The sequence below is a fragment of the Xenopus laevis genome, chromosome 4L (assembly GCF_017654675.1).
Source record: "Xenopus laevis strain J_2021 chromosome 4L, Xenopus_laevis_v10.1, whole genome shotgun sequence".
Lineage (NCBI taxonomy): Eukaryota > Metazoa > Chordata > Amphibia > Anura > Pipidae > Xenopus > Xenopus laevis.
The window spans coordinates 63,497,320-63,569,408 of NC_054377.1; the positions used below are offsets into that span (position 1 = coordinate 63,497,320).

Sequence of the window (72,089 nt, forward strand, 5' to 3'; positions counted from 1 at the left end):
TGGTCTCCACTGTCCCTACCTAGATCCCTGTTGCTACACCACTAGATAAATCAACATGTAAGCATTGGGTAAGCAAAGTTTCTCATATATTTTTTTGCATTATTCCATTACACATTTCCATTTTTTTTTTTACTCCAAACTACAGAATGCACGTATGAACTAGAAATAAACAGCAACAAATATCTTTGAATAGAAAAGTGTTTATTACCAAAATACATATGAAAGTAAATATGTGACAATTTTTTTTTAAAGCAAAATAAATTATTCCAATGTTGTACAGTATTTTAAGGTAGTTGAAATACTACAGTTGCCTTACAGGATATCGTTCAGTAGAGAACATATTCCTAGAATATAAGGCATACAAAGTTTAGACATTCTGGGCAATGTCACCAAAATATAAAAAAAACACGAGAAGCAATTACAATTTGGAAATGTCAGTTTTTTCTTTTAAAGCAAAGTACTTTGGCTACAAAAATTGCAGGTGGCACGCCCTTTTGTAGTGTTACACAAACTAGAAAAATACTGGGAAGTGGGTTAATATTACAATTGAATTTTAACAAAGCACCAGTGGAGTTCTATATAAATGTATCTGTAAGCAAAGTGTTGGTTTTTCAACAGTTAACATAATAGTCCATATAGTTTCCTCAAAATAAAAAAAAAAAATGTATATTGTATATCCAGAGCTCTTACTTTCTGTTCAAGTTAAAAGTTACTACACATTTCATGTTTGAGGTTTATCTTCAAAAATGCAATATCAACTAAAGACTAAAATAGTCTGAAAGCAGAACAACTAGACACTGAAGGGCTAAGTGTGGTTTTCTGTTAAACCTATGTTTCAGTCTTTTTGGTACTCAGCATATGAATTTGTTTTAAATAAGCCAGATCATTTAGAACAAGACTGCTTTACCTGTAGGTCACAACCCAAAACTGGATCACTTTATAGTTCAAAGTGGGTCACAAAGGATATAGACAGGATACCATCAAACGGAGCATTTAAACGAACAAGTTAAGCTCAAAAGTAATAATAATCTGACTTTACATACACTTTCTGTCCTGAAAATACAAAAATCTTTTCTTTGGAAGGAAAGTTCTGTTTTTTTGTTTCAGCGTGGTCAGCTCTGCTCCACTCCACAATATTAGTAAATGCTTTTAAGCCAATTTGAATTCCCATATTAATCATATTTTAAGTCAGATTAAAAACATTTATATATATATATATATATATATATATATATATATATATATATATACATATACACACATATATATATACATATACACACATATATATATATATATATACACACATTATATATATATATATATATATATATATATATATATACACACATATATATATATATATATATATATATATATATATACACACATATATATATATATATATATATATATATATATATATATATATATATACACACATATATATATATATATATATATACATACACACACATACACACAAACATTTCAAGATTGACCTGTTGTGAGCCAATGTTATTTGGGTTCTTTGAATATGAATTGTGGTTGAACCAAGGCAAAAATAAGGATTTAAATCCTGTATGAAATGCACATATACCAGTTGTTGCCGAAGCAACGGGTAGAGGACCTTGTCTGGCCTGGTTAAGTTGACAGTGCCTTATTTCTTCTATTCTTTCATGGAACAATAGTGGGATAGCTCTATAAATGTGTTAAATGAGCCCTCAATAAATGGAGTCACAAAGTATGGTTTGAAGCTGAAAACCACCACTGTACTTTCAGGGATATTTTTTAAAGTCTTCAACTTAGACCAAGCTGCATTTATAGCAATGGAGCTGCATTTATATATTAATTAAAAAAAAAAAACCGTATACATCAAAATAAATATAAACACTTAAAACTACACTGGTAGTAAACGGTAAAGAACTATTAAATGGTACACACATTCTATGTTACAGTGCTGTACCTTATTATGTCATTGTCAAAATAAAAGGATTCAGTCCTGTGTAACTTGTAACTCTTAAACTGAACATATTTGGTGGTCTTCATGAATCAGACTGATACTGCTTATGCTTCAACTGAATGTTTACAACTTGGAAACAGATTGGGGGGGGGGGAAGCACTGTAAATCTTTTTCTATAACTGACAGTTTGTATTTTATTCTATATAATCAACATTTTACTTCCAGGAAGTCAAGAATCTGTTCTGTACTGGATTCATGCACTGATGCCACATAAAAGGTAATAAAACTTACAAAGCACTCAAGTCTTTTTTTACCATATACTAAAAAAACAAGAAAAAAACAACCAAGTTTGCACATGCTGGTCATCATGTCGACTGTCTCAATAACTTTCTCAACTGTCTCAATCAGTTTATAATTTCTGTGTTAACAAGACAATGGATATTAATGAATATCCATCAAGTTGTGACATACCATATCCAATGTGATAAATTTTATAGCAAAGCCTTTAACAGATAGAGGTTTCATGTAGAAATCCGAGAATACAGAAAAGTCAGTGTGTTTATCTGTGATAACCTTTTGAACTTCTGGAAACATAGGGTGTCTAGAGGAATCAACACATTCATATTAGATACATATTGTGGTGGTGGGACATTGCAGGAGAATTTAAGTATGTGATTTCTGTATACTTGTCTGGGGTTTGCCAGTTAAATTCCTATGCCTCAACTAGACCATGGGCTTATCATTGAAATTGTAAATGTATAAAGCAACTATGGGATATTGGACTAATTGTCCTACGGATTAATTGGCTGTGCAATATAGCCATACATGTAAATGCCAAACTGTACTCATCTGACAGATCACTTTGTGGGCTAAGCACAGCACTGATCCTGCTGCCAGAAACCACCACATATACATCAAATGTGATCACTAGCAGGACTGTTTTTCTATTTTGGCGAATCAATCTTTAAATCGCCATACACTCATAAATTATCATACAGTTTGTTGGAAATTGCTTCACCTGTATGAAGAATCTGTGACTATGTCCAGCTTAAGGCATCATGGAGACTGTAAAAAACAGTCCAAAGGATCTCCATACATCCCTTGAAATAACAGTCAGACAGTTGAAACTAATTTTTAAGGAATATGTTTCAGTGCTCAATACATTCTACCGAAACGTGTTTAACCAAAACATCTTGGGAGTTAAAAGGGGTGTCGAGAATACTTCTATCCAATGTAGCACACAAGCATGTAATTACTCCAGATTTCTCAAATTGTGTTCGTAAATTCATTAAAGCCTGTGAGAAGTTACCAATACAAAGATTCTCTTTGGTGTTTCAAGAAATGAATGCTAGAAATAATTCTAAAAAACTAAACTCCAAAAAAAAAAAAAAAATGTATTCATTATTTTCTACTCAAGTTTATGATGAAGCTGCCCCTCAGACCTACCAAAATCAATCTGCCTGAATCAACTTGCATACAGGAATAATATGCACTACCAAAGGGTGCATTTAGTAATTTAATACCTATGGTTCAGATGAAATTTGAGTTAAAGCTTGACAATTTGAAAAAAAAAAAATTCTGTAGATTGAGAATTTTGATATTTAACTTAGAAATCTGGAGTTTAAAAACAAAAATAGGTGAGAAATGTTTAGCAGTTAAATTCTAGCGTGTGTGTGTATATATAATGTATATACATACATATATAATGTATATATACACACATACATATATACACATGTCATATTTCTTTCATGTTTTAGTGCCTAAGTGATAATACACTTCAATGTTATAGAGAACTATATATATTAGCTTTAAATATATATTTTTAATGTTATGTTTAGCATTTGCCATACAACTAAATTTACGGATGCAAATGTGCATGGGTAAAGGTGGCCATGCATGCACCCATATTATAGGAGGAAACAAATTTTCGCACCATACTTCGTGCGTGTATGGCGGCAGACAATCCAACCAATATTGGCAGAAGGTTTGGATATCGGTTGGCTTGTCAATCGGCCGAGGCGGAAAATTTTGCCCACTTGCAAATGCTGAATTGTCTGATATAGGTAGAATTCTATTGTTTCTACCTCGATTTCAAAACGGATTTCACTGTGAGAAACATTAAAAGGGGCAGAGGGCAACATGTTACTCACAAGCCACTGGTTGGTGATTACTGGTCCAGGGCAATGTGTTTGATCATGTTTATCAAAGCCAACCAAATAACATTTTGGCAATAAAGATTAACAAATATAATATGACATTATACATCACCATTGTGAGTATGGGCATCAACTTATTTTAAAGACATCACAGTTTTCTTCAGCAAATAATTAAGGATTTCAATTGAGTTAGTCACCATGACAATAGGTGACAATTCTTGCATTACAGGTATGCTCTGCAAACTTTGGTGTGCACAGAATATACACCTTTAATTTTTTCAGTCAACATGTCTTCTTAAAAAGATAGCACCAAGGAAAAGTATTTCCTTTCTCCATTAAGGAGGACTATATTATGAAATGACATAAATACCTAAATAATAAATATATATAAAAAAAAGAAAACAACCTACATACTCAACACTAAAAAAATAGATATATTTTAAAGGAATATACAAAACATACATGCTTATATAAGACGAATTGTGAGAATTGCATCCTATCTATAGCAGGTTTTTACAAATGTATTTTGCAAGATCTACAATTTACTGAATGTTCTTTTTGCACAAAATTCATCTTACTAGAACTTCAGAAACAGCTTTGTAAGTATTTAGTTTAAGAATAAGTTTTTATCAAGAAAAAAATGCTGGAAAATGTAGATGAGATCAGACTAGAGTTGAAATTGAATGTTTTTTTTTAGGCATTCTGCTTTCAATAAGGCACCCCCAGAACAAGAAGAGGGCTAAAACTATACAATAGGCTAAGGAGGTAAGTGGATAAACATCCAAATATCTATACTGCACCAAGCGACTAATAAAATGCTCTGTGTAAATATGCACCTTTAAAAATGATCAAGAATTCAAGGCAATTCTAAGGCAATTTTCAACTGGTCTTCATATTTTGGAATTCTGGTTGCTAGGATTTTATTAACCCTAGCAACAGATTGTTTGAATATCAGCATTAAAGGAGCCATTGGGGGGTCAGTGATCTCCACAACCAGATACCATTTTAACTATAACAACAGAAAGACCAGTTTAAAAGTTGCAAACAGCTTTTAGTATGTTATAGAATGCTCTAACTTATATGTTAACTATGCCTAGAAGTTCCCTGTAGTCATACATTTGGCTCTTAACCACCGATTAATTTAAAGGACTAGTACCTCAAAGCAAAAATGCAATAAGTTTGTGTGCATTAAAGGTGCCCAGGGAGCAGCCATTAAATGATAACTTTTTTTGCTTTTGAACAGGCAATTTTTGCACCTTTGAAAGGCATTTTTGGCATTAATACGACTAGTAATTGGAGCTAAATGTAAATAGGATAAAAATAAGTGATTTCTTTAACAATTTTACATCAGTCAGAAATGTCTGAAAATGGGAGATTTTATATTGTGAGAAAATTACAGCAATTAATAAACTAAATAGTAAGATCACAGAATAAAGTATTTATCATGTACTGTATAATACGTGTGTGTGTGTGTAAAAACTGAAAGTGTTTTAAAGTAATGAAAATATCATGTAGTGTTGCCCTGCACTGGTAAAACTGATGTGTTTGCTTCAGAAACACTAATATAGTTCATATAAACAAGCTGCTGAGTAGCAATGGCAGAAATTGAAAAACGGCTATATGGCACAGGATAAATAATGGATAACAGATAGCATTATGTTCTACAGAGCTTATCTGCTATCTAACTTGAGCCTTTTCTCCTTTGAATAGTTGCCCTCATGGCTACACAGCAGCTTATTTATATAGACAATAGTAGTGTTTCTGAAGCAGTTTTACTAGTGCAGGGCAACACTGCATTATATATTTATTACTTTAAAACAATTACATTTTTTGATGTTATTCGTCCTTTAAGCAAAAACAGGTTTTACTTATTTCCCTTTTCTCTGTAAACACAATTCTATTGTGTTTATTTAATGTTTGCATCTTTATTTTTATTTTTTTTAGTATGCTTAGGGTATGTAGATCCAAAAGTAGATAAATATGTACATACATATATGTATATGTTCCAACATGGCAGAGAACAAGATCTGCACTTATAATCTCTTACATGTGCATTTATTTGATTTATTTGGGAGACTCAATGCACACTTAAAAACCCTGTGAGTGCAGATCTTCTCTGCAGTGTTGTAACTTTTAGGATGTAACCTGGCTTAAAGTCTCTGAAGAGCTAGTTTGTAGCATAATTTAAAGGCCTTTTTTGGCCCTAGGGTAATGGCATATGGTACGTTTTGTTGTCTAGGATTGATCTTGTCTATCGTGGGCAACAAAAGTCAGAAAATACCGTTGCATAGTGCCAGATTGGATTCCTAGTGGTATCTGGAAAATACAGAATGCAATGAAATGCTTTACCAAAAGAAATTCCTACTGACACAAACACAAAGGTATTTTCTTACGTTTGGTTGGCACAAAGCTTACCATTGCGCTTACAAGGATAAACCTTTTTAAAACCAGGATTTTACCCTGGTACTTTCTTTCAACAAGCACCAAGGAAAATGTTTTCATTGTGTAGTTCTCTTTTATAATCCAATCAGTAAGCAATAACAGTCTGCAGAAAAATGTATATATTTGCTAGTCTGAAATGTATGTAGTGAATCCTTTAAAGGGTAAATAAACCTCAAAATTAAATATTTTGATTTTGTGGTTACATATTCAAACTGGTGCTGAAAAGCAGCATGCAAATTCTACAGATTTTAAATATACATTGTGTGTGCATGCAATTATAAACTATACAATAACTATAAATAACTTGTAAAATATAGTATGGTGCATAATGATATAAGCAATTTTAATCAGTGCTTAGTGGTGTCAATTAATTGAAATATGTATTTAAAAAAAAACAAAAAAACTTTTTTTTTTTTATTTATAAAATAGGATATTAAAAAGTCACCTGCGTCAATATGCCCTGGAACCCTGTGACCTTTAATTGCCTTACACTGTATAACAGAGTGTACATTATTCCACAAATAGTTTGCCTTATTCTGAGGTGGCTTCTGCTATACTATTTCATTGTAGGAACATTTCTTACAATACACATATGAGAAGTGGTGTTTTGTTTGGTGGTGGTTTGTATTCAATATATATATATAGATTTTTTTTTTTTTTTTTTACACATTCACTATATACCTGTTGACTCCAGCAATGTTTTATTTAGAACGGGCTAAGCAACTGTAGCTTGTAGGTATAGCCTTACCATAGACAAACTGAATGCTACTTTTAAGATGTTGATTCGGACTTATTCAAAATGATATTTATGATTTCTCCCTCATGTGCTTTCATGTGCTCCATTAGAAGTTCTTTGCTTGTAGACTCAAAGCCACAAATACAACAGCAGAAAAGTAGTACACATAATTCTGCCTCAGGCCGAATCTGGCTTTGTAATTTCTCTGTATTGCACAAGGTAATTTGAGTTTGATTGACCTTTGGACTTTCCATGCAATTTTTGTTTCCATATGCCAATTGCTGTGTAGAACTCCCACTATTAACATGCACTGTATCAGAGTCTTCTGAACTCTTCTTTATGGTCTCTGCTTGAATCCTGAAAAATAAAATATTAAACGCAAATTAGTAGTGAAATATCAAGAAAATGTTAACCCTCCACTTTAATTCTAAGATATTTGTCATACCTACACATACATTCACATGCAAAATTTTATGAGCTAAAAGTGAATTGTGAAAAAAAAAAAAAAAATACGACCTATAAATAATAAATTGGCCCCACAGTGCCGATTTAGGGTGTCTTTTTAGGGTGTAGTTAGTTTGTAAGAAGTCTGGGGTAATTCAAAAAGGTTTATAAGCAACAGTTTGAAATGTACTTTTTTTTTAACTATAGAATTTTAAATTATCAGATTTTACACCTTCCAAAGATGTATACCATTTGCATCCACTACCCTATAAATTAGTTAACGGACACTTGATTGTACATCATTCGCCAATTTATTTACAGCTTTAATGTAGATTTTATAATATTAATGACAGAAAAATGCTAAGTTGTACTTACTGACTGCTTTGAGACATTGCTTCATTAATTGCTTTGTTCACTTGTTCATAATTATAATTTTGATCGCTTGCATGTTTCCACATGTGAGATTTTAAAGATGGAGGATGGCTGCATACATATCCACAAAGTGAACACCTGCCAATGTACAAAATACCATAGTAGATTTGGTGAGCAGCACAGATCATATACACAACAACATATACACAAAACGTTGAATTACGCAAAGGCTGTTCCCCATAGAAAAAAATTTGAGGGTAAAATTCAAAGTGGGAGTATTGACAACAGAACAAACAAAACACTGCCTGTGCAGAGCTTTTAACTCTAGTGAACAATACAGAAGAACTCAGGTCATCGTCAGACTTGGAGAAGAACTGTGCCACATTTTTTCAGTAGTCAGGATAAAAAATACCGCTTTCACTTGCAATTACATTGAAAAGCTGCGTAATAATGCATTTTTTAATCATGCAAAAATCTGTTCCAGGGAGAACACCCTCTTTCATACTTTAAAGGAGAACTTAAGCCTAACTAAAGTAGTAGGCTAGAAATGTTTTACATTAGGGTTTGGCCTTCTGTACCAGCCCAAGGCAACCACAGCCCTTTAGTAGTGAAGATGTGTGTCTCTGAAGATGCCCCAGTAGCTCCCCATCTCCTTTTTCTGATGATTCACTGCACATGCTCTGTGCTGCTGTCAATAACTGAGCTTAGGGACCCACTCACAATATACAGTACACATACAATATAAATACCACAGTATAAGGCTGATTATTAATTAATACAGATACTTACTACATGGCAGCACAGAAACCAGTGCAATTAGCATCAGAATTTAATAATAAACCATGTAGCATCAGCTTATATTACAGACTCACTTTCTGCTTGATAATTTGCAAAAACCCCTAAGCTTAGCTTCTCAACAGCTGCTCAGAGCCCACTGAGCATGTGAGTGTCGCAGACACTTTCCAAGATGGTGACTCCCTGTGACAAGTTTGGAGTCCTGGATCATTGCTGCTATTGAGAAGCAGAAACTTTAGGCTGATGCAATAAGGTCAGTATATAAAATATGGCATTTTTGTTACCATATTCCTTTTTAGGGTTTAGTTCTCCTTTAAGCACTAGGACACAAGTACCAGTGCCATAGAACTATACTGCAGCAAGTATAGTCTGGAAACATACAGCGTAGAAAAAGCAAAGTGGCCAAACACTCAAAGGGTTAATACAATATGCTGGGCACTTCCGGTTCTCTTACTAATGAGGCAGGGCTGATTCTGCCAAATCTAAGCAGATTTTTTATTATATAGATTTTCCTCCTTAACTTGCCTAAAAAAAGACAATGCTAAACAATGATGCAGAAACAGTAATGACCATCATCTAGCGACTCCAGAAACCTGTTCATATGTACTTAGCCAGCAATTATTAAATTAAGATTTCATCATAAAAATTGGTAGAGAAGAGTGGAGTTTGTTTCTCTTGGATTTTCAGAATCTGTTTTGCTGATTAAGATTTACTTGCAAATATAGCAGATGGGCATATTGTAAATGAAATGAATCGGTCTCCTGATGTTCAGCCATATGCATGTACACACATGGAAAGAGAAAAAAATATCCTGGACATCAGATATAATTTGGACTTATTTTACACATTCTTGTACTGCTCTACCAGCTGTACTGCTTGATGTTCCTCCGGATGGCGTCTCATGTGACACTTGAAACTGCTCATATTTGTAGTGGCAAAATTGCACACTTGACATCTTAGGAAACAAAAATAAGGTACCAGCTGAAGTCAGTCCAAGAAAACTGAAAAGAAAGACTTTCTAAATTGGACTTGTTGAAAAGCTCATGGTCAGAAATATAGATTATTTAAAGAATTGCTGTACAAAGTTGTATTTGTACATAAACTGCTGCTGCGCTAATGATAGGTTTAAAGGACTAGTAACATCAATTTAAAAAAAAAAAAAATCGCTAGTATACAACGAAAAAAAACTACAGACAAATTAAACTTTGAAATCACTAAGTCTTATTTATTAAGAAATAACTTACCGAAACTTCGCTTGCGCTCGTCTTCGGAAAAGGCGATCTGGCGATCCATCGTGCGATGCTCGATTTCTCCTCCCTGCCTTCCTTATAGGAGCCAGGGAGGATAAATTGAGCGCCACATGAAGGATCGTCACCCTGACGCGTTTTCTGAAGAGGAGCGGAAGCAGAGTTTCGGTAAGTTATTTCTTAATAAAGACTTTGCGATTTCAAAGTTTAATTTGACTTTGTATTTTTTTTTCGTTGTATACTAACGAATTACAAAAAAAAAAAAAAAATTATGTTACTGTTCCCTTAATAGGAAAAACTTGATTTTTTTCTACTACAGAAAAAAAATGAAAATAGCTGGGAGCTGGCTGACGTGACTGACAGAAGAGGGAGGGAACTAAGAGGAGAGAGGGAGCCGGCCGGCGCGACTCAGAGATGAGGGGAGGGAACAGAAAGGAGGGAGGGAGTCGGCCAGCGTGACTGACAGAGGAAAGAGCAAACAGAGATCAGGGAGTGAGCCGGCAAGCACGACTCAAATATGAGGGGAGGAAACAGAAAGCAGGGAGGGAGCCTGCCTGACTGAGAGAGAAGAGATGGGAGGGGTGAGTGAGTGAGGGAGGGAGGGAACAGCGATGGAGAGGGGGTTCACAGGAGGGAAGGAAGACTCAGGAGTGCGGACTAGGGGTAGGCAAAGGACAATTTATAGAGGCAGCTGCCCAGCGCCCCCCTATCACTGCGCACTAGGAAGCTGCCTCTTCTGCCTACCCCTAGTTCCGGCCCTGAACTATTTGAAGATGTCTTCATGATGTTCCAAGTTTTTTTCTGAGGGTTTTCCCCCGAAAACTCGATCAATTCAAGTGATTCAAGTTTTTTTTTTGCCGAAAACTCTATTGATTAAAGTTTTCAGGTTTCGTTACTCTTACAATCAACTTTTTTCCATTCAAGTTTTTTCTTAAACAGCTACCATTCCAGTCGTGAGTTCATTCGAGGTATAAAAAAAAAAAAACTAACATTCAACCTTGATAATTAACCCCCTAAAGGTGAGGATTTATCATCTAAACATTAAAAATTAGGCCGCTTGTGTAAATAATGCAAAATAAATTATTATAGTATAGTAATAGTATTTGGGGAGAATCTTGGATTTGGTGCATTATTAATGTGAATACCTATGTATTTTATTTAGTCAGCAGGGTAGTACAATTAAAGTATTTATAGCTAGAACATAAAGACACCGCGGTCGCACACTCAAGAAGCCGCCAGCAGGTGCGAGGGCTGTATAGATGACGTGACAGGCAAAGCCACAGCAAGCAGGATGAAGAGCCGCGGGTTGCCTACCCCTGGTGTAGACTTACATTTTTACACAAAATGACAGTTTTGCAGTTTTTTCTCAAAACATGCAGTTCTAACATTTTGGAAAGCAATGCCCACTACTAGTTCCCTTAATGATCAATAAAAAAAAATCTGCCCCTGGAAGGAAGCTGATATAAAGTAAATGTTGGTATTTCAATAGTTATTGCAGCTTAATAGATAAATATTTGTTTCATACCTGTACGGTTTATCGCATGTATGAATTCGTCTATGATTTCGAACACCAACATATGTAGAGCTTGTGTAACTGCATACATCACATCGGTACAATTTTGGGTTACACGATTTGCTGCCTTTAAAGACAAATATATTGAAGCTTTGAGTAATAAAAAAAAGAGAAATATCAATACATTTTTGAAAAATGTGTGTAATATGGATAGTTCACTGAACACATGAAGCTCTAGAACGAATGTTGTATTTCATACTTAATATACAATTTGGACAGGAATTTTAAATAAATGAAATGTTCTATTTAAGATAAAAACATTTGATGTTAATGATGAGTTCCTTGATTACAAGACAGGGGCTGACATATAAAGATAATTAAAGGAAAACTTTACATAAAGAATAAATATTTCACCTGCAGATAACTCATATCATATAAGTGACCTATCAAAATATATTAAAATATATTAGTTTTCCATGCATTTAATTTTATGAATATTCTCCTTTGGATTCTTATACAATAACGCGCTTTTAAAAAATGCATAATATTATTCTCTAACTGGCAGTTAGGCAGGTTAAAAAAAGCTAAAAGTTTGAACTTCATGGACACGTCATTTTTCAACCTAACTTACTATGTTACTATGTTGGGACCACAAAAAAAATGTTAAATCGGGGAAAACAAAAGCAGAGGATGAAAAATTGAGTTTCCACTGTATTAGATATATAGCTTCCTAGCTAGACTGCCAGCATTTTACAGCTCATACTAATGAATTATTTCCATCAGTGGCATAACTACTCTGCTGTGGGGAGCCAAAACCTGATAAAGTAACCATTATCACCTTCTGTACTACCTGTACAGTTACATCTCCCATTGTGGCGAGGGACTGAGGCTGAGGGTGCAGAGTATAACCATCAGTGCCCCTATTTTTTTTTTATGACAACTTATAAAAAAAAAAAAATGTAAAGTACCTTCTAATGGCTGCTTGTCTTCATTATCGCCACTTGAACCTTGCTGTTCATCACTTGATGTAGACAGTGTACGGTTATCTGGACGATTACGGTGTTCTCTCTCGTGATTCCTTAGTTGTGACTGCAAGAGTAAAGAAGCATGCTACACTGTTGGAGCTTTCATTTCATGGTCCCCATCACATTCACACACCATTGTTAATTATTTCAGAAGGCAGTTAACATCCTGTATGATTTTTGGAAACCGGACTACCCAGAGAAATGTCACTCAAGCATTAGAACAAAAAATCTCTGCAAACGGTGCCCTGGTTGAAATTGAACATACAACTCCAGTTATAAATGCCTCAATATTACCCATCTTACAATAGGAATGTCACAAAAACCTCTGTCATACATTGGTGCTTGAAAGTTTGTGCACCATTTCGAAAAAGCAAAAAAATTTGATCTGCTCTAGATGCAACCCCAACGAGTCAAACATTGAGGAAGAAGATCCAAAGTTGCATATTTGAGTGGCAAAACCTATAGGATTCTCAGTTCATTTGAATGGGAGTCAGGTGTGGGGTGATCAGGTGTGGGAGGCTCTGCCTTTAAATAAAACTACAGAAATCTGGGTCTTCACTAACCATGCATGCTCTCAACATCTGATTGTGTTGTGTGTTATAACTTGAAGATTTTTGATCCCCAGGTGTGGTCTACCAACAAAAGATCAGAACAGTACAAGGCCTGTAACTTTCAGAAAGAACTCAGGGCCTGATGAATGTCACGAGTCCTCAATTACAAGAACAGTGAAAAACAATGCTGTGTATGGCTAGGTTGCAAGGAGAAAAGCCACTACTATCCTAAAAAAACTGTTGCATGTCTACAGTTTTCTAAAGACCAACTGGAATATTGGAGGAACATTCTGTGGGTTAATAAGCAAATAAAGCTTTTTCAAGCCTAAAGTTCCATGTTTGGCAAACCGTGCATGCTTAAGAGCTTTTCCCATTTGTCAAAATTTGTGGTGACAGGATCATGGTTTGGAACTACTTTTCTGCACTGGACCAGAACGGCTTGCCATCATTGATGGACTTATAAATTATGCCAGCAAATTCTACAGTAATACGTCTTGGTTACCGTCCATAAACTTAGATTTTGAAAATGGCTGCTTTCATGTTTTCGGCCTATCACCACTTAGCTCTGCTACATGTAGCTGAGCAGGGGTGGATGCTGTACTTGTCAGTTTAGTTTTATGGAGGTGCATAACGGAGTCAATCCACTTCTCTCAGCCTGCAAAAAACACATAGGAGGAGAGCAGTGGAGCCAACACAGCGTATCCTCAGCCTTAAGCTCAAGAGAAAGTGGGCCATGTAGCTACACAGCAACTCATAACACACAAGTTAAATTACCAAACAATGATTAAAACTGAAAAATGAATATTTCGCAATGGCCAAGTCCTGACTTTAATCATATAAAAGGACCTTAAGTGGGCAGTTCAGGTTAGAAAGCTAAAGACCAAACTACATGGGAGATTTTGAATAGATTTTTTTGGATCAGCCTTTATCTGGCCCGCAAAATCTTGCCATTAAAAAAAAAAAAAAACTACTTATCCCGACTGCAGTGTGGCAAGTATTTTTGGTTTTCAGTTCTAGTTTAGATCTGAAAAACAAATCAGTTTTTAGATCATATTCATGCAGAAATATTACATTACAAAAGTGTTCACAAGTGCCACTGTATGATAGAGCTCAAACATATAATTTACTTTTGTTGAACTACAACACCGAACACGCCATGCTGCACCTTGAACCCTAAATTATTATTGCCTTTTTAAGACCCACATAACGAAATACGAGATTATTCTATTAAAAGAAAATTCACTATATTTCTCCCAGTACATATTTGTGGGTCGCCATATTATGTTTGGCTGAGGCATTCCCAAAAATTCATTCCCTATACAGCTCTACTGCCAAATCTAACAGCCAGACGTACTAAGTTGTTCTACTGAGGACTATAGAGAATGCTTCAGTCGAGTATGAAAGGGCAGCTTCCTTTAATGTTTCTATATAAACCAGGAGAAAAAAGGTAATTCTGCTCAAACAATTATCTATCCCTATACTATCCAAAGGGCAATATTGTACAACTTCTTCCATGAATTGAGCCAATTATGCAATATATTACAGCTTTTCTGGATTTAATTTTATAAAATTTTTCAAGGCATAAAATATTATTAAACCATAGGATAGAGGAAAGAGTATTTCTACTGGTGCTTCTTCCCTGAGATACCACTATAGCATATATTTCAAAAGTATATATCATATTTAGAAAAGAACTGTAATATGTTTAGGGATGCACTGAATCCAGGATTCAGTTCAGGATTCGGCTGAATCCAAGTGTCTGGCCGAACAGTTTGCAGTTGTGCAAAGTGTTTCTGAATTCATAGTTTCCCTACCAGGAAGAGTAGTTAAAGTTAATGAAAAGTTAATGAACCTGATATTTAACAAGACATCTATGAACTTCTAGCTAGCTTCTTTTAAGGTCATCTTCGCATAAAAACAGGTCATTTCCATTTAAACAGTAGGCAAAATGCACGTGCTAAGGGGCCCTTTTCAGGAGTTAGATATGAAGGGAAGTAACACTACTACCACTGATTTGACACAACTACAAAATACAGGTATAGGATCTGTTATCCGACTCCAGTTATCTAGAAAGCTCTGAAATACAGGAAGGCTTTCTACCATTGAGTCAATTATAAGCAAATAATATTTTTTAAAATTATTTTGTTTTGCTCTGTAATAATAAAACAGTACCTTGTACTGCATCCAAACGAAGATATAATTAATCCTTATAGGTGGCAAAACAATCCTATTGGGTTTATTTAATTTTCAAGATTTAACAGATTTAAGATATGGAGATCCAAAACTACAGAAAGATCCCTTATCTGGAAAACCCCAGGTCCTGTGCATTTTGGATAACAGGTCACATACCTGTACTTGTAGATGTACAGTTATTTATTGTCCAAATGTTTTCATTCATTCAACCCTCCATGATGCACATTAAAAACAGGAAAAGACAAAACCAAATACTATAGTTTTCTGAAACCTGATCAAGTTAACATGGTCAGACTCACACCCACCAGTTATAAGGGCTATATATATTTAAAAAGAGTAGTGATGATTCATATTTTCCATGGCTGGTTTCAAATCTTTGCATAACATGAGGAAAAGGGAGGCTGTATGAACTGAACTAGGGAAGAAAATTACAAAATTCCTTCGGGACCTACATTTTAATTTTTCCCAGCAGAAGAAATAGAAACAAAAATCTGTACAGAGAATCCTGCAAAAAAGGGTACATCTCAGAAGAAGAAATGTTCAGTCTAGTGTCATAATAATATTAAAAACCATTTAAGGTTAGTGAATATCAGAAGAATTTTATACACTTACCTTATAGTAAAAGGATTCGGTACAATGTTTACAGTCATACATTCTTGTTTTGCAGTGGTTTATCATGTGGTTTTCCAAATCACTGCTATTATCAGCTATATGTTCACAAATAGGACACTGATAGGGCTGCCTCTGTCTATGAACTCGCAAGTGCTGTTTTATGTAACCTTTGTTGTCACTAGAGTAATGGCACAGGCGACATCGGTATGGACGTTCAGCATGAGGTAAGTATTCCACAACATTGCTGTTTGAGGCAAAGTCAACTGTAGATTCTGTTTGGGCATTGTCCCTTAACTCTCTCAAAATTTCATCATCTGTAGCATTTTGATCTGTCCGTTCCCTCAGTTTTTCAATGACTTTAAGCAAAGACATGCTAATACCCATCCTTATAGGGGCTTCTTTCAGCTCACTTCCTTCTTTACTTTCTTTAAGGTTAATCACATTCTTTCCACAGCCATCTACTTTTTCAGGTATCTTCGATGAAACTATTTTGGAGTACGTTGCATAGTTTCGATCACCTTCTTGCTGACCAGTGTCTGGATCTAGTGAATCCGGCTTACTAAGAATTCGGAGGCTGGACTTGGGACATTCAACAACACTGATAGGCATTGTTACCAGTGCCTCTGCAGCCAAAGAATGTAATCGTAGGCATTCTGAATTTGTTCTCCTTCTTGCTGGAGGAAAATTTTCATTACTTTCATGAAAATCACCAGTTTTAATTGCATTACTCCAACCTATGATAATCTCTTCATTTTCAACTGCATTTTTGTCTGCATGGTATACTTCAACTGAGCCTTCACATACAATCTGGGAATCATGGGCGACAATTTTCTTTTTGACCGCCAATTCATTACTAATCAAGAGCGATTTCTGCGAAACAGTTTCTTCAGCACTTGGCAAACGTTCCACAATTACATTTACATGGCCTTTATTGTTCTGACTACAGCTAATGATTTTTTGTGCAGAAGAGAGCAGACTATCTGTAATCACATTATCCTGATCTGATAAGGAATCATCTACTACCAGAACCTCAATTGTATCTGGATTAGCTGCTGAATTTATAGTCTCTGTATTTTTTACTGTATTTTCTTGTGGCAAAGAATTGCATACCTGACCCTTGTCACTTGCAGGTATTTGAGAGTTATGTCTACTTTCAGTATCTTCTGATAAAACAGATTCACTACCATGTGGACTATGAGCAACGGTGGAATCTGGCAAACCAGCAGACTCATTCTCCTCTTCAAATATGGGATATGAACAGTCAACCTCACCTGCATGCTTCCAAGCATGAGTTTTTAACATACGTTGTTGACCACAGGTATATTTACAAATCAGACATCGATACAATCCATAGTCCTCATGCGCATACCATTTTTTTCTAACTTTGTCAGGGAAATTTGGAGATGTAGATAGCTGCTTACATTGCTGTGGATGTGAAGTGTCCTCAGTCTCACAATGTTTTTTAATGTGACCTTCAAGATCTTCATGTTTCTTGAAGGTCACTTGGCACTCAGAGCACATAAGAATAATTTCATTTTGCTGACCGTGATTTTTTACGTGACTTTTTAGGGTTTCAAAAGATTGAGATAAGAAATTACAAAGACTGCACTGATAAAACATTCCCTTTCTGTCTCTTGGTAGAAAGAGGTCTGAATTTGAATGGTCAATGACTGCTTCAGCTTTAATTCTTTTAGGACAAATATCTAGATCGTCTGATTTAGGTGGAGAAGCACAGCTTTCCTGAATATCTGAATGTATTTCTTGATCTGGATAAGAACGTTTTCTTCCTTCAAAACACCTGCTGGACTTATCGCTCTCCACCATTGCAGATAGCTTTTGTATAACATGAATTAATGGGTCATGTTTGTGGTTTGTTTGATGAGCTTCTGGTTCTTCCATGGTTTGTATTGCCATGGTTACACATTCTGTATTTTCCATGATATCTAAAAAAGTAGAAAAAAAATGTCACATATATAGCTTAAAGAAGTTAAGGGAAAATAGTAACACACAAAACTTCCCAATATAAAATTATAACTATACACTCTGGGTAATGTCAAAGGTGAAGAAAAAAAGGACCAAAAATACCTTTTCAGCAGTGTTGTTTGGTATCAAAGTGTTGAAAAGAATGCAATTACACATAATAGCTGCCTTCTACATATGCATGTTTTGGATTCCGACAGTGCCTAGGCAAAGGCATTTTTTGTTATGCTTATTGCCTCTCGTGCAATCGACATTCTTAAGGTATAGCTAGTACAGCAGCTAAACCTTATGAAAAACATTATGCACTGCCTGTAAGATAATGCATATACAGTAGCTCTTCAAAAAGAAAAAAACACTTAGGGGCAGATTTATCAAAGGTCATAGTTTGAAGTTTTTGGCCAGATATTGGTCTGGGAGGCCCGTCGGAGGGCCCCATACACTAGCATCTATAAGGAGTAATGCAACTTTATGAATATGCTTTTACAACATTTTTTAATAAAAGTTTAATTATTACACAGCTTCATACATAGGCCCCTATATGTATTGCCAGTAAATTTCTTTTAAGGCTGTGTATACATTTCTATATGGTAAATCAATATTTCACATGTGACATATAGTAATTCAGCCTATCAATTATGATAATGGAGAAGATTGCCGAAATGAGATTTGTGCTTATCTAATGATTCTGCAGCTAACACTGCAGCAAAGCAGGGCATGGACTTCTACTATCCTTTATTCTCATTTCAAAGAATTTATAAGTTGTGGTCAATTATACATAAACTGCCCCTTCAAATGCCTCTTTCCATTTTAACTCTAATTTATTCCACACTCAAAGTTTATTTTCAATACAGACATTAATATGATCTTCTTAGAATAACCACACATTCTAGTCTGTCATTCTACTAACCCAATACCTTCTCATTAAAGTATTACGCTTTCAAAAATGCTACCATAAGTTATAAACAAAAATCTATTTATAAGTATATTTTTTGTCTGTTGTCAATGGAAAGTACAGAGCTTTTGGAGCTTTTACATTGGATAACAAACAGGAAACAAACAGCAAATAACAAACAAGAGTTTACAGAGTTCAATAAGATTATAGGGTCCTATTCACAAGAGTTTACAAACTGAAGAGTTAGGGATTTTAGAAACAAATGTGTGATTTATAATATGAGTGATTAATTAAGATACATTGAATAAGCTTCCCTAAACAGGTGGGTCTTTAGGAAGCATTTAAAAGTTTGAAAGGATGGAGAGAGTCCGACAGCTTGAGGCAGAGAAAAGCAGAAGCCCGAAAGAGGTCTTGTAAGGGAGAATGGGCTGAAGTGATAAGAGGAGAAGAGAGACAAAGGTCTGAAGCAGAGCAAAGGTTGCATGAAGTATTGAGGCCAGAGAGGAAATGTAGGGAGGGGCTTCATTGTTAAAGGAGAACTAAAGCTTAAAGGGATCCTGTCATCGGAAAACACGTTTTTTTCAAAACACATCAGTTAATAGTGCTACTCCAGCAGAATTCTGCACTGAAATCCATTTCTCAAAAGAGCAAACAGATTTTTTTATATTCAATTTTGAAATCTGACATGGGGCTAGACATTTTGTCAATTTCCCAGCTGCCCCTGGTCATGTGACTTGTGCCTGCACTTTAGGAGAGAAATGCTTTCTGGCAGGCTGCTGTTTTTCCTTCTCAATGTAACTGAAGGAGTCTCAGTGGGACATGGGTTTTTACTATTGAGTGTTGTTCTTAGATCTACCAGACAGCTGTTATCTTGTGTTAGGGAGCTGTTATCTGGTTACCTTCCCATTGTTCTTTTGTTTGGCTGCTGGGGGGGAAGGGAGGGGGTGATATCACTCCAACTTGCAGTACAGTAGTAAAGAGTGACTGAAGTTTATCAGAGCACAAGTCACATTACTTGGGGCAGCTGGGCAATACATGACAATATGTCCAGCCCCATGTCAGATTTCAAACTTGAATATAAAAAAATCTGTTTGCTCTTTTGAGAAACGGATTTCAGTGCAGAATTCTGCTGGTGCAGCACTATTGACGGATTCATTTTGAAAAAATGTTTTTTTCCCATGACAGTATCCCTTTAACTAAAGTAGGCTAGAAATCCTAGGAAACCACAGCCCATTAGCAGGGAAGATCTGTGTCTCCAAAGATGACCCAGTAGCTCCCAATCTTCTTTTCTACTGATTCACTGCACATGCTCTGTGCTGCCATCATACAGGTCTTACAAAGAAATAACTGTGTTTATTAGTCAAAAATAAATAAATAGAATAGAAAATTGCATATTAATATATAAGGGCTGCCCCCTGGGAGCCTAGGATTCACAGTGCACACGAACAAACAATACATGTTAGATCACCTGAGCCATTCTGTCTTTTGCTTCCACACTTCTTCCTTTTACAGTTAGGGCTGTAGTATTTCTGGTCAGATGATCTCCGAGGCAGCACACAGACCATCACAAAATGGTGGTTCAAGGCAAAAGATGTAAATAGGCAATATTTACTTAAATATATATTCTAGTTTGGCAAGATTATTTAATATGCCACTTAGTTTGATAAAAACTGTTGCTTAAGTATACCTAGGGGTATCATTTTGCTTATTGTGAGAGATCCTCTGTGCTGCTATGGTTGATAATTGTTGTGGATTAATTTGGGGAAATTTAGTCGCCTGGCGACTCTTCGCCTCTACTGGGTGGTGACAATCTCCCTGAACTGCCTTCCGTCTGCTTAAATGAAGAATCGCCTGCGCTAATGCACTTGCGGCACTTTGATTTTCAACGATATACAAGACTGTGACACGCAGAGAGATTGGACTTCCAAAGAGGCGAAGGAAACAGAAGTGGGTGTGGCTAGAGTTTGAAACCTACATTTGGTTCTTTCAACTTTTCTTTCATAGACCCAACATATTCATTGAGATAATGTAATCATGTATGGTCGGTCTTAAAATATGTTGAAAAAGCAAATAAAAATCATTAAAAAGAAACCTACATTTGGGGGAGAGAAGAAATCCAACTCCACTGCCGTGATGGTCTCCCAGTCTAGTGGTATGACTGAATGAGAAGCCTCCATAGGAGAGGAGAGCAGGTGAAGCAGTGTCAGTAGGAGAGCAATGTTTTAGTGATAACCAGAAGGTTACAAGATTTGGATATAAAGATTATTATTAAAGTTTATTGCAATTGATCTAGCATTCCAGAGGGCACATGAAGACAAGGAAGATAGGGTGATAGCTTTATGTGAATGAGGTTTGCAGGATTAGAAGTACTTGGAGATTGGAAAAGACATTGATAAGCATCTGTGTGTGGGAATAACTGAGGATAGCAACGATAAGAGAGTGGGACCAGTGTTTGGGGAGATGTCCCCAGCTGCAAGTAACAGCAATAAGGAAAGTGACACAAGGTGTGACCTAGATTTGAAAGTGTGAGCATTGCATTGTTTGATGAGTTCAGAGGGGAAAAGCGAGTTAACAGTGCAAGACAGTGTGCTTATATTGAGAGAGCGTGATGGGAACAGTGGTAGATTAAAATTTCAGGATAGTTAGATGGATGTTGGAGGTCTGAGGATATATGCAGACTGATAGGAGACAAAGAAAAAGAAGGCGCACAAATTGAACCTAGTTAAATTGTATAACCAGGCTTATCTTGTTCACAGAAGTAATGATGAGCAGTTCTGTCTGGATGAGATGTCCAATGTTTGCTGGGAGCTTCCAATCCAATTAATGATCAAACTCTGCCTAACTCTATATGTTATACTTAAAATTCATGTAATTTCAATTGTTACATCTGACGTAGCTTTCCTGCCATGCTCAACCCAGCCAAGCTTCCGCTTAATTGAATGCCCTGATATACAGCAAGGGGGTCACATGGGTGAGGGCAGGCAGTTGATAAATTAAGAAGAGTTTAAAGACACACAAGACTCTCCTGGTCATGGTAATCTAACAGAATATCAATAGTTAAGCAACTAAAAGGATTGAGCCAGATGTGGCAATACAAGAGACATACCAACCCTTCGGTCAAGCAAGTAGGAAAGTTGCTAGATTAACTTAATAGCAATAGAATATATTGCACATACCCCACAGTTGAATGATTAGCAATTAAACTGTTTAGCAGCTGACTTGAAAGGCAAGTTGCAGAAAGCAAGGAGTAGTAGAGCTCATTTAGGGTCTGGCTAAACAAGCAGATTCGTCGCCCCAGTGACAAATCTGCTCTTCTTCGGGGCGACAATCTCCCCAAACTGCCTTCCCCCTGCCAGCTAAAATGAAAATCGCCTGGGGGAATGCACACGCGGCGCTTCATTTTCGGAAGTTGCCTCACGAGGAAACTTTGGGCGAAGCACCACATGTGCATTCCCCCAGGCGATTTTCATTTCAGCCAGCCGAGGGCAGGGGAGGCAGTTCGGGGAGATTGTCGCCCCGAAGAATAGGAGATTTGTACGAGAATCTCCCCGAATTTGCTCGTATGGCCAAACCCGTAGCAGGAATAGCACATACCTGGAAAAGAGAGATGTATTTCAGCAGGTATCCAAGAGTACAGCTGAAATAAATTCATCTCTAAGCATACCTTACTGGACTGGACTACTGGATAAGCAATTTGTGCTTATAAGAGTAAGAGGTGTGATAAATGTTGTACTCTATATGTTGTACTTAAAATTCCTGTACTTTAAATTGCTGGACATTCAATTTTTACATCTGCCACAGCTCTCCTGCCATACACAACCAGGCCAAAAAATCAAGACTGGGTTTAGAAAGGGGGAATACTGTCAGTGGCATGATAAAATTAGAGGGCCTTCGTGACAGAGACAACCATCCATTATTAAGGGTCTCAGCATTTTGTAATGTGACACAGTCACAGGTTTTTGTGTGCAAGATCAGATCAATACAGCACCAACTTTTCAGGCAGCAGCGAAGTTATGTTGCAACTCAAATTTCAGTGCTGTATTTTAAGGCTGCTGTAACACAGAAATTACAGCAATTTCTACAAAACAAATTGCCATCCCCATGACTGCCTGGGGATGCAGCTGTAAGGAAGGTACTGCACTCAAAAAGACTTATAGTAAGACATTCTCTGGAAGCCCACACAATGTGACCTAAATGCTGTATCTTTTATTTAAAAAAGATTTTTTTGTTGCGCTGGTAAATCCTATTGAGCACAGTGCATGTGACAATGGAAAAAATACAGCTCTATGTTATATATATTCCTTAAAGAGGGCCAGAATCGGTGCCTCTTGCATACAGTGGAAAGAGCAGACTTAATGCAACTAAGTCACACTTATGCTTAAAACAAACCATTGACAAACAAAAGAGGTGCAAAAGTTTGGACTCAAGGTCAGTTTATGAACTTTTATATATGGTAAAGGAGACACTGTAACGGAACATAAACATACATCCCTTTCATATATGTATATTGCAAAGTTTAATTGCTTAAGATGTGGATTGCTAAACTTATCAGCCCAAATCTTTAGCTCTAACCATCTTATAAATGACAAGTAAAGACGTGCAGTTTTCTCCATAAAATGGAACAATTTTCAATGCTGAAAACTTTTTTTTCTAAAAAGATGTCACTTGAATAAAGCATACATCCTATATTACGTCAGAAATTGTATCCATCAAATTTCCAGTTTCCCTGGAGTTTATATTTTTTGCCAGTAAGGCAACTCCCAATCCTAACAAAAACTTGTACCAGGTATGGGACACGTTACCCAGAATGCCTGGGACCTGGTCTTTTCAGGGTAAGGGAGCTTTCTGCAATTTGGATCTTAATACCTTCAGCCTACTAGAAAATCATGTAAACATTAAATACACCCAATAGGTTGGTTTTGCTTCCAACAAGGATTAATTATATCTTGGTTTGGATCAAGTACAAGGTACTGTTTTATTATTACATATAATTTGGGTAATTTGGAGCCTTCTGGATAACCGATCCCATACCTATAATATGTATAAAAAAATAATTATACATATAAACAGAAAGAACTGTTAAATTAAAAGAACAATGATCATCACGATTTTCCACTGAGAAAGTCTTTGCAAACCACCAGGGTAATAAAGTGGTTACACATTTCCATAGTTTTCAACTGTCTGCAACAGAAAGTGATTGTCAGTGCTTCCCCATATTTGAAGACTGCTGCTGTAAATATTAAAATCTTTTTCTGAAGGCTAAAATGTTATGAACCCCATCAACTTCACTTAGATACTTGGAGGTTTCATCTCCCACGTGTTACACAATATGCTGCCAGTAGTGTGCACCGCATTATCCCTTAAATGACAGACAATTTTTTTTTAAATTGCCAAAATATGTGGTGGAAGTAAACACTAAAATGTTAAGCGTATTCACGGACAGTTTGGCCCCTGTAAACACACAGCATTTTGTGTGTCATAAAACTTTATATACAGTAAATCAACGCCATAACATCTTTCTGAAAGTACAAGCACTCAAAATGGATAAAGAGGTGGTTCACCTTCCAAAAACTTTCAGTTCATGGGGTTCATATGGTACAATCAAAATAATGGATTATTTTTTACCAACTTTCTAAGCAAAATAATGGATTATTTTTTACCAACTTTCTAAGATTTTAATTTGAAATTTCATTTTCTAACCTTTCGTGTTCTAGAACAGTGCCATCGAACTTCTGTGGCACTGAGGGCTGGAATTGTATATGTTGTACGTCGTGGAGGGCAGATATGGAAGACAGTGTTGACCACTCCCCGTTTAAAACAATGCCTATTTTACCACAAGAACTTTAAGACTATCCACATTAATGGTGATAGCAAACCATAAAACCAAATGGTTGGTGCTCACTGCAGGAATATCACTCATATGTGAAACAAGTTTATTAAACCATATTTAGACACACACTTAAATCCATATGCATCATCTTCTCCTGTGAATAGCACAGCAACCCCCAGCACATCATTAACACCTTGGGGACTCCCTAACAACATGCACACAGGGAGCATAGGGAAGGCAGAATACAGCAGGAGACAGGGAAACCTATCAGGACCACTCTGAACAGTTCATACTGTGCTACATACAGTGACAATACTGGTGTCCTCCAGCAGTTTGTATTAAACTAGAAGGAAAACCTTTCGGCGCAAAAAATCTCCCCCCTGTAGGCCCCATCCCTCCCCCCCCCAGGCAGATGCCCCTAAGTAGCTACTTACCCCTCGGCGCAGGTCCTCTCTCGTGGAGTTCACAAGCGCCATCTTATCCCGTGCAGTCTTCTTCCTGGATTCCCTGGCATTTGGCGGCGCATTAGGAAAGAATATATCGGAAACACTGTGACTTTCGGCGCATGCGCAGTAGATTCCAACTGGCAAATGCTCCTACTGCGCATGCGCCTCCAAACGCCGGGTAATACAGGAAGAAGACCGCACGGGAGAAGATGGCGCCTGTGAACTGCACAAAACAGGACCTGCGCCGAGGGGTAAGTAGGAATTTAGGGGAATTTGCCCGGGGGGAGGGGTTTTGCGCCAAAAGGGTTTCCTTCTCCTTTAAGTGTTTACAGGTGAACAATGTGGGCAGTTTCAGTCAGGGTCTGAGTTGTGAACAGTACAGGCCTTAAGGGGTGTGAATAATAGAGGTGTTACATGTGTGAACAATACAGGGGATTACAGCCTGAATTTGAGGTGTATACAATGCAGGGGCCAGTTAATTTCAGCCTGATATCTTTTAAATGTACACAAGGTAAATAGGCACAGCAGGCAGACTTTCATGTGGGGAGGCCACACAAAGGGGGGTCGGAGCCAGATGTGGTACGTGGGCAGTAGTAATAGATAAGGAGTGCGACACAAAGAAAATTCAGAAATGTAAAATAAAGATGTCCAGAAAAATTAAGGCGTCAGTCTCTAGAGCATCACTGTTTAGTTCTGAGATAGACACTCCTAGAGGGCCTATTTATCATGCTGTGTAAAAAGTTTAGTGATACATTACCGGTGATGTTGCCCAAAGCAACCTATCATCAATTTGATTCCAACAGTTAGAAAACAAAATCAAAGATCTGCTTTGAACGACATCACTGGTAATGTTTCACTCCACTTTTTGCACAACATGACAAATAGACCCCCCTTTTGCTCATTACTTCCAGGATATGGAACACAAAAAGTGCGCCTTTTTGGATCGAAGTGTGTAAAACGCAAAAGGCTACAATGAGGGACAAACATTTTTGCCACAAGACTGCCTGATTTACAACCCCAAAAAAGAAACAAAATTACATGGATAGGGAAAAAGGAGTGTCAGGGGTCGGCCTGAACCCACCCAACCCGCGGGTAAGTCTGTAGGTACCAGGTTGGCCCACACATCAGTAATCTGTATATCTGAGTGACCTTAAAAGGAAAAAAGATTGATGGCATTCGGAGGGGAGGATGATTTGTGTCATACTTTACTTTCTCTGGGTTACTTTAAAGGGGGAATTACCCATGTTATGGACAAGGTCACTTAGGAAATTTCTGGAAATTGACAGAAAACTGTTACACACTTTACATCATCTTATCTGCTATGTTTTCTAAAACACCAAGTTAAAACATAAATGAATTCAAGGGATTGATATCCTATATGCATAGGATAACAAAACTATGTCTTGTAAAAACACCAAAACATTGAACATGAAATTTCATGAGCAAAAACATGTAATCAAGAACAATTCTTTCCTAGTACTGGATACATAAGAACAATGCAGAATGCACTACACTATCACTGACCATGATAAAACCTAGCGAGACAAAAAGAAAAAGAAAACTGCTGGTGGAAATTACTGGTGAACCTGCCCTGTTCCACAAGTCTCAGTGAGTAGTTCACCTTTATTTGGTATAGCTTTTAAAAATGTATATTTTCTTCTTTTTTACCTTTTCCAGCTCAGATGGGGATCATTGACCCCTGCAGTCAAAAACTATTACACTGTGCAGCTACAAATTTATTACTATCCCAATAATTCAAACCATGATTGCTAGGGTAAATTGGAACCTAGCAACCAGATAGTTGCTAAAAAGACCAAATGTGGGAGAGCTTAAAAGGATACTGTCACGGGAAAAAATTTTTTTTCAAAATGATTCAGTTAATAGTGCTGCTCCAGCAGAATTCTGCACTGAAATCCATTTCTCAAAAGAGCAAACAGATTTTTTTATATTTTTATATTCAATTATGAAATCTGACATGGGGCTAGTCATTTTGTCAATTTCCCATCTGCCCCAAGTCATGTGACTTGTGCTCTGATAAACTTCAATCACTCTTTACTGCTGTACTGCAAGTTGGAGTGATATCACCCCCCTCCCTTTTCAGCAGCCAAACAAAAGAACAATCGGAAGGTAACCAGATAATAGCTCCCTAACACAAGATAACAGCTGCCTGGTAGATCTCAATAGTAAAAACCCATGTCCCACTGAGACACATTCAGTTACATTGAGAAGGAAAAACAGCAGTTCTCTCGTAAAGTGCAGCCACACGTCACATGACTGGGGGCAGCTGGGAAATTGACAAAATATCTAGCCCCATGTCAGATTTCAAAATTGAATATAAAAAAAATCTGTTTTCCGATGACAGGATCACTTTAAAAGAAATTGATAATAGAAAACAAAAACACACTCAAAAGACAATGTGCATTTGGTCTACATTTTATTAGAATATTTATTTTCCTTTAAAAGAGAAGGATAGTCATTTTATACTCGGGGTGCCAAAAGTTAGGCACTACCAAGTGATTCTATTTACTTACCAGTCACTCCGGGCCAGTGCTCTTAACAGGAGAAAACTGAACTGGCCCAGAGTTCTGCCAGCGAGCACAATGGAGCGATCCTCTTCTTAAGTTTCTTCACTTTTCAAATTCCTGGGGCAGACACACGCGTAGTAGAACAAAATAGCTTTTCACTCTACTCCACAAGCTGAAAGAAAAAAGCAGGAAGACTATCGCTCCATGGTGCTCACTGGAAGAACCTTGGGCCAGTGCAGTTTTCTGCTGAAAGGAGCAGCGGCCCGCGGTGTCAGGTAAGTAAATGCAATCACTTGGAGGTGCCTAACATTTTGGCACAACCCAAGCATAAAAGCACTTTCCTTTCCTTCTGAACTATCCCTTTACATTAAAAATAAGCAATATGGATCTGTAAATGCAAATAAATTACAACAAAAGTCATAAAAAAAATCACAAAAATACAGAACGAGTGCGTGGGTGTCTATGTATGCTGTATAAACCCTCCACCCCCTTAAAAAAAAAATGTATGTTTGTGCTTGGGTCCTTTTATCCACAAGCTGCATGTTGTAGAACAGTTGCACTAAAACCACACGCAACATATTAAGCAAAAAAAAAAAAAACTAAGTAGTGCTTATTTCCTAAAATAACACATTATATAAAGAATATAAACCGCAAACAATACTGTGGTATGTGAGGTTGATTAGAGGTCAGGCTTACACTGCCTATCAAGCAGTCTGGAATGTGAATTCCTTAAAATGCTACACTTCTCCATTTAATTCTGCCTCCATGTGAGTCATAAAACTTTGGTCTAAATATCTGCAAAACAAACTCCTTTGTCCCGAATGTGACAGACATAGCCTTAAAAAATGTAGAAGCTAGATAGTTTTTCTTAAAAGGGACAGTAATTTAAATGCAAGAGTTGCAATATCTAGCAGAATGAAATTAAAAAAAGCTAAGTGAAGGTTTGGAAGGTTACTAGAATGAGATTTGGGTTGATGCTTATTAAGCACCATGGATATGGGTCTATAAAGGCTTCATTGCAATGTGTTTGCATCTGTCTGTATTATGGACTTCTTGGTGTGTGATCAAACTAGGGACCGACAAAAGGGCCAGGAAACCCAAAATATTTGAAGATCTTTTTTATACTTCTTAATAATTAATAGATTTGTATAAACTATTCAACTATTCAAAACTTGTAAAGATGGTAGCTGCACTCGTTCTTAATGCCTTATTGCATGCAGTAAAAGGGAATGCCTGTTAAAAATATTTTCCTGAAACAACTGTTTATAGAGTACATGAGCAAAGAATTAAATATGTGCAATGAGTAATAACTTTTAGAATGATTTGCAATTGGTTTTCATTTTTTTTTTATTTGTGGTTGTTGTGTTATTTAGCTTTTTATTCGGCAACTCTCCAGTTTGCTAGGGTCCAAATTACCCTAGTAACAATGCATTGATTTGAATGAAAGACTGGAACATGAATAGGAGAGGGCCAGAATAGAAAGAGTAATAAGTAGCAATAACTATAAAATTTGTAGCTTTAGGAGAGAATGTTTTTTTAGCAGGGCTGTGGAGTCGATACATAAATCCTTTGACTTGACTACTGTTTTAAAAGGAACAGTAACCAAAAACAAAGTGTATCAAAGTAATTAAGATATAATATACTGTTGCTATGCACTGGTACAACTATCGTGTTTGCTTCAGAAAGACTTATGATTTATATAAACAAGTTGCTGTGTAGCCATGGGGGCAGCCATTCAAAGCTGAAAAAGGTGAAAAGGCACAGGTAATAGAGCATAACAGATAAACCCTCTCCACAATAGTGGTGTTTTATGTATTTGTTATGTAACCTGTGCAAACGCACAGCTTTTACCAGTGCATGCTAACAGTATATTATATGTTAATCACTTTAAAATGCTTTAATATTTTGGTCTTCCTGTTCCTTTAATATACTAATGTATTTTTCATGTTAAGTACACAACATGGAACGCATCTTAACACTGCTAAAGCTCAAAAATATAAACCACATACGTTGGTAATCCTAAATCATCAAAGTTAAACTACATAAAGCAAAAACTATTGAAAAACCTAAAACAATGTATATTTCAATTGAACCTGGCATTTAGCTGTAGAATAGCTACAATCCAATCCAAAATTAACCAAGTCCAAGTATTGTTCTTAAAAACACAATTGCTTCTGCCAGATCCTCCTTCACAGAAGCTCTGAAAACTGATTTAATTATCTGTAGTGCAGTATTTAAAGTTATTAGGAGTTTAAGTTGGTTTTGGTGACTCCGATTCCAGATACCCAAAATTGCTTCCGCTTCCACAGCTTTGTTTTAGATAGGTTTAGTAACCCCCATTTGAAAGCGGGAAAGCGTCAGAAGATGGAAAATAATAATAATAAAAAAAAAACTATTAAAAATAAAGACCAATTGAAAGGTTGCTTAGAATTAGCAGTTCTATAAAATACTAAATAAAAAAAAGGCGAACCACTCCTTTAAAGTTGCTAGGAACCCCGTCCCCAAAAAAAGATTAATATTAGACATAGTAACATTATAATCATTACAAAAACTGGTCATTAATTATCAGTGATGTTACAGTTCTTTGCAATTTTAGATTTTTCAAAGCCAAGTGGTATCACGGAAGCAAAGAAAAGAAAGAAGCATTCACTGCTCTTTACATTCAGATTATGCATCCTATAGGCACTGCTGAAATACAGTTTAGACTTTTTCCTGGGCAAAGTAATGCAACAAATGTAAACTATATCCCCCATATGTAATAAAAAACACAAATGTTGCTCTTGTGCAGAAAGGACCTGATAGCAAGCAAGAATATCTTTGTTTTTAAACAGGTTACGAGCAAATGCTACCAGCTGATTGCTACAGGTATAGTTGCCTATAGTAACCAAACCTAGCACTTTTTATTGAATAACTCCATAAGATTCCCAACCTCAGTGTTTAGCCGATTTCTATAAAAAATAGCATATTAGGGTGGTAGTAGGCCTAAACTGCATAAGGCAAAGTATGTGTGAGAGTAGGGCTTATTTACGAATGCTTGACAACTTTGCCCTGGGCAGTAACCCATGACAATCCAAGTCATTAGTGTGTTCAGTCAGCTGCAAGTAAAAAAATTATTGGATTGCCATAGGTTACTGCCAGGACAAACTTGCCAATTGATAGCAAATATGCCCCTTCAATGATATTAGCAGCTTCAAGCTGGAATGCTTTGTGTCAACACGGTCATTGCCAATTCTAGTTTTAACCAGTATCTGAGAAATATTACAGCACACTGATGGCATTAGTACAGGTGTGGGGTCAGTAATCCAGAAACTATTAAACACAGTAACAACAGGTATTATGTATTATTTCCCAACACCATATCTACAAAGGCAATTGTAGCATTTCCTTAACAATAATAACAAATATATTAATTTTATGAATTTACTCACTCACTCAAGTGATACGCACTGTCACCAGAGCTCGAGTGCAAAAGCTGACACCCTTTGCATTCATGTTGCCTTAACGTTCCAAGAAGCATTAGAATTCATTTTGCCTGAAGGCTTAAAGTTTGCAGATGTGCTTTTCGTACACAATGACATTCTAAAAAGTTAATTGATCAACAAAATCACAAACCTGGAAAGAAACCTGGTATATGCCAATCTTAAAAAACATTAAGAAAAAAAAAAAACTGTACATAACTTTGCATAAAAAACAGTCACGTGACAACTTTAACCAAAAGAATACATTTATACAAATGATCAGAGTTTATCAAAATTATTTTAACACTGCAAAATTTAAAGCTGCATTATCCTTCTAGATCAGATGTTGCTTCTTGCATTTGTATTTTAGGCAATGAATGCTAGCTGACTAGATTTTGCAGTTTTACACTGTACATTTAAATATGTTCCGTTACAGAATTTAAAATTTCTCTGCGGATTCTCTTCTTCATGCCCCTCACCATTTCCAGCAAAGCTTATTTTTAAAAGATATATAATTTTCTCTCTTGCAATGAAAAGAAAGATGCAGAGAAATTCTCAAATACAGGCACGTTTAAATACATTTACAGGTCTGTTTTTCAAAGCCTCTGCACTACTGAAAGTGTTGAATCTTGAGGTTTACAGCAGCTGTTGAAAACCATCTTAAGTATGTTTCCGCAGAGATCTCAAGAACAAGAAAAGAAAAAAAAAGAAAAAAAGAGGGTGGGAGCAGGGTTACTATTTTAGGATTTTTCTATGGCTATAATGCAAATGTTAATAGACATAGACCAGCACAAGCAATGCTATCATTGTAGCACAAGCTATTTAGTGGTCTTTGTGGAGGAAGAGCAATTGGAATGCTGTTACTACAGTTCCCGCTATCAACAGACATGACTTTATTAACAACACAAGCGGTTATATATGTATATACATAAAAAAAAATAATCAAATTACTCATTGTTAAGGAGTAAAACTGAAAACAGAACAGTCCAAATCCAATATGGGATATAAAATAAGTTGTTTTTTTTTACAGTAAACTAAGAGAAAGCAATTTAATCTATTTCTGCATTCTTTACTTTTAGTCTTTCTCTTGCTAAATGACATTTTTCCCTCATTAATTAAGTAGATTATTTTTGTTCAAATTTGTATTCACACCCTGGTTTTTGTCCAGCTATTAATAACACTGTAATTGTTTCTCAGGGACAAGTAAATGAACACATTTCCAGGGGAATGGGTGTGTAGTCAAGATAGTTGTCCTGGAAATACTTCATAGAAAAAAAGGTCCAAACAGACAATGCACAGCTGCAAGGAGTGAAAAAAACAACATTGGGCCATTGTTAAATTGAGTAAAGTATTCTATAAACATTCTACAATCATTGGTTTTCAATTAAAACTTTAATAACCCTATTTTATTTAAATTAATTGGATTTTTAAAATGCAGTGCTCTGCTAGCCTACAAATAATATTGGCGTTATTCTAAGACAGATAAACTCAAGGGATTGCTGGTGGCTATACTCCATATTAAACCCTGTGGGAATTCATGTGTCAAATACTGAAGTGTCACCACAGCAGGTCTTCATGGTTTTTTTTTTTTCTACTCTATAGGTCACTAAGTCTTAAAAATACTCCAAGCCAAATTCAGGCAATAAATTAATGCAGGAATGTCCATCCATTTGCTCTTCACTAGCTGTCAAAATGAATTTCCCATGGTTCAATATCTGAGGATGCTGGGAATTGTAGTTAAATGCCGCTGGTAGTATGATGTGCAACCTTTATTAATGTATACAGTCAATCACCCAGTGACCATAAAACTAGCAAAGTAAAATACACTATTCCAGCATGATGTTACATATGTACACAAAATGTCCTCACAACATTATTTTTACACTGTGTTGTAATTAATGGGTGGGGTCGGGAAGCCATATTTGCTAGACGCTAGAAAGCATCTTCTGAACGACCAACTAGAAATTACTCTAGCCATCAGTATTCAGTTTCCTGACAAATAATCTAATGCCAGGGGGTAGTTATAAGGAAGCAGATACTGCCAAAGCTCTGGCACAGACTATAGAAGTATAGGTGGGCCCTAAAATGATGTTGGTCCCATGTCTAGTTCAAGATAGGAATGTTAACCCTGTTAAAAGAGAAGGAAAGCTACGGAGGCATTTTATTGGCAATAGATTAGCTGCAATAGTGCAAGCTAGAATGCTATATTAAGGGCATGACTCACGGATGATTACGCCACGATCCGACGTGCTGCGCGAAAAAGGAATGGCTTCACATCGGATGCGATGGAAATAAGGTAAGTAATTCTATTGTCGGATCGTGTTGCAGCGTTGATGCGATGCGACTGTCGGATGCAGACGCTGCGTCTGCATCCGACAGTCGTGTTACGTCAACAATGCAACACGATCCGACAATAGCATTACTTACCTTATTTCCGTCGAATCCGACGTGACGCCTGAGTTTTTGCACAGCATGTTGGATCGCAGAGGATTTGTCCGTGGAGTCCTGCCCTTATTCTGCAGAATGTTTTACTATACCGGAGTAAAAAGCTCTAGAAGATCTCGGTTTGTTTAGGATAGCAGCTGCAGAATTAGCTTGGTGTGACACCACTTCCTGCCTGAGTCTCTCCCTGCTCACTTATAGCTCTGGGCTCAGATTACAGCAGAAAAGGGGGGGGAAACAGGAGCAAACTAAACATGCTCACTCCCAGGGCAAGGAGATTTAAGTTGAAGGCAGGAAGTCTGATACAGAAGCCCAAGTGTACACAAAAGAAACACCATATTTCTTTCTATTGTGTACACATGGGCTTCTGCATCAGTCTTCCTTCTTACAGCTTAAACCTCCAGAGCTTGTGCTTGAGCATGCTCAGTTTGTACCTCTCCCCCTCCCTGCTGTAATCTGAGCTCAGCGCTATGAGAAACTCAGGCAGGAAGTGATGTCACAACATGCTAATATGGCAGCTGCTATCCTATACAAACAGAGTGTCTAGAGCCGTTTACTCAGGTATGCAAAAGTATTCTAAAAAATAAAAAAATGGTATTCTAGCTTGTACTGTTGTGGCTAATCTGTTGGCAATAAACTACCTTGGTAGCTTTGCTTCTCCTTTAACTACATATACTGGGCCCACTTTCTATGCAACAATGTAATTAGGACAGCATGATGGGGGGGGGGGTGTCCTCAGTTGAACTCTGGCTTGGAACAGTCTGCAAGGAGTTTATACATTATCCCCATGTTTGGTGGGATTTGTATTTGCCCCAGCAGGAGCAGGGAGTGATGTGAATGATATAGAATATGTGTAAAAAACTGCAAGTATGTGTTGGCGCTATACAAATAGCAGGAAAGAATGGTGATGACAATGTTATACAATACAGGCACTCTGTCAGGCATCATCACTCCATGTGTTACTCCTGGCAGTTAGTCCTTTACACGTCTGTATCAGAGCAATGCTACAGGGCGCCTGCTGTTACGCTGTGTTTGAGTTTGTTTTCAGAGTACTCCCAAAGGGGGCAGGTCGCACACGCCTCCACAAAGCATGCATCTCCCAACCTGTAGATCCTTATACGCTCATACTATACAACACCACATATTGAACATTACAGACAACTAACAGAATGCAAGAAAATGCCCGTGCACGGCCTGTTCGCATCACACATGGACCCTAGATCAGATTTAAAAACCAAGCCACCAGCAGAAACTTACCTCTCTCTCTGGATTGTCTGTTCACTCCTCCACCGTCCCCCAGTCCCACGAAGGGAAAATCTCCAACAACGGTCGGTCCCCCCCCTACACCTAAAAATAGAGCACGCACGCCGACAACTCTAGCCACAGCGCTTCAAAATGGCGGCTCTCGGGAGGTGGATCACGTGACCGAAGTTGACAGATCAGGTGGGCCGCGGCTCGGTTACGTCAGCAGGGGCTCGGCAGGAATTGTGGGAGGTGTGGATAAGCATGAGGGTCTGTGGGCGGCGGAACCTGAGCTGCTCTCGGTACTTGAGTGGGTGCTACAAGTGAACTACGCACCTAGAAAAACATATTAAAAAAAGGCAGCTGAAACAAACCGTACGACGTTACTTTTAACACAACATACAGACGTTTGCGCTGCTGCCTATATTACATTTAACCCTGAAATCCATCAGCCCATTTGACTCAGTGTTTTGTGTTAGGAAGCCACAAACAAATCAGAATCATAGTAGTTTCCTGAAGCAGTACGTTCTACATCAAAGTTTAACAAGTTGCTTACCATAAAAACAATATATGATAATGACTGTTGTGCTTGGTAAATTCATCCTTGTTTTTTTTTTTTACCAGTTTTTTTTTTTTAATTTTAATCTATAGGCAATAAAAAAATGCATGATTTTCACCCACCATCTATCCCATCCTGCCTTTTTACAGCAAAAAAAAAAAAACATGAATAATACAATATATTAATATTTATTGAAAGTTCATGTATTTGATCCAGTACCTTACTTGAGGTATGTGCCAAAAATGGAATAGTGGATTTTTTTTTTAGCTGTATGTGTTTTTTTCCCCCTTGAGAATAGTCCATTTATTAGTCTCATTTCAGGAAAGGCAGTGTCACACAATCATATGCCATGCCCGACAATCTGCAACCTGCATTCTGAATAGCATGAAACTTAATGTTTTCTTCCCCCACAGCTAGACTTTCAAATACAATAAACCACAAAATATATCCAATTTGAGGTATTCAACAATTCCCTGATTAAATTTTGATGGAGGTTGAAGACCGACCCATGCGGTTGATAACCTGACTGACATTCGGGAATAATTATTACTGTTTAATTACAGCCTTTATGAGTGACACTTCAGTCAAGCGAAAGGGGGTAATTATTCGGTCGTGAGTGACAATTTTTTAAAAATGTATGCTTGTCAGTGACAATGATGGACACTTGCTAGGCGTAGAAATCTAAACCTGCCATGGTTTGTTGGCCAATATGACTGACATTAAGGGTATTCACACAAAAGCTGAAACTATAATGAATCGGTTATAATATTTATGAGTGACAATCTAACAATGCATAGGGGCCCTCTGTGTGGACATGAGTGATACTATTTAGATGTAAGTGAGATTCACATGCAATGAGAGATACTAAAGTAGGTCTGCATAGCCTGCACTTTATTACCACCTGTCATACACAGCTAACATTCTTCATTAAATGTCACGCAATGGCAGGTATGACAGTGAAAAAGTAAATGTGGCCTAAAGGTGCGCTTGAAGACAATATGCATAAAATATTTCACCATACACTCGTATTTTAAAAAGAAGTAATTGCACTGCATAGTAATTTTCATGTCTTGCCAATGATTTTCAAGATAGTTGGCAGAGAATGAAATTTTTAAGGACCTAGCTTTATAAACCGAGTTGGGAAAAGTCAGTTTTCTGACTAGAATCCTTAACTATTAAAAACCGAGACTATCTGAAAAATGTACAAGCACTGCTCTGTCTACCTTTGGCACTTATCATTTGAAAACATGGTCGATGGCTGTGCTTTTTAAAGGTGGAAGAGGGTTGCAAAGTGAAGCCTTAGTATAAAGGTCCAGGAATATCTGATATATTGGAAAGCACTGGAAATAGTTTTGTCTCATTCATTTGCGATGGACAGAGATTGCTTTTCTGTGTTATGCAGTTATTTCCCACAATCTGCACAGAATCTATTTTTCTCCTCTTCTTATATAGAACTGCTAATTATAGCTAGTGCAGTACGCAGATGTTTCAGGCACAGAAAGTCTCTGCCCTTTAGAGTTTAAGTTACTCACCCAAGGCAACAAGGGCACAGTAGTTAAGCAGTGACTTAATTACTGCTCAACACATTTCTTATTTAAAGTTACTCTAGACAAACAACAGTAGGTAGAACTACACATCAACTGCAAAAAGCATTTTTAAGGTAACAAACTAAATGTTTTGGGCAGTAGCCTTAGTCAGGTGTGGTATTTAACCCAAAGCATATCTTTTTTTGATGTGTTTTTTAGTCATGCATACTCTTGACATTTAATACTTAATTGGTTCGATAATGCATAACATAATGCAATTGTTAGTGGTTGGATTAAATTTTGCCCACATGCTACTCCCAAATCCACACCAATGTTTAAAAATACACATTCTGAAGTTATTTTACATTTTACTGGAAACATCTGTATACACTAATCAGATGTATGGGCATTAAACTGTTTTATTGCCATTAAATAAATACATATACACTTTACCTGTACTTTTGTTATATATTATTTTGGGCCTCCTATTTAAATATGAAACCATTTACCATATAAAATAGCAGTGGAACTGAAATAACTAAATCATCATGTTTTTATTGGAGCCTGGCATTAAAGTTTTGAGGCACATTGGTATCTAAAAACAATATGATAGGAAAACATTAGTGTCCATTAATGCACTTTCATGTCAGCATTCAAATATTTAACTGTCTATCAATTGTTAATCTTAACAAGGGGCATTCAAAGGAGTATATTGATATATTTATTAGATGTATTTATATTGATTATTTATTAAATGTTATGATAGTTTGATCTGTGTAGTTTTGCTCCTTTTAAAGTGTACACTAAGGGGGTTATTTACTAGACTCAGAATGCAAAAATCCTGAAAAAATTTGTGATTTTTTTTCAGTATGAATTCAGACTTTTAAAAAATCCCGAATTTTTCGGAATTTATTATACCTAAGGTTGGAAAAGTTTGAATCAGAAAATCCATCATCTCAGACCTGTCGACGTTGCATATAAGTCAATGGAAGAAGTCCCAATGATTTTTTGATGTGTGGCGGGTTTTGTGCAATACCTCAAAGTTTTTGGGCAGAAAGCATAAGAATTCTGAGTTTTGGGTGAAAAATCCGGAAAAAAAATTGTGAAGATCAGATTTTTTTCCCACAAAGCAAATTTTCTGGAAAACCTAATAATAAATATGCCGAAAAAACCTGTGCGGATTAGATCGGAGTTTGTGGCTGGAAATGTTGAGATCAAATTTGGACTTTGATTAATAACCACCAAAGCATGTCCTTTTTAGATTATTGACACAGGTTGTTTTTTAACCTACGCTTCTGTTCCCTATGTTGCAGTAGCTATGCTCCTTTGAATAACATGAATATCTGTGTATTATGTTCAGACCTGCTTTGTTTCACTCTCAGTTGTTTTCATAAGCATAGCTTAAACCTTTGTAGTGGAAGTTAGTTGCCCATTTTTCTTGGGAATCTGTTGCTCTAGAATTTCAACAGCTAATTAGGCCTGTAAAAAGATATCAGTATTACTTTTTCACCTCAAGGCTGCCCTATTATTCCTGCTCAAAATTATGCATCTGCTTAGTATTAATATGCTTCTTACAACATTTTATGTATAAAGTATGAATTGACCTTCAATAAAAGCATATGACACAGCCCACATGTTTAATTTAGGATTTTGTTTTGTAAGATCTGTAATATCAAAGCTTTACTTCTTTCTGGTTGCATCTTTAGGGGTTTTATTGAGGATACACTTTTTTTCTCTGAATGCAGGCTAGCAAGGTAGGGAAGACGAGTGTCAGTGTTTTACTATTATCTACAACAAAGACAGAAATCTCAACAATTAAAGGGATGCTATAATTAAAATGGAAATGCTGATTTGTGCCTGAATAAACTGTACCTAGTTTAGATAATCAAATTACTATTTGATAAAAATGATTTACTTATACAGCGAAACCTCAATTTTACATGTTTTTACGTCTTCCTGCATTTTATACCGTTTTTTTGTGGTCCCACCAATTTATAATGCATTTCAATGGGTACCTTTCCCTGATTTTATATCATGTTTTCCTGTATTTTACACCAATATTTTTTATGGGTTACATATTAGATGAGTAGAATTTCTTGTGGTGAGAATCAAGTGGCAAAAATAGCTAAAAAAATGTAGGATAGACAAGTGAAAGTGCTGATAATGGGGATGCTTATACTTGATTATAGGTAAAAGGGAAAAGTGTCTTACATTTGATCAACTATATCCACATACCATGTATTGGTATTTATTGGTGCTGTTATGTAAAGATGTGTAAGTCTCCCTTTATATTAAGATATATATCATTGCATGCTTACTTAAGTACACCTAGGGGCACATTTACTTAGGGTCGAATATCGAGGGTTATTAAACCCTCGATATTCGACTGTCAAAGTTAAATCCTTCGACTTCAAATATCGAAGTCAAAGGATTTACCGCAATTCGTTCGATCGCACGATCGCACGATTCGAAGGATTTTAATCCATCGATCGAACGATTTTCCTTCGACCAGAAATTTGTTAGAAAGCCTATGGGGACCTTCCCCATAGGCTAACATTGATGTTCGGTAGGTTTTACTTGGCGAAGTAGGGGGGGGAAGTTTTTTTTAAAGAGACAGTACTTTGACTATCAAATGGTCGAATAGTCAAACGATTTTTAGTTTGAATCGTTCGATTCGAAGTCATAGTCGAAGGTCGAAGTAGCCAATTCGATGGTCGAAGTAGCCAAAAAAACGTTCGAAATTCGAAGTATTTTTTCTTCTATTCATTCACTCGAGGTAAGTAAATGTGCCCCTTAGTTCTTTTTTTAAGGGTGTGGATCACTCCTCACTGAGCATAAATATGTGGTGCCATTTCCCATCAAGCTGCTCTAAAACATTTTTTCGACATTTTGGGTATTTAGGACAAAATACAGGCGTATCAGTAATGTATTTTAGGCAACCCAGGGATCTACAATATATTGCTCCTCATTTATTTTGATAACCCTGAACAGAAGAGAAATATTTTTTTTAGGCATGCCTGCTGGCCACTGTATTTTATCTTGGGTTAGCTCCCCCACAAAGTCTAAATTTCTTTCTAATTGGGACTTTAGTGTTTGCATGGTAGGCCCAAACTTCATATTAGTGCTTTTTATACTGATGTATTGCAGTACAGGTATTGGATCTGTTATGTGGAATTCTTGGGACCTTGGATTTTCCAGATAAGAGATCTTTCTTTAGATAATATATTCCATTTATACTTTTGTAGTTATAAGATTGCTTAATTAAGACAGAGATTATCTACTGCCCAAGCAATATTCCTGCTGTATTTTTCTTGGTAAAAAACAAATGGCATACAGTATAAGTCCCTTGTAATTGGTATGAAACTGTAAAAAGCAAGTATTTAGGTATAACTACACACATACTATGCATACATAAACAATGACATACAGACATGCCCATTCATGCACGAAAACAAAGACATCCTGCAGACATACTGACATTAAAACACACATAGATGCACGTAGACACTCAAATATATAAACATTCAGAGAGACAGATGCTTAAACTAACATACACAGGCACTAACATGTAAACACAGACATTTATGCTAGACTTTTTAGATAATTGTGTGCAAAAATGCTCAGACCCCTTTACTAATTCTTTCATTTTACTGAATAGCACATGCTACACTGAACTCTTGTTCTCCGTGACATTTATTTCAAAGAACTGAAACTCAAAATTGTCTTGCTAATTTTACTCTGTACATTATTTTATGCATAATAAAAATCACGAGAAAAACCTTGTGTGTTATGAAAGCTTTAAGTTTACACAGGTGAGAATGTTGCCCCAGAAGACACAGCTAGCTTAACTGACTTTCACCAATGCCACATTTTTATAAAATATAGAATACCATTACATGATATTGAAGAGTGGTGCAAAATAAAGAGATATACTGCAAGAAATTCAGCATCAGTCAGAGAAAAAATTGGTGAAGGTTTATGGTTTATCAGGGCAAAATCCATACACAAGGAAATATGTAATAGTGGAGCTGCTAAACATAAAAAGGGTGAATGGCCTGCATTGGCCTATTTTACAAACCTCATCCCGGTCCAATCTGTGGAACTATTTGATCACTCGCTGTACAAATTTACCTAAAACGATTTAGGGGCCTATTTATAAACCCTCAGCAATCTTTACTGAGCAGTAATGATAGCTTTGTTAAAGGGGTGTTTAACTTTTAGTTTACATTTAGTATGTTGTAGAATGGCTAATTCTAAGCAACCTTTCAATTGATCTTCATTTTTTCTTTTTTTTTATAGTTTCTGAATTATTTGCCTTCTGACTCTTTCCAGCTTTCAAATAGGGGTCACTGACCTCACATCTAAAAAAACAAATGCTCTCTAAGGCAACACATTTATTGCTATTGTTACTTTTTATTACTCATCTTTCTATTCGGGCCCTCTCCTATTCATATTACAGTGTCTTATTCAAATCAGTGCATGGTTGCTAGGGTAATTTGGACCCTAGTAACCAGATTGCTAAAATTGCAAACTGGAGAACTGCTGAATAAAAAGCTTAATAAACTTCAAATAATAAAAAATTGAAAACCAGTTGCAAATTGTCTCCATCATACTAAAAGTTTAATTGAACAACTCATTTAAACATTACCATTACCAATGGTTTTATATTTTACAATTTATTCCAGAGTGGAAACTTGTCCAAATCTTTAATCCGTCCATGCCAGTATTTGGACAAGTCTTGTTATTCTTTGGGCACAAGTACCCAAAAGGGGATTATAAAAAAATTATGTAACTTTTCTCAGAGTATTTCATTGAGCACTTATTATTTTACTGAGCAATTTTATAATTCATTCTCTATTTTAGGAAAAGTTAGAAAGTTGTATTCTTTTCATCAGGCTTAAGCCCAACAGCTCTCTTTAAAGGCTAAGAATGTCAATGACCCTAACTATCTATGCACTTCCTAAAAATGTTCCTAATAGGGATGCTGACTCCAAGGGGCCTATTTATCATGCTGTGTAAATCATCAGAGAAAAACATCACCAGTGATGTTGACCATAGCAACCAATCAGCAATTAGAAAATTCCTGACACAAAGAGGCCTATCTAATGTCAGATTTTAGAGGTTTTTGAAACCACAACTAAACTCACAAACTCTAAAACTACGAATGTCATGACATTAATTAAAAGTACTGTACAAAAATAAATCCAAAAACTTCTAAAAGTCGGAATTGATTTAAAATGATCCAACAAGATCAGGGCAGCTCCCATTGACTTCTATAGGACCATTCACAACTATTACCTTTTTGATTTTGTATTATTGATTTTCGTGGGTTTTTTACACTTAATTAATCTTAACTTTATAGAGCTTTTTTTAAAAAAAATAGGAAAACCACAATTTTCTTTTGAGATTCTTGGGAAAAAAACGAAATTCAATTTTTAGTAAATGGGCCCCAAAGTGTTTTTCTTACCATTGTGACAACAGGTGTGAACAGAGACTGGAAACAAAATACCTATTGTGCAGTAGTTAACAACTAATTGTTTCAATATCCCCAGAAAATGATTAACTGAAGAAATCAACAGCACAACCTTCATATATAGTAAGACTGTGCAATTGAAATGCACAGATTTTCAATAACCAATGAACTCTCTGTTGTCTGATATTTACTGAGGTAAGCTACTTTAAATTTGCTTGATAGATTTGCTATAGTCTGAAATGGTGTCATTTGATAGTTCAGCTGTTTTTGGAACCGTAGATAGATTTACTATACAGTTAATTGGTATCATTTTTTGCTATTTCAGCTGAAAGCTTTACCAGACCAACAGATCATTTTATTATAAACTTTTGTTGCCTGTTTATCACATCGTGCTTTACAAGATGTGTCTGACGTGAGTTGTACGTTAGAACAGCAATATGTGCATCACACTATTACTATATATTTATAAAAACACACATACCTGTTAGGGGTTGTTCCCCTTTGCATTTGGTTTTAATTGTATATTATTTGTGGTTTTTGAATCATTTAGCTTTTTATTCAGCAGCTCTCCTGTTTGCAATTTCAGCAATCTGGTTGCCGGGGTTCAAATTACCCTAGCAAACATGCATTGATATGAATAAGAGACTGGGATATGAATACGAGAGGGCCTGAATAAAAAGATGAGTAATACAAAGGAGCAAAAACAATACATTTGAAGCTTTACAGAGCATTTGTTTTTAGATGGATTCAGTGACCCCCATTTTAAAGCTGGAAAGAGTCAGAAGAAAAAGGCAAATAATTACAAAACTATAAAAAATAAATAATGAAAACCAATCGTAAAGTTGCTGTTCTATAAAATACTAAAAGTTAACTTTAAGGTGAACCACCCCTTTGACATTATACCATGTAATAGGGCTGATACAGAACCATTTGTAGTGGAGATCCAATGGCCATCTTCTCACTGCAATGTATTTAGTGTTGACATAAATGAGAAGCACTGCACTCCAAAGCTAATAAAGTTACATTCATTTGATGGTTCTTAACATCATTTTTCTTTCATTTGCTTACAGAAACATTTTCTGCATCCCTTGTTATTTGTCATGTAACTGGGAGAGAAGGAGCCCTGGAGCAGTCATCTACAGGTCTGTTTTTGTGGGAAAGGCTCAAAATTTAGCAGCAAATGTGGTCTAAATTAATCAGACAATGTTAGTAGTTCAGCTTCTTGCACCTAAATAACTGAAAGGAAAAAGAAGGAAGCTAATCAGTGAAAAAATATTCACAAGAGGCATTGCAATATTTGAAAAGGCAAAGCTAAAATCTGGGTATCTATTATTGTTTTTTAGGTAGTTATAACACAAGGATTTCTAATACCTGTACCTGCAAAAAAATATAGAGGCACTTTAAAATACCTGAGAATGTTTTATAGAAAATGCCACTTGCAGGCTTGCATTTATAGCCTACAAAAATTCATTAAGCCTTTAACCTAACAAGCATTGAGTTTGACTGTAGAAGTCGAATGACCCTGGAGTCTTAGGCCAGGGAAAGAAGTCTTATAACATTGGAATCTGCCTAGGCTGGAAATAGCAGCCGGAATGAAGTAAACCCACCATGACCTTGAGATGGCAGCAGAATTACAGTTTATTCTTCTTCAATGTCCAAAAAGAATAGCAAAGTAAAATGCACTGCAAATGAAAAAAGATATAATTTTATTATTCGGTCATTCGGTCAATAAAATGTATTTGGAATGACATATACACTGTATGCATATTTTATTAGTTAATAAGTAAAGTGGAAATTCTCACTTAGCCTTAGTCTGGTGGACCTAATTCAGTGCAAAACAATAGAAGTTAACCATTATCTCAAACATAGCAATCCATTTTAAACTATGAAACGTATATTTTCTTTGTATTAATGCTTATTAATGTTAAAACAAATGGCTTCACTGAATAGACTAGCTTTAGGTAACTGCAAAAATGGGGACTTATGTATAAAGTGATAGGGTTTTTGCATGCAAGAGAGTGCCATAACTGTAACATAACATAAACATAATCATAAATGTGTGTCATTTAAGCATATTAAATTACCCAGTGATGACATCTTGATGATGATCTTTTTCATGGACAGTTAATATGAATAAAATCTAATAAGGTATGTTTATTTTAGTATGCCCACACCAAAGAAATATATTGTACTGGGAATCATACTGTAATATGTATTACAATTTATAATATAGTATTTTGCTTGCATTTCTGTTTTTTAGATGAGTTACATTTCAACCATACACAGTGAATTTGTTGTAATAAAATAAAATAGAGTAGCTTAAAGACAAAACCCCATTTACAGATGGAAATATACATTTCTAATTTTTAGAAACTAAGCTCCCCTATTGAAGCAATGACATATTCACGTTTTATTGCTATACATTATGCACCATCAAGTGGATAATTTATTTGGATTTGATTTTTTTAAATAATTTGTAAACATATATCTTGGTTTCAAAATATTTATTTTAATGAAGTACACAAAAATCCCAAACTTTTAGGAAAGGTTACCCGCTATTTCCACTCATAATATATATTTCCACACTTAATAATTAAAACACTAGAGATTAGAATTAGAAGATTAGAAATCTTACAAATCTTAATAACATAATATTTCCAGACACGTCCTTAAAACAAGGACAGATATGGAATATGACTAATTTGGGTATGCAAAGCTTTCCGCACAACCTTTCATTTTTAAGGAGCACAGGTTTAAAAGGGTTATCTGCAAGTCTTAGGATTCTGAACATTAGATTTTTTTGTATTTGTAAATTTTACTGATTATTTAATAATATGTAACTGAATAATTTTCTAAATCTTAGTGTAAATCTTAGTGTAAAGTAAAATTACAAATGACTTATTTCATTCCCATCTTACTATTCTTTTGCCCCCTCAACAATTATTTTATAGGACTAACAAACGTTACTCTAAAAAATATTTAGCTGGTCAGAGGACAAACTCAACCTTTGGTAATAATAGTTGCATGTGTATAGATAGTATATTGCCACAAGGGTATATTAAACTGGTATGTTGATAATTACAAGTTTGATTTTATGTTCAGAATATACCAAAGGCACAATCATCTTTTTATTCTACTCTCTGGCAAGATTAGTTAATTTAGCATCAAATGTCAAATTTTGATTAGTATATCCTTTTGAAATATACTGCCAATATGTACACACTTTCAAAGTTTTAACTAATCTTTTGTGTTCTTCATCATAAAGTTACCAAGAGAAAGAGCAGGGAAATCTATGTTATTGTGCAAAATTCTATATGTATATGTTAAGGACAGCAATGTGGGGTGCTATATACAAATTTTTATTGTTCATGTATATGCATTATCTTCTGTATTTGCAGATCCCTATCATATTTGCATATATATGTTCGCTATGTTTAGTTTTATCAGGAGCCAATTAACCTTCCAGTATATATTTGGAGTGATGGAGGAAAACAGAGTACCAAAAGGAGACCATGAAAGCACAGTGAAATGATAAAATTGCTTTTCTTGACTGGAATTTAACTTAGGACTTGAGCATAGTGTATCCACCATAAGGGAAGGTGTGGGATTTTATAATGCTTTTATAGAAATTCTACATAAAAAAAATTAAAAAGCAATGAGACAAACATGTTGGTTGACTGTACAACAAAATGCAGGCAACTGTGAAACCCTCCATAGTTTGAAGACCAAATCGACCACTCAAAGTCGGTGACTTCCACTGTACGTGAATGAGTTCATGTGTATCTAGTAGATGCCCAGGCTGGAGAACAAAATGAAGGGACCTATATACATTGTTGCTCCCAATGGCCATTCAAATACTTTGATGATTTTAAACAAGACTCTGCAAATTCCAAGTTGAGTATTGTGTCCAGAAATAAAGTTGCAGAGAAACCAACCTGGTTAGAGTGAGATGGGCTCAAAGGAGCCAAAAAGCCATTCACAGTGACATTCAGGGGGTATTTATTAAAGGTTGAATTTTTTTGAGATTTCACAGATTTATTATACCCCAATGCTGCAAAAAGTCAGAATCTGAAAATCATCTATCTCAGATCTGTCAAGGTCCTGTATAAGTCAATGGAAGAGGCACCTATCTCAATTTGAAGTTTTGTGGTTTGCCTGAAAATCCGACTTTTTCTGGCAAAAACTCAAAAAATTAGAGCAATTTGGGGAAAATGGCCAAAAAAATTGAGCAATTTGGGAAAAAAGGCCAAAAAATTTTAACGATTTGGGTTTTTGCTCGATATTATAATTTTTTCCACTATCAGATTAAATCCAGTTTTTTTTATCAACAAATAAGCTAAAATCAGGCATGGGAGTTTGGTAGTGTTTTTTTTTTTTAAATAAAATACGAGATTTTAGTAAATTACCCCATCAGTGTAAAGCCTTCTGAAAACAGAAAGTATTTACATGCCTCATGCTATAAACATAACATTGCTGTAAAACCAAAAATGAGAGGTTTTAATGCACCCATAAGGAATTATGGGTGGAGACTTGCAAATCACTAAAAACATACAGTATACTGTAGCATCGATGCTAGAAAATATATTTTAGAGAGATTTAAAAATATTTTTGGTGACTCAATGAGAGTTTGCACTGAAACTGCCACAGAGATTATTTATACACTGCTATGAGCAGGTAGGTCTGCTTATCAGTGTAAACAGTGCTATCTATAAAGTCATAGGCTAAATGAGGGTATCCTGCCAGTTTTAGAGGTGGCACATTTGGCTACGGAGCATCTCACCTATTTTGACACTAGGCAGTTGACTAAGAAGTGTCTGTGTTTTAGTGGCTGAGCAGGCCCAAAGTCACAATTTGCCCCTTACTTTCAGCTTGCCTTGGAATGAAAGCTAATGTACAACAAAGTTGAACTTGATATAAATAGATGCAAAAAAAATGCTACCAATTTCGACTCATATATTTATATTTCCTCTAAAGAGACTGCAGTGTGTTTTTGTGTGTTTTCTTGGGAATGGAGCTACTCTGCAGGGAAAGTGCAGGGAGCAGGACAGCAAACATTTAAAATGATACTAATATATTTCTATACAAATATGTTGGAACATGTCAGTGTTAGAAAACACAATATTTATTTTCCTTTTAAAAGTGTTTCCCAAACTGTATTACTGTATTGTTATTGGTCATCATAAATATTGTGTCAGAGATTAGTACATCTCAAAAGCAGTTTGAAACATAAAGCAGACTTTTTTGAAAAATGATACCCTATATTTCACCTAATACACAGTTTAGTGTACATCTTGCAGTCTCTCTAGGGATTCTTTTTCTTAGGTGTAGGTGGAATGTTATGTATAAAATACTTACCAAGCAATCTAGATACATTATGATTACTGGGCAGCTCTTTTACCTCCACAGCTTCACTAAACAAGGTAGTGGGCAGCTACAGCTGGTATGTACAGTAGGGCAATTTTGTGACTGAGACTGCTCTCAAGTAGACAATTAAGAATTGTAAATGTTCATTTGAGTCAAATAATTTTTTTTCAATAATTTTTTGTATCATAATATTTTACAGCCAGGGGCTCTTTGCTTCATACAGTATATTTCTTCAACTTTTTTATTCAACACTACCCTTGGGTTATTCTAGCTTTGCTACAGACTGGGGTGCCAAAAAAGTTGTATACTAATAATAGTTAATCACCAAAAGTTGGTAACCAGTGGGCAACCTTGGCCCAGCAGTGAAAAGATGAGCTCCAATTCAATTTGCCACAGACAGTGAGATCAAAAGTACAACATGGGGGATCTATGCGTGAAACCTCTTCTCAGTGCTCACTAGGTGGAGGCACTGTTTTGCAAATCCCAGTTTCCCAGTATCTTTCATTAATGAAAGAGGTTTAGGGCTACTGGATGGTCAGCTATTGTAAGAGTGTGATCCTGTGAGCCAACAAAAGGTAACATTAAAAAATATCAGTACTGTGAATTTGTGCCAGCATTGCTTTATCAGCAATAGATCTTGCCAGACAAATTGATTGCCTTCTATGAGGAGTTCAGTAGAAACCTAGACATTGAGGAAGCAGTGGATGTGATTTACTTTTGTGATTTTGCTAAATAATTTAAAGAAGGTTACTGATTAAATGAAGGAATATTGTCCTGAAGCATAATATTTGTACACGGACAGAGAACTGGCTGAAGCATAGGTTACAAAGAGTGGTGATAAATGGAACATTTTATAATTAAACATTTGTTGTTTGTGAGTACCACAGGGTTTTGTCCTTTTTTTGTTTATTAATGAACTTTAGGCTGGCATTGTAACTACTGCCTCTACTTGCAACTAATAAATAATATCTTTAACATGAAATGCACTAACTGCACTCTACTACCAATGTGCATCATTCAGAACCTAATCTGTGTTTCATTGCTGACTCATGGCAAAAAAAAAATCAGTTCTGGCGCATTAGGCTCTTGCTGTCAGTAGAATGCAAAGGCATCCCATCATGGCGCATCCTGGCATCAACTTCCAACAGTCATGCATCAAACATGAGCTACATAATCAATGAAGAGAGTGCTCTTACGAGGGAGTGCACTTTTTTGTGCTTTATGTTACATAAATGCGAGTTATAGTATATGTAGCATGTTTGGGACCTCCTTAATTTAGAGGAATTTGGATTTTTTTTTATACAAACTTTGTAACACTAGGCAGTGTCACTTTGTAGCTACTAAAGGATATAAAGTGTTTTGTATACAAAGGGCATTAACTTCAGGGATGAAAGCATAGTTTTTCCTCTATATAGATGCCTGGTAAGGGTTCGCCTTGAGGACGCGGTGCAGTTTTAGCCCCAGTTCTTAAGCAGCGTTAATAGTTTCTTGGGCTGTCACCGCCTGAGGCAGCAGCCCTGATGTTGCCATCTTCCCCACCCGTACCTCTTTGGCATAGCTGCATCTCTAGTGCCTGGATAGCTGGCCGCGCTGTCACTGAGCTGAAGACTACGGAAGGGAGAGTGAGCGGGAGCCTGTATCTTCTAACTGCTCTGATTCGTCAAGTCCCGGTTAAGGCACATGGTGATTGGATGGGTGAAATTTGAACCTCCTCTCCAGTTTATCCAATCACCATACAAAATTACCGGGACTTACATTTCACTGGCAAATCAGAGCACAGGAAAGCTAAAGACACAGACACTGGAGTTTCCCCGAACCCTGCAGCTGAAGTAAGAACTTATTTTTTTTAATAACTTACAGGGGCCCTGGCCACCAATTTTTAAGTAACCTGTAGGGACCCTGCCACCATTTTTTTCATATTACTTGTTGGGGCCCTGGCCACCAATTTTTATATATAACATATAGGGGCCCTGACCACCAATTCTTTTAATATAACTTGTAGGTGCCTTGCCCAGGAATTTCATTTTTATCGCTTTGTTATACTATGTTTTTATTTTTTTCAATAATTTGTAGGGGACCCAGGCACTAATGTTTTTTTTCATAACTTGTAGGGGGGTCCTGGCCACTAATGTTTTAATAAGTTGTAGGGGGTGCTCTGTGGCCACCAGTTTTTTTCTTTAACTTGTAGGTAGGCCTTAAATGTTTTAGCACTTGTGCCTGTGTAGCCTTTGTACTGATGTGTGGGGAAGGGGGGCCCAAAAAATTTTGTTGTGCAGGGCCCCGCGATTTCTGATGGCAGCCCTGGTTGAGACATATGTGTTTTCAAACGGATACCTGTGTTTTCTCAGTTAGTAAAGAATTTAGTCCTTACTTTCATCTTTCCACTTAATGACTTCAGTTGTGAGTGGCAGTCTTTCTAATTTTAGATGTATTTTAATTTGCAATGAAGCTTCATGCATACTGAAACGAAGTGAACCACAGTTATTAGAATATCAGACCTGCTAGGATTTCTGAAATGTGGGACATTTTAGCCAAGGGCCCTCATCTTTGTAGATCATACCAAACCATGTATCAACTTTGACTTGACAGATGTCAGATATGAATATAAGCAGTTTGCTGTAGCAGACCAAAAGTACATAGACCAAGTGATGTTTCATGAAATTCATTTTTCTCTTTAGCTTTTAGCCCTCTTTGAGGTGTCTTTCTCCCATGGATATCACCAATCATCTAAGAAGAACTTTGGCAGGCAAGCTGAAGGCAGGAATTTTCACTGTAAATGGTCTCTAGGCACAGAATTCCTAATGTAGCATACATAATTTGCATTTGTTTATTAGCTGCTATTTAAAAAAGTCTATATGCGATTATATTCCAATAAAATGGCAATACTCTGGGAGTTTAACCCTGAAGGCGAGTAAGTTGTAGATAAAGCTTAGTCTTTGTGTAAAAGGAATAATGAAGTAGTAGAATCCTTGGTGAATCAGATGAAAGGTGAGTGTAGGACAGGCCAAATCAGACTATGATTTGACGTAGTTGGCCAGCTTGAATATATTGCAATATATTGACAAACAATCCCTGTTTTGTTTAAGTGGAGTGCATTTTAGTAGTTTAATCCACAAAATATCTCAATGTCCTTAATATATCGATAATGGATTGTGTACAAAAGACGTCCTGTCTTAGTTTGTATGAATTTTGTGTTCACAGCCTCATTGCACCCCCACATAATGGTTAAAAATTATTAGAGAGCACAACTTTTCCTTTTTGCTATAGACTGCTAAATGAGTTCTGTATCTGAAACATGTAAGACAATTTATAGTTAGTGACTAGATTGTAATACATACATGCCATAAAGGAAAAATATATGGAATGATCAAGATTATAATAAAGTTGCAAGAATGTCGAAAAGGCAATTATACAACTGCTGGGTGAACTCTGCAAAATATAGATCAGCAATAGCTATGAAAGGCTGACAAGCTGTGCTGTTGGGTAGTAGTAACAGGTGGGTAGTAGTAACTGTGAGATGGAAATATTTCCCTTTAGAGGTGTGGTGCAATATTTCCCATGGTAATATGATCCTTCTCAGGTTCCCTTAATTGTAGATAATTAATGTAATTGCACAGGTATGTAACCCAAATGTTGCAGAACTATGACTGATATCACTCCTCTATTAGCTGGGTAGAGGATTTGTGAGAGCTGTAGTTCAGCCCATCTGTTCAACGCACAGCACAAGAGGTAAACAACCTAGATCATTACATCTCAGTTTACTGGTTCGTCACTGCTCTGCGTAGTTAAAACAAATAAAAAGAACAATTTCATTTCCAAAGTTTGCAGCACAAAGACACTGTAATAATAATGTCACTGGGGAGAGGTCAAAATTGTATGATATTCTTGTTTTACAGAAACATAGCTTTTAAGATTTATTCCGTGGAATAATTCTTTCACACAAAGTAAGCTAGAACTTAGCTTTTTATTTATTTACATTTTATGTCTCTTTGAAGGGATTCATCTAATTTTTGAGATGCTTGACCTAAGTTTTTTATCTGCAAGTCATATTACTTATAGAGTGAAGAAGTAAATTACTGTCATAAAATGCCTACATACGTGCTAAAGCTTGACAAAATTATGCCCTTTTATACATTAAGGGAGCCCATAAATTCCTATTTTAAATTGCCCTGGCTTTGAGATCATGCAGAAACATATTTCATTTTAGCAGAACGAGAAAGCTTGAGAAGGGGGTGGGGGAATACAGACTGTTATCATTACCAGAGTGCTTGAAACAATGATAAAAAAAAATATACACAGTGGCTCCATCTGCTGGAATGCAAAGTGATAAAAGCTTACAAAGAAATGTTATATTCAGACTACAACGTTGGCTCTCAACAGCCGATGGGCTGTAGTCTTAAAATCAGTTTTATAAATACTATTAAACCGACTGAATATTGTTTGGATACGATGGATGCTGCATCTACACTGACATTGTAATTAATTTACAGTTTTAAACTGCTTTTAAAAGATCAGTTCAGTGTAAAAATAAAACTGGGTGAATAGATAGGCTGTGCCTAATAATGTTTATAAAATATTTAGAAAGGCTGGAGTAAACGGATATCAAACATAATAATAAGCCAGTACCCAACTTCTTCCTTTGCAACTCTCTAACCTCTTAGTTAGTCAGTGACTTGAAGGGGCGCCACATGGGACATAACTGTTCAGTTAGTTTGATATTGATCCTTAGAACGCAGGTCAGATTCAAAACCAAATGGTTATGACCCATATGCCCCACTGATTGGTTACTGACTGGTAACCAAAGAAATAGCTGCAAAGCAGAAGGTTGAGTGTTAGACATCTGTTCACTCCAGCCTTTATAGATTAATTTTTTGGCTTACAGATGTCCATATTAGCTCCCTACCTTATTTTCTGCTGAACTACTACAAATAATCTGTGCTTTTGTAAATTGCCTGGCTTTAGGAACTCACAATATATAATATAATATATAATAGCAAATAAAATTCAACATACAGAGCTGAATATGAATTAATTCAATTAGGGCTGAACTCCATGGACGATTCTCGTCAGATCCGTCACATGTGACAAGTTGCAATGCACCATATATTATATGATTGCTCGAAAAACCGCAGATGCAACACGACTATGGGATGAAGACGCAGCGAGTGGCGGTCGTGTTGTGTCAAATACATGTAGTTTGTACCTGTGATTTTTCTATCACTCCCATAATATTTGGTGCCTGCGACTTGTTGCATGCGACGGATCAGTCGAAAATCTTCTGTGGAGTTAAAGGAGAAGGAAACCCCCTGGGCGCAAAAATTCCTTCCCCCCATCCCCTGTGTTGCCCCCGCTCCCTCCTCCACCCTGGCCTACCTGTCCCCCTGGGCAAATGCCCCTAACTTGTTACTCACCTCTCTGCACAGGTCCTGTCCACGGAGCTCACAGGCGCCATCTTCTCCCAAGCGGTCTTCTTTCTGGATTAATCGGCTCCTACTGCATGCGCAGTAGGAGCATTTATATGAAAATGCTGGAAAAAGGAAAGTAGTTCATTATGCTGTCTGATAAGAAGAATTCCCCACCTCATTGCATTTACTGCATGGGGTTCTCTTCTGCCATTAGCCAGCAGAAGTGCTATAGCCCCAGATAACTTGCTTTATGGAGTGGGAAAGCGAGCAATGCTTGGTGTGTCAGAAGCCATTGCTGCCACTGTATTTAATGTTCTTGAGATGCCAGTTCCCTCTGCATTAATGTATATGGAATAGCAGTACCTACAGCCTCTCATTTTATATTATGTGTATGGAAATGTCAGTACCCACAGACTGTCACTGAATAATGTTCTTAGAGTACAAGCTCTTGCTGACTCTTATGGTTTGTCAGTACCCACATTCTCTTATGTCATAAATGTGTCTATGTCGCCATTGTCTACTGCCTCTCATTAAATAATGTGTTTTAGTTGCCAGTATCCACTACCTTCAGTTTATGAAGTCCTTGCTATGCCAATAACCACTTGCCTTTCACTGTACAACATGACTACAGTACCAGAACCCTTTTCCACTAGAGCAAATGTAAACCAATGGATAAACAACAGCTGGGGTGTTCCTGTATATCGACTTTGCATCAGAGTTCTGTTCTCTGTACTCTGGTATTCAAAACATTAATCTATCAGAAATGCTTCTCAGCAACTTGTTTACTCAGAGCTTTATTCAGTGGGTTATTTGCCTTTCCTAAATACTGTGTGACTGTTGTTTTTCAGCAATAAGTAAATAAATGCAATAAGCAGGTCTATGTTCTTATTAAACTTTGTGGTGAGAGAAATCACTCCCACTCAGCAGGAAATGTGCATTCTCCAGTGAATCAGAGAGTTAGCATGCTTCACCTGTTCTGCCACTTTTATGATTTCATGCACTTTAAACATTATCATTTTGTGACTGTGCCTTATCATGCTTTTCTTCCAGACAATGAATTAGAATGACACAAGACATGTGTCTGCCAATTTTATTATAGCCTGTTGAAACTTTTCCGATTTCAGAATTCAGGCATATGGAAGTAAACCTGAGATTGTAAGTGTGAGGCTGAATATATATTTGTTAACAGCATTAAATTATCGTTTACAATTTTATAGATGGCACTATTCTAAGCAACTTTTAAAATGTATTTATTAGTATTTCTCTTTTGCCTAATTCGAGTCTGCACTAACAGGGTTTTCCATTTTGGGCAATTACTGATTACCCTTTGTGTGGGCACATTATCACATCCTGCTTCTGTCGTACAAATCAGCTCATGTAGGTTATTTTCTTTCATTAAGCATAAGGGTTCATTTAGATGCAAGCATTGGTTCCCATTGCACTTTGCACTTTGCACCCGCACAGACACTTCTCATATATGTGGCATGAAACTCAAGTAAGAAGTTTTGCATATGAATGCCCATGTGTCAGTGGCGGAACCAACGGGGGTGCGAGCGGGCCCGGGCCCGCACCCCCTCAGGGCCCCCCGGCAGCTTGCGCACCACTCAGTTCTGCGGCCGTTTCCGGCCGTACGGAGGGGGGCGGGGCCCCCGGCTGCACGTCCCGCGCCAGGGCCTGCCCCTCTCTAGTTACGCCTCTGCCATGTGTACCACCTATAGGGTAACCATTACACGGAGGCTGCTATAAATGACACTGGCTAGTATTCTGTCAAGCTCAAATATTTGTGCCTCTGTGTTTTACTGAAAGACTAATGTTTTTGCCACCAATAATGTATTATTTCCCACTTTTCCACATTAAAGTTACACTACATCAGGCCTGCCATAAATGTATATATTTCTCAAGGCCTCCTTTGCTATTATTAGTCACAGTGCAGGGCACAATAAAAACAACTATGCAGTAAAAAACACTTGCATGTTAACATAAGTGAGCTCCTTCTATAACTTGCCATTGCCATTACCCCTGAACATTGCAGGTTTTTATTAAATTATGTCAATCTAAACAGCCCAGTTTTTTTATTTTCTTAATAAAGCCTTTTGTAATAGAGAATATTTTTCTCTAAAAATATATGCCAATCTCATATTGAAACACTGCCATTGTATGGGGCTGTTTGCTCACACACAAACCAAGGACATGCATACATGATACAGTTAGAACATTTTTTTCCTGTCAGGTGATCAGTGAGTGACTCACAAAACTTCAAAAAATGATGCAGATATAAAACATGAAAATTGATTGGTAGGACAGTTTGCAAAGGATCACTTATTAGAATCTTATTTAGCTGTTAGTTAAGTAGAACGCATAGTTCTACTTTAAAGGGCAAGTCAACTCCAAAATAAAAATTTGCCTAATAAAAGGAAGCATAATTCTAAGCAACTTTTCAATATACCTTCATTACAAATTGTCTGTGTCTGTATTGCTATTGAAAGCAGTGTTTATCTGTCTCTTTCTATTCTCTGCCCTGATGGCTCAGACTGTTTATACAATGTAAGCCAAGCCAGCTGATTAACTGACCTGTATTTGCTGGGGAACCATGGGGTATATTTATCAAAGAGTGAAGTTAATAGTGAAGTTCCGCCACTAGAGTGAAATTCCGCCACTCTCCATTCATTTCTATGGGATTTTTATAGGCGTATTTATCAAAGGGTGAACTTTCACTTTCACCCATTGATAAATACGCCTTATAAAATCCCATAGAAATGAATTGAGAGCTGCGGAATTTCACTCTAGTGGCGGAACTTCGCTCTTTGATAAAATTACCCCCAAGACCTTTGCAATATTGTTTAAAAAACAACAAACAGGAGTAAAGTTTTTGCACATAACTTGAAGAGCACTGAAAAAATATGTAATAAATATATATTGGAAATTTGCTTATAATTATCTTTTATTAGACAAAATTTTATTTTGGGGTTGACATGCCCTTTAAATACAGGCCACCCTTTGCACACTTCACTTGCGGACATGTAAGTGAAACCCATACCACACCTACTCTCATTTACATAAGTTTTGTGCCAATTTCTGGCATATTTTTCCCCTTGTTGGGAATAAATGGCAATAAGAGCTCTTCTCCCTTTGAAGAATGCACCATATACCCGGTAGGCTGGAGATAGACACATGCTTTTTATGTGCCCTTAACCTGCCAAGTGTAGGACTGGGTAGAGGCTAATTAAAGCAAACAAGGGGGGGGATTTGATGCAAATATTTCCATGGACCCATATTATACTCCCAGGGTTAGGTGAATATCATGACCCTGATGTACAGTACAGTATCCCCTAAATATTGAAATCTTCTCTCCACAGCAAACCTAGGTATAATTCTGACAATTGGCCCTTAGTCCCTATAAAGCTACGATTGTTCTCCCAATGTAGTTTCTTTGTGAAGTCAAATACCATAGCCCATATAATATCAAACGGTATGGCAAGTGTTCTTTTTGATCCACCGGGTTAATCAGCTCTTAATAATTAGGTCTTTCTTTTGCACAGCTTGTATCATGCCCAGGACCACTTTTCAGACCCACTTTAGCCACATGCCAGCAATGCAAACCTTTAGCACATAAAGCAAAGGGAAAATGTATTCAAACAGTGCAATATATTTAAAAGCTCATTTCTCCTATTTTCTGTAATTCATATGCACAGATGTCACTTTGTTTTGAGTCATAACTACAAAAGCACATTATTGGAATAAAAGATTAAAAAAATACTGATTGTATTGCTGGAGGAAAGTCATATGTTGCGCATCCTCAGAGGTGCTGTTTACACTTACACTAGGCCATTAACACTGAGTTACAGCTACTTCAATTGCTCCTATCCATTTCAGCAAAAATGCTTGGAAGGAAATAAATCTTTTTAGCTCTGTAAGGAAGCATTGAAAAACAAACATTTTATAGTCATTCTTCTTTGTTCTAATAACTTTCAAGTCTCATTGAATGTTAGTGAAAAAACAGAAACAATAAGTGTTTTATTTAACAGCCTTATTTGGTCTTATGCAAGCATCATTTACATTTTTTCCAACTATTAGTTGAATTTGACTTCTTATTGATTTAGATCCACAGCTTTAAGCCAGTTTCCACCTGTGTAATCTGTAACAACCAATCAGGCATACAGTCATAAAACAGAACTTTGGAAATTGCAAACTTTTGGAAATTGCAACTTTAAATTGCAATATGCCCCCATTTGTTCCAGTGTCCCAAGGATATGATTTAGAGAGTTAAGCCCACCTTTACTTTAATATGGCTAGCATGCACAAAACGGGTCTATTTTCTACTGACCTGCCAAAAAGATCACAGATTAATGATTTTATTCACCTGGTAAACAAATAGATACTGTTTATTTCTCAAGACAAGCTCAAGGGGTTGCATGTATTGTAATAATTTATTTATATGCCATAGTTAAGTATATTTAAGAAAGCAATCCTACCCGCAAACATCCAAGTAAACCCAGCCCATAAAAGCACATAAGATGTCTTGACTCAATTTCCAAAGTTCTGTTTTTACGAATACGTGTACATCACTGTGTACATGTTAAAATGGCAAATTCCTCAAGAGCTATTTCATAAACTTAAATAATAAATATAAATACATACATGCATTAAAATACATAAATACATGATACAACTTCAGTTAAAAAAAACCTTCACCAATCGCATAAATGTGTATATATAATTAAAACAATTTATTACAACCAGAGCAATTAGCACCCGCACAGATCACAGGGAAAGAGGCAATGGATAATTACATCAGATCTCTTTCTGCAAAGATCCAGCACTGGGTTGGACAAGGAGACTCCCAAAGATACAGAACAGTTGGTAACTTGGTGGAAAGGCAAAATGATTTATGTCAAAATGTAATTCCAGGACACTGTATGGCAGAAAAAATGTGAGTTAACTCAGGATAATGTAGAGAGTGATACTGCGACAATTTGCAAATGGTTTTAATTTTTTATTATTTGTGCTTTTTAGCTTTTTATTCAGCAGCTTTCCAGTTTGCAATTTCAGCAATCTGGTTGCTAGGGTCCAAATTATCCTCACAATTATTGCATTGATTAGAATAAGACATTAGTATAGGAGAGGGTCTTAATAGAAAGATAACTAAAACACTAGCAATAACAATACATTTTTTGTCTTACAGAGATTGGTATATTAGATGGAGCCAGTGACCCCCATTTGAACGCTGGAAAGATTCAGAAGATGAAGAAACTAATTAAAAAACTATAAAAAAAAGAAATAATGAAAACCAATTGAAAAAATGCTTAGCACTGACAATTCTATAACATACTAAAAGTTAATTTTAAGGTGAGCCACCCCTTTAATAGTGTGGTTCACAAATGAAGCCTGGACTAACAGGACAGGTAAACCAAAATCCACCCCCCCCCATCCTGGGACCAGGTTGAGATAAAATGTTGGTTGTGTCATGAACTCACTGCTACCTGTCCATTGTATACTGAATCAAGAGACTAAAATAAATTCTGATGTGTCTTCTGAATTGCCAGGCTGCACCAACCTGTTAAACATGACATAATCAGGGGGGTTCCTGGGCCCTTGACCACCCTGAGATGGCCTTTTGGTTGCCTCCCCCCCACACCTCGCACTTACATTTCCAAGTATTGGAGCAAGGTAAGGGGGACCACATCACTAAAAACCAGAATTTTGGCTCTTCAAATTACCAGGAGCAGTTTTCTGCAGGAAACTTGCAGCTTCCCTAATATTTAAATCACAGGTGCAGGTCAATCTCTAACCCAATACAATCATGGAAGCTCATAGGCAGGCTTTTTCACGGGAGGTGAAGAAATTGTTGGACCTGGTGTAACTGAGGAATTAAAAAGTGAGTGGTTGAGCATGATTATTTTAATTCTGAAGCCTGATGGATCGTTGTGATTTTGCAGTGATTTCTGCAAACAAAATGAGGTATTAACATTCCTATGCCATCAGTGATAAGTTTGGCTTTGTTGGGTGTTTGAAAACAGTTTATAGCAAATATACTGCTTATCTGGCTATCTGGACGATGTTGTCATTTTTATTCCTCACTGAGAAAGCCGTCTGCATAAAATACAGGCAGTATTGGATTCCATCAGAGAGGCAAGGTTGACTTCCAGCTCAAGAAAGTGTGCTATGGGCCTACTAGAATCCATTTTCTTGTGTACACTTTGCAAGTGAGGTCAAAATCCCAAGTAAATAAGGCAGAGGCAAACCAAGAAACGTCACTTGAGAATAATGTTGCTTAAGGTGCTTGTGGGTCTCTCTGAGCTTCTGGTATGCAGACAGAGCTAAGAGGCACTAGGTATTTTGGCTGTCACTTCTCTAGTTATGATCAAAATGTTGTGTATCATTATGGGTTTGTGCTACTCTAGTCTGCTTTCCTGGGTGACAATTCCATGCCAATGGCTGCTTGTAACGCCTCCTTTTACCATATGTTTTGAATGTTGACGTTTTGATTAGCAGCAATCTTAACCCCCAGAGTGTCAAAGATTTCTTTTTAAAGTGTGGGTACTTTTTTACTTAGATAATTTAGGTCATTTGCATAGCTATTGTACATTTTGCTCTCTGAGTGTATTTGCATTCTGTAATTTCTATAACGGCAACTGCAAACAAAACAGATTTTATAACCTTTATTTGAAACAAAATATTAAGAATTTCACTCTTCTAGAAATAAGAGGGAAAACATTTTTAGAATATTAAAATAGCATCTTGTCACTTCCTACTTTTTTGTGCTTAAAATCTTCTTTGTTCAACAAAAGCCCAAGCCGATCAGATTGCTGCATGTAAAGTAGATGTGGTCTGTACTTTATCACTTAGAATTCAAGCATTCCGAAACCTTTTTATCCTTCCCAGTTCATATTTATCTTCTTTGCTATGCCTTCATTGGGTACCACATTTCTATTGATAAATCGTAGGAACTGGAAGATGTATTGATGAGAAGGAGACAGTTCAAAATGTGGAGTGTTGTGGCTTTGCATATCATTACACAGTCCCAGCTCTTTGCCTCTTGAAAGCTGTCGATTTGTGCATTATTGCTGTTCAGCCTGATAAATGACAGTAATTGTTCCTAAGTTGAAGCAATACTTTATTATGCTGACTTGCATAAGAATTTTTAGCTGTGGGATAAAACTAGCACTTTGCTTGTTCTAATAAAATAGCCATGAAAGGCTGTATAATATTTAACACACTTGTGTGCGACATAAGGGCACTTCTGTAACTCTGTACCTGGGCTGGCAATTTGTGCGACAGAGAAAATTGTTAAAATCGTATAATTATACTCCGTGGGCGTTAACCTTGGCATAGATTTGCAGTGTAGTTTGTAGCAGGAAAGCAGCATTAAGAGATGTCTTCACTGATTAATATTTATTTAACCAAAAATAACTTTGGAGCTTGGAGAATACTATAGCATTAACAATGCTGCTGTAAAATGTACATTCGATGAACGTTAATTATTGCAAAATGACATTGAATGCTATATCACCTTCCAGTAGTCTGCTACTGGTCACTAAATCCTTTTTATTCTTACGGCTTATCTCATTCTTTACAGTCTTTTCCATTATAAAACAGAACAGATTATGGGCAAGGGGGTAACAACAGAGGTAGCAGATATAGAACTGTAATGCTCTTTCAACTGATATGTGTAGGTTACCAGTTCCATATAATATGATTATATATTTTTTATAGTGTGTGATGGGAAGCTCTATCACACTCACAATAGATTGAATTGAAGTTTGATTTAAATATTGATTGATTGAAGTTTGAAATAGTTGCAGGTTACCACCTGGTTGGCATTTTACAGGACCAGCTGGTAAACTTGATGCTTGTTGCTAGTGTTATTTAGGGAAGAAAACTTACAGAAGGCTATTATATTTTGTTCAGAAAAGGTGGCAAACTTTGTTTTTTGTAATGTAGGGGTTTGATGGGTCGGATATTGCTTCCAGTACTGGTCAGACATATACCTCATTGAACAACATGTCAAAATGCTATTTGCCAAATGTCATATCCACAAAGTCCTGTCTCTAGGGACAGCTAGGGCACATAACCCTGGGAACATACCAGTGTACATTCTAAGACTTCTTCCCAGTAGCATAACTTCAGAGGAAGTAGACCCCACGGAGGGGCCCCAGTTGTGCTTCCTCTGCAGGGGGCCGATGATGCACAGGAAATTGCATTTTAATTGCACATTGCAGGTGACCTGCAAATTTATGCTGCAGTTTGGGTTACCCATAATTTCCGCAGGGGGGGGGGGCGGCAGGATAAATAACAAATGTGCCTGAAATAATTATCATATTTAAATTTCATGATCCATCTACATTGCTACACTGGAAGAATATAGCAAACCCTGGGAGAGCAACCAAACTGCATTTGCTGAAAAAAAATCCCTCAACCCTCCTCGCTTTTTTTTTTTAAACTTTTTTCAATACAAATTAAAGCCTTTATAAAAGAAATGGTGTAGAGCTGCTATCAGCTTCCCCTTGCAATAGTGTTTTATAGCAAAGGGTCAGAGGAAACTGTAAGAAGAATATTACATTTTGAGTGATTTTGTAGCTTTTAAGTGCTTTGAGTTCCATGTTTGTAATCAGCCCAAAATGTGGCCAAATATGACAAAGTGCCAAAAACTGACCCCTCCCATCGACTTGTTTGGCAGTAAAACTTTAAGGAACTTGCTGTTGTGTGTTACTATAGCAAACTAAAAACACCAGACTAGCAAGTGTGCATGTAATAGAAAATTAGTAAACTGAATGTCCCAAGATGTGACAGGGGAATACACTCCAATTATAACTACTACAGACACATTTTTATTTTAAGGGTTACTGTCTCACAGATGTTTCATCTTTGATCCAGAAATAATGGAGGTTTTCTTGAGCTATCTCATGCCCATTACATCCTAAAATTCTGTTGAGAAAATGGCTTTAGGGAACAATCTGGAACTTCCTGAGATATGACTATGGAATAATATTGGCTACAATTATAATATCTATTTTTTACCTTCTGTTGTCTGGTTCTAGTAAAAGACATTTTTTTGACTGGCACAGTATCATGAATACTGGGAAATACCACCATACAAAGATTGTTAAAATGCAAGTGTGGATGTTTTTCCACAACACCACTGAACTAAGCATTGCCAATTGTTGACAGACAAAAATTAGACATTCTATTTTGACCATAGAGGCCCTTTACCATAAAGGTGTATCTATACCTTCAATTAAGTTTATTAAGGTTCCAGATTCTTTTACAGACTGCACCAAGGCTAATGTTTAACACTTTACCTGCCAAAATGCATATCTTACGTTCTGGCATCAAAGGCTCTAACTGTATTAGTTACGTGATTTAGCAGTGAAGAAGCTGCTCGGATGAGTAGTGAAACATCTTCATTGATTACTCAGCAAGTTGTTTTTAGATTTACTTATACTAGATATACCATGACCTGGATGAATGCAAATCTTCATAGTCATATAGCAGTAAGGGGTTTCTCATTGCACTGGCGTAATTTGCCTCTGCCAGACAGCAAACATGACTACCACATTGGAAAGCTCTCTGCACTCAGCCACACACTGATGTGCAGGGGGCTGTATGTAGCTGGATAAAAGGTAAGAAAAGTTAGACACTAATTTACACCCACCCACATATAGTAAGTGATTGCATGTGTGTATACAAACAGTGTGTTGAAATGTAAGTGATAAAATTAGAATTCCAGACTTATATAATGAGGTCTCTATATGCCATAAACTTGGGTAAACCTATACCGAATGGGCATCAGGGTTATTTTAAAATGAAGCCTAGTGACGTGGGATACGATGCTGTAAAAGTGGAAGCTTTCAGGAAATTCAGGAGATTTTCAGAAATATAAAAACTGGTAACTAGGAAAGCTTTGTGGTTTGCTAGTTGGGAGTGGAATTTTGGATTTGGGACAGTGTGTTTACGAAAAATATATGGCTTTCTGGGGTATATGCACTTTTTATGACTGTACCAAACATAAAGTACAATAAACGTGTTGATTTTGCAGTATCTGAAATTAAAGAAATTATAGATTATATGGGGTATTTTCATGTTGGGGCTCTACATTCTACATACTGTAAATCTATGCACATGGATCAGTACAGTAGACTCCTGGCATTCATATTTTGTTTTATATTGGTACCTATGATCTATGGGAGATAAGATGAGGTAAACAGGAAGTTTTGAGATGATTTTTCAAATTTTTTTATTTTTTTTCACATAAAACCCTGATAAATTTAGCAGAACATTGCAGTTGGATAGTTTGTATTAAAAATATTTTTTTGTAACCCAGTTTGGATGCATCAGAATGTGTTATTTTTCAAGGAATACATTTTTAGGCGGATAAGCCTACTGTAAAATATTTGGCTTTAAAATAAATAAGAATGCAGATTTTATATGATTGCAGATTGTATATTGAGCAAAAATGTTCAAAAACAGTCTGACAGTATGTATATGGTGACAATATAAACATTTGAATGCATATAAGGGGGTTATGCTACCCTTTTGCAGAAAGTTCCTATTTAAGATAATTCTGGGAGGAAGGAATTGGTGCCCTATCTGGACCAGGATAGGCTACTACAGCACCAAGGAGGAACTTGAGCAAGCAGGAGTAAGGTTAGCTTGTACCCTGAAACCATCTATGGCCAGGTAATGAAAAAGGGCACATATGAGGTCAAAAAAGTGGTGAGCCTGCAGAATGCCACATTTAGATGTTGCCACAAATGAGGAGTAGAAGTTAATTCTATAGCAGCTGGCACCTGTGGTAACAGTACTGCCAGACAGGCTGGGGAACAAGTAAGAGAGATAAAATGTATTGTGAGATGAAAAAAGTCTGTTGTATAACTGCATCATATAAATAATGTCTCACCTTTTGTGTATGGAAATTTGAGTGTGAAATTCATGTCTTGTTTTGAAAAGTTGTGCAGGTAATAAAACGGTTAACTCACAAGCAGGTACAAATTCCTTTTATTGAGTGTTCTGGCCTACAGGAAAAATTGATGGTGAATGAATACCGTTAAAATTTAATCAGGTATAACATCTCTACAAATTGCACTAAACCAATGCAAAACTGTGACAGTGTAATTTTCTCGTTGTCCGAACCTTGCGCAGTGAGGGGTACACTCGGTTGCACAGGTTAACCCTCCAGGGTTCACTGACGCCCTTTTGGGGCCCCGGGCTTTCTGCTGCAGAAACCAACAAGGATGTGCATGTCTAGAGATAAGTCCATAAACTAGGTACCGGTGAAGGGTCCAAGGCAGGCAGCAGGAATTCGTAAGTCAGCCAGGAGTCAACAACAGATAATCAAATATTAGAGACGCTTGAGTAGGAACAGTAAGCTGAAACCTAGCTTGGGCACTAACAAAATGGTGGACTGGGCTTTTAAGCAGGAATTGGCGCCAATATTCAAATTTGGTGCTCAATAGTGACATCATGACGCTCGGCGTCATCAAGCGGCGTCGGAAACGCCCACCGTCAAACGCCAGCGTCGGAAGACACTAACCAGAAAGTGCATGCCTGCGCACAAAGGCAGACAACGAGGCGCGCCAGTAGGTAAGCAAGGAGTTAGATCTCCTGGCACGTCTTACACTTAGGCCTGGTTATATTATGGGTGTTAGAATATTGCTATAACTTTAAATACCAACGTTCCCTACTAATATGCTGAAGTATAGTAAACGCTATGGTAACCAATTTGTATTGACATTTAGGGGGTTATTTATCAAAGGCGGACTTGTTTTTTTCCACAACAGAGTTTTTGGTGAAAAATAGATATTTTGGATTAAAATTCAATTTGAGTATTCAAGTTTTTCACCCCGACTACACTAAGGGGCCGATTCACTAAGCTCGAGTGAAGGATTTGAATGAAAAAAATTAGAATTTCGAAGTATTTTTTTGGTACTTCGACCATCGAATTGGTTAAATTCGTTCGAATACGAACGAATCGAACGAAAAATCGTTCGACTATTCGACCATTCGATAGTCGAAGTACTTTCCCTTTAAAAAAACTTCGACCCCCTACTTCGGCAGGTAAAACCTACCGAAGTCAATGTTAGCCTATGGGGAAGGTCCCCATAGGTTTGCTAACCTTTTTTTGATCGAAGGATTTTCCTTTGATCGTTGGATTAAAATCCTTCGAATCGTTTCGAACGAACGAACGAATGTTTAGCGCTAAATCCTTCGACTTCGATATACGAAGTCGAAGGATTTCAATTCGAGGGTCGAATTTCGAAGTATTTTTTACTTCGAAATTCGACCCTTAGTGAATCTGCCCCTAAGTTGAGTTTTTTACATTCAAGTTTTTTCATAAAGTAAGATCATTCAAGTTGTGAGTTTATTCACGGTCTAAAAAAACTCACATAGCTCTAAAATTCGACCTTTGATAAATAACCCCTTTAATATCAGTGCCCAAACTGTGTTGACAAATGACATTGTTTGGAAATCTGAGCTGTTGGGATAATTTCTCCCGGTTTAAATGATCAAATGCAGATAAACATGTTTTGTGCAGAATAAACTATTCTGGTATGTTTTATTGGAAATCCATAGAAAATAAAAAGGACATAAACCCTACTTGTAAATAGAGCATGTTGTCTCTTTAATCTGGGAATCAAGCAAAACAAACTGCTTAAAAGAGAAACAATACGATAAAATTGACTTGACCATTGGGGAATATAAACTAGATATACATTGTTCCTTTGTTACATTCAATAATGTATATGAACAAATATTTAATGCATTGCAGTCCCCAGCATATGTTATAGATTATAGTTAAGGAATCTTTCTAGAAAGCTCCGAATTACAGCAAAGTCATTTCCCACAGTGCCTTATTTAAACTAACAATTCTTTATTTTTGACTGATTTGCTTTTATCTCTGTTATAATAAGACAGTACCTTGTACTTGCTATTAACTAAAATAGCATAAATCCATGTTGATGATAGAATAATCCTATTAGTTTTGTGTACTGTTTTCAGTAACCATAAGTCATCATGGTGCTCAACATTACTGACCTTTTATCTGTAAAATCACAGGTTTCAAGCAATCAAAATTATAGATCCTGTGTCTGTATTTGATTTTATACCTGTGATGTGTCAGTTCTATCTTGCATCATGTATAATGCAGAATAATACAGAAAAGAGTGATAGATGTAAATGGAATAAAGGAGTGATTGGTATTGTGTGTATCTTCTAATATTTCCCTTGGATTCATAAAACAATCAAAAGCCAATGCTGTATGTGGAATATATATATATATATATATATATATATTTTTTTTTTTTTTTTTATTGGAAGACATGCCAAAGTTGGATATTACATATATGGATATTATATGTGTCCTTGTTTTATATATTTTCATTCTTGGTAATTTATTTGAGAGAACAGCACCTGCTTGAATTTAAAGGGGTTTACATTTTATAAAATAATCATCTTTGAACCTTGATAACAAATTTGATAGAACCAATATATATGTATATTTATATATTTCAGTGAAATACATATTTTCTTGTGTTTCTCCTGGTTAGAAAACTCTGAATTTGCAAGAAATGCTTCTTGTTTTCTCTCCAGTATATTTTATTTAAGGGCAGTGGAGTGTTCTGCAAAAAAGAGAAACACCTTCATAGAAACTATTATAATTAAGAACAATAACAATTAGGGGCACATTTACTATTGGTCGAATATCGGTTAATTAACCCTCGATATTCGACCCTCGAAGTAAAATCCTTTGACTTCGAATATCGAAGTCGAAGGATTTACCGCAAATACTTTAATCAAATGATCAAAGGAAAAATCGTTCGATCGAAGGATTTTCCATTGATCAAAAAAAGCTTAGAAAGCTTATGGGGAAGGTCCCCATAGGCTAACATTGATGCTCGGTAGGTTTAAAGTGGCGAAGTAGGTAGTCAAAGTTTTTTTTAAAGAGACAGTACTTCGACTATCGAATGGTCAAATAGTCGAACGATTTTTAGTTCGAGTCGTAGTCGAAGGTTGAAGTAGCCTATTCTATGGTCGAAGTACCCACAAAAAAAACGTTGAAATTCGAAGTTTTTTTCATTCTATTCCTTCACTCGAGCTTAGTAAATGTGCCCCCTTATGTGTATTAAAAAAAGGCAAATTTAGTTGTTTCTGGGCAGAAAAGCTTGGACTTTTGTGTGAAATAGCAATTTTTTGTTACATTTTTGTGTCCTAATATATTCAATTGATATGTGGCTGCTTTGATAAAGGGGTTGTTTATTTTAACTTTTACTATGTTATAGAATTAGTTATTCTTAACAGATCTTTATTTGGTCTTCATTCATTATAGTTTTTGAAATGCTTTTTCTTCTGCCTCTTTCCAGCTGTCAGATGGGGCGTCACTGACCCCAGCAGCCAAAAAAGTATTGATCTTTGAGGCTACAGTTTTGTTATTGTAAATTTTTGTTGCTATTAAGGCCCTCTCCTAATCATCCAACAGTCTCTCATTCAAACCACTGCCAAAAAGTAATTAAATAATTCAAAAAACAAAAACTAGCATTAATGATGTCTGCTAGGTATTGCATGTTTGTGGTAGTGGGATTTTTAGGTATTTAATTTTTTTGGCCAACAAAATAAGAATTTATCCTCATCAGGCTGCATTATGCGCTACATACTGTTCAAAACAAAAGTATATTTGATTAACATGAATTTCTACAATGTTAGTTAAAATAGCTATCACCCATTTGATCTAAAGAGCATTCCACAAACCCTGTGACAGTATCCATTAAAGTGCGTTTATATGTCAAATCTGACAATCGTGGTAAGCAAATGTAACATGCTACTAAGGAGGAATTGCCAGCAAGCTAGGTATGATTACAATTTAGGGTTAGAGGCGTCAATGTAATTTCTAAGGTCACTAACATCTAATGTACCAGTGTTAATGCAATGCCAAGCTTTTAGAGTGCTATTTTATCTAATATTTGAACTCTAGTCACTGCAGGGGTAAACTCTATGTTTAAAAAAACACCTCGTGTCTTTGGTTAAAGCATGATTTTTAATACTAAGGGAAATCTATCATCAAAATGAAAATGTTTTATTTGTGCCTTAACACAATCTGTAATGCACAGAATTACAAGTGTTGTAAAAAATTGACTTGCATTTTAAAAATGTTAAGCTAATAAAACATGTGACAGTTTGTCAGGATCTTGTTTGTGGAGTTTTTCTGAGGAAATGCCTCAACAACAGAACAGGAGATTGTAGCAAATCACTTTCTATTATAATGCATGGCATTCTCTCATATTTTATGTATGACATGGCACATTATTCAAGCAATAATTGTATGTAGTAGCTGCACGCTTTTGATTCTTTAGGGGGAAGTCTGCAGTGTCTATTGACGCACTCCCCGCAGTGGGAACCCAGGAATTGCTTCCAGTGTTCCCCTCTGTCAGTAGATGTCCTTGCACTCGATTCATCAGAAGAGATTGGTTGGGTGCAATGGCCCTTGGACCAAATAGGAACCATAGAAAAGTACCTAAGGAATGGTTCAATAATTGCACTTATGACTGCGTTTGTGCATATCATAAATTTATAATATTATAGAACTCTGGGATACTAGTCATTTTCTTTGCAGATACCGAATGCCCATGATTTTCTAGCAACCATACACTGATTTGAAGAAGGGACTGGAATATGAATAGGCGAGGTCTGAACAGAAATACGAGAAATAAAAAGTAGCAATAACAATACAATTGTAGCCTTATAGAGCATTTGTTTAGTGACCCCCCCTTTGAAAGCTAGAAAAAACGAAAATAATTAAAAAACTGTAAAAAAAATACTGAAGAAAAGTAAATTTAAAGGTGAACCGCCACTTTAAGATAGTAATCCATAGCCACCAGTCCGTATTTAGCTGATTATCATGCTGATTAGTCATAATATTATTTTTGGGTGCTAACAGATGGGACTTTTAGTTATATGTGACAACGAACTACCCTAAAAGAGAAAAAACATTGCTCCCCCGCACAGTCCAACTTTGCATGCGCCAGAAAGCTCTGTAAATTGCCGAAGGGAAGGAAGAGGATCTGAAGAAGACAAAAAATGTGGAAGATGGCGTCCATGAGCTCTGATGCACTACTCTGCAATAAGTCAGCATGACATTCAGGGACACTTTTTGCAGTAATGGACTATGTGGGCAGGAAGCAGGGAGGGGGGACAATGCAGGGTAGTTGGAGGGCCTTTTCTCCTAAGGGGGGGGGGGTTAGTTCTCCTTGGTCATGATCATGAGGATACTAAACTTGGCCTGATCATGAGGATACTAAATCCTCATTCCAAAAATCAAGCATAGGCAAACTAGCTGAAGTTAATCCTCTGGCAATATATTGGTCCTGAATTCCCTCATACTAAGTCACCATGAAAAAAGTACAAACTAGATGCCCTTTCAGAAGAAAGATATTTGGGGGTTGATGAGGTTTGTATCTCTAGTAGTCATATATTTAGTAAGTAGCTTGTCATATTTCTGGTAAATCCTCCCAGCTCTACCTTTTCCATGCACAATTAATACTTCAGTCTTGTACTGTCCCTGTATAGAAGTCAAGGCTTAATATATTACAGGGCCAGAAATGCATTAGGATGCTATAGAGGATTATAATAAAGGTTTTCAGTATTAAAGAACAGCTTTATATTTTAAATATGTCTGTCCAGGTCAATTGTTAACTGCCACTTCAAGAATAATATATAATTGATGCCTTGCATTATGCTTTTGTAATAGGTTTTGCTGGTTATTGGGAAGGTCTGGCCACCCTGTTCTACTGCAGTCCTTTGTTAAATGATTTATGATCTTCATACAGAAACCAAGTTTTGCTATTGACATAAAAAGAAAGTATTGGTCAACGTTAAATTGCTCTTTTTTTATTCTCACACTTTAGAGATAATTAGTAATAATGTAAGCAGGTCTCGGACCGTGGGGGATTAGCTCACTCTTACATACTCTAAAGATTAAACTCTGTCCTTAAACTGCAGTATAAAAAGGTGTTTTGGTGTGTCCATCCGCACCCTTTTGCAACTTTTACCGTGGTGTTTGACCTTGAATGGATTAGTCCACTTACTTATCTGTTTTGTATGTATAATCGTTGTGGAATAATAAAATAAAACTTACCTTTAAATAAAATAAATAATCTAAGCAGGTTTGGAGATAAGAAAAAATGTTATGATCTGGACACCTGCTACAGGTATTTGAAAAATGTGTAATGCAGTCATACATTAAATAGACTGTAGATCCTTTTCTGTCCCTAAACTTGGCTGCCTTTGTACCAAAGAATAACTCACTTTCTATTGTGTCTGCAGGCTAGAATAACAAGCAAACAGCTCTTTCATTTAAGGTCAGTAATTAATACCCACATAACAGACCTGATAGATTTATTGGCGGGAGCCAAAACTGAAATCTTTTTTTTTTTTTTTTGAGGCAGAGAAAGAGAGCTGAGTGGTTTTGTTTGCTGCGGATATATTTATTGCAAATGGCGACCATCAAATGTCCATGATTAGTTCATTATTTTAGATGGATAGCTAATTGCTGTCCCTATTTTTATTAACCCTATTTCAGTTGCAGACACATTGCCTTTGAATTAGCTTTGTGCTATTTTCCAAAGTATCAAACATTTTTAGACGCTAGGTACATAGAATGACAAATACTTGATGTAAGGGCTGCAGTTTTACTCTATAACCAGATTGTAAAATATGAACTGAATTAATCATAAACTGCAACAGAGTAATGGCACATTTTCCCTTATTTTATCTTTAGTGCCTCTCGGATCATGTTTTAAAACCTTGTACATCTGGTGTGTTCTGCACGAGGCAGCGGCTTTGGTAGTGGATAGCATGAGGCAAAGGTCAAACCAAAGCCTGCACAAATATTGTATTTTAGATTTACTGCTTTAATTAAGAGTGTGGCAGTTCATCATAAACTGTTTATGGTGTTTTTGCACAGAGCAGCATTTTGAAATCAGCTGTTTTAATGAAAACATAATGTCATATCTGTCAAAGTTCTAAATATTTTGAAAGTGAAATATAGGAACGCGAACTTTAATTTTGGATTTGCAGAGTTTAGCTCATTGAATCGCTGTGGCTTTGTTTTTTTTTTTAATCCCCAAAGAGAGTGTCGTTTCACGGATACTGAAGAATTTTCTTTGAAGAAAGGCAATGTGCTGGTTTGTGTAACAGATGTTAATGGTGAATGTTTTAAAAAACATAGAGCATATAAAAACATGGACAAACAGTAGGACAAACAGGGTGTATTTGCATGGAATACACATGAAATATTTAGCTATGGAAAACATGCAGTTAATTTAATGTTTTAATGTCTCAACTTCCTTACTAATTATTTGTAATGGCCATGGAGATTATTCAATTTTGTGGACATTTCAGGATCAGCAGTTTGAAGTTCTAGCAATTTCATACTGCTATTAATAAGCATTCATGTAGATACTCCCAGCGAGGCAGTCATAGCTCTATTTGTGATGTGACCTGATAAAAATTGCATATATTTTCATTTGTATTTTCTTATATAGAATTAATTTTCACATTACTTTTGACAGTATAAGTGGTATGAGTAAAGTAAAAGGTGTTGTATTTTGTGTTTCTATATACATATACAGTACATACATACATATATATGGCTTTACATTATTTTACTAACTTTAATATCTACAGAGCCTATTATGAGTCTCGCCTCTCATTCAAAGCACAGAGGCACAGTCCTCTAATCAGAAGTGACAAGCTATATACTTTTTTTCAGCCATTATTCGGTAGCCTAGAGCAAAGAGTGCTGTTTCTTTGGAAATGTTTTGAATTGGGTTATTTTTTATTGAAGTATTAAAGTGATTCTTCAGATTTTAGGCTATTAGTTAAGTACTTCTGGGAAAAGGCTATA

General features: G+C 36.4%; 1 protein-coding gene across 1 annotated transcript; it reads right to left on the bottom strand.

Annotated features, from left to right (window-relative positions):
* Positions 1–7,248: 7,248 nt before the first annotated feature.
* znf507.L (zinc finger protein 507 L homeolog) lies at positions 7,249–34,941 on the bottom strand (the record flags this gene model as incomplete). Its single annotated transcript, NM_001091209.1, is given in 6 exon segments — positions 7,249–7,657; positions 8,120–8,254; positions 11,684–11,798; positions 12,640–12,760; positions 16,053–17,995; positions 34,883–34,941. Coding segments are annotated over 5 exon segments (2,214 nt in total). The 3' UTR covers positions 7,249–7,335.
* Positions 34,942–72,089: the final 37,148 nt, after the last annotated feature.